Raw genomic sequence first — 72089 nt, 5'->3', positions numbered from 1 at the left:
GCTTGAAGATCCAAACATATGGCCTGAGAAAGCTAAGCAAAGTTCTGGACAAGGAACCAGATGTGGCCTCCTAGCCCTGTAGTCTCTCAGGTGGGCTAATGTTCAGCATATAGAGAACTGGCTACTGGTTGCTGTCTGCAGGCTAGAGCCAGCCACCAGCACCATGTGCTAGCACTGTATGCTAAGCTGAGCCTGGGATGACTTACGTGACAGTTTAAGATTTGTCCCACACAGTCAGAGGACACTGCAGAAGCTCAGTAAAGACAAATCCACATGGGGGGGGACAAACCTTTAAACTGTTATAGTGTGTTCGAAAAATGTGCATAGACTTAAAAAAAGAAAAGAAAATGGTACAGACAGTCATAGAAAAAATAAGTGGTTCATAAATAATAAAATAACGTCTTTAAAGAGAGAATACTATAAAAAGAGGATAAGCCATGTAAAGATGGAAAATACACAGGGAGTCAGGATCCTGTATGGTGCCTTGTTGACTTTGAATTTTTTGATTGCTGAAGAGAGATGGACAGCTGCTGAGAGACATGGGATTGTAAGAGGGGCTGCTGAATTAAAACAGCCTAGATAATTTAGGAATGACTTAACTTTAAAATGGAAGTCAGAAAATGTATTGCTTTGGGGAAGAGGTTATACTTTTGTTTCCACAGAAAACAAAAGGCTGTGGATTTATTCAAGGTTGATAGAGATCAGGATTAATTGAAAATCCTATCTACAGGCATAAAGAAATAAACCTAGAAAAACTACAAGACAGGTGGCATATATTTTACCTGCTCAAACATAAAATAACAAATAAAATCATCTTTAACTGACTTGTGTACAATGCATATCTCATACTGGATTAATGTAGATATGTTTGTTCCCTTTAAAAGTTTGTTTTCCAAAAAAAATGACCATATACCAATAAAAAAAAATGACCATATCCCAGGTGATCCAGCCTCTCAGAATGCCTCTGTTGCAGTTTCCTCAAAATTCTGCATCCAGAACATCTTCAAAGCTGCTGGCTGAGATAACCCAGCCTCACAGACTATTCCAGTCAGGACTACAAATGAGCCTTGCACAGACACAAATTTTCCATTCAGTCTGTAACTGAACAACAAAAGTTATGGCTATTTTTACCAGGACTTGACAATTATCTTAGTTTTCTCAGGGTTCCCCCAAAGATGCTATTACACAAAGACAACAGGAAGCAGTCTAGAGAACACAACACCCACATTCCCAAGAGGTGGGCTGTGTAGTTTTTCATTACTTGGTGGTTATGGATGTTTGTCATCATTTAGGAGGGCTGGTTACAAATCGTTATTGGTCATGGTCAGGGAGGAAACTAAACAAAGGAAATTAGACTCAGGGATCTCATTCTGAAAAAAAGAGGGATGTAAAAATGATAAGATAAAAGGGTAAATTAAATATTTTACTTTGGTATGACAAATATTGATACAAATTTAAGGTTATTTTTATTATACTGTATCATGTTTATCTTTCTTATTTAAGGTATTGTACCTGTGCAGCTCATTTAAAAAATGCAATCTAAAGTTCTAAAATATATTTAGGATTAAGAAATACAGGATAGTAATTAGTCATCTATAACAATTGAACTTATATTCATATTACTATGTTTTCAGAGACATTTTTAATAGGTGGTCTTCAAAACCTCCAGAGATCTATACAATATGGCATTTTAATGTTTTAATAACATAAAGCTTTTCATGACAATGAGGCATGTCTGCTCCTGGCACCACCAATTTACTTCAAAAAAGGATGTGGGCATCAAAGAACCTCCATATGGAGTTTGCTTTCATTGTGGCAAAAGCTAGACATTTGAGCAAGAAACTGTCATTGCCTCAACTGCTGATGGTATACTGTCCAAATTGGACACAAAAGACAACTGCCAAACTTTGCCAAGACAAGGTAGGACCCTCCTTAAAAATTCCTGCTTCACAGAAGAGTCTGTCAGGTATTCTAGGCCTGGAGACTGAAGATGGATGCCCCAATACTGCAAAGGAACCCTGGTGACTGTCCAGGCAGCCAGCTGTTTCTGTCATTTCTACATTTTGGAGTTGTTTACCTTGCACTTCTGTTTACTCAGGTAATATTATATCTTTCTTGGGTCTCTGATGGAATTGAAAACTAGACAGTTATAATTTTCCTTGTTACCAACTTCAAAAAAAGAAGCTCACAGAAAAGGAGTGAAATGCATGGGTTGAGAGACATAAATGCTTAAACTGTTTATGTAAGAAAATGTTTTCAGGTTTAAAAAGGTAGTTCTGGGTTGGTAATACAAGTTAGGATAGAAAGTGAATTAGGTACAAAACTTTAGACTCACCAAGATAGGATAGATAATAGAGTATTTTCTCTGAATTTTCCAAATGCAAATGGACTGGACATTGTGAATGAAATTCTTATCTGATAATTGTACATAATTTCACTGTGTTTAAGTTAAAACCTTCCTTTTTATTTAGACAACACTTGATAATTGTTCTTATTGTGTATAGTTTTACTGTGTTAGAGTTAAGACCTTTTTTATTTAGACAAAAAGGGAGAAATTTATGGAACAATCTTTTTTGTACACTGTGAAGATGTGTCTTTGCCAGGGTGCCTTCTGATTGGTTTAACAACGAGCTTAACGACCAATAGCTAGACAGAAAGAAGTTAGGCAGGACTTCCAGGAAGAAAGAGAGAGAAGAAAACAGATAAATCTAGGTGTGAAAGAGATGCCAGAGAACACAGAGAGGAAACAGGAGGTGCAAGATGGAAGAGAGCCATGAGGCAAAAAGTAGATTAATACAAAAGTTTAATTTAAGTTATAAGAACTAGTGGGACAAGTCTAAGCCATAGGCTGAGCTTTCATAATTAATAACAACTCTCTATGTCATTTTTATGAGCTGGTGGCCCAAAGAAAGCCTGCTACACTCACTCCCTTGTCCCTTCATTCACATGACAATTACAGTTTAAGCACCAACTCCATCTTTATCTCAGTGGTACTTCATTATCTGTGTATTCCTCAGGGTAGGCTGACAGTCAGCAAGTCCCAGCAATCCTCCTGTCTCCACTATGCACAGCACTGGGTTTACAAGCGTGCTCAGCCACATGCAAATTTGTATGTGGAAGGCAATGATCTGAACTCATGCATACACGCAAAGCTTTCTTACCCACTTAGCCATCCCTCCAGCCCCAGCACATGTATAGGTTCAGTGACGGACACTATCTAAGCAGCATAATGTAGAAAGTGACTGAGCAGGACATCTGAAGTCATCCTCTGGCCTCTATTCAAAAACACCTGCACATTCAAGCACACATTTACTTCATACCAGAAGGGAGGAACAAACAAATGAGTGAACAAACAAAACAAATGAATGGATAAAATAATAAACTAAAAATTAACAAATCTATGATAAAAAATTTTTTCCTATAAGAACAATCCTAGAGACAGCCAGTGTCAACATTTTAGTCCATTTTAAAGATGCCAGGCAGCAAAGGCCAAGCCATCAACATCTGTATTTGGCCAATACATGACTTATTTTTTGCCAAGATTTTATAGTTGTGACATTTTACATAAGTATTATGATTTATCATTTCCCATAAGACTTTTTGATGAAGCAGCAGTGCGTCCTAACTGTCACTGGATAGGGGCCCCCTTTGTATAAGGCATGTTTTCACATTAGCTGCAGTCCCCACCACTCCCTATTACGTCAACCTAGTCTAAGCCATTTGTATTGACCGCCGAATCTGAGCCTATAGTTAGAGTCACTGACCATGCCACCCCAGTCCTTTATCTGTGCAGATAATTTGTATAAACTTCATCCCACCTGATACTAATAATTTTTCACTTGCATATTTCATTAAATTTTTGTGAATATTGTACATTTTGTGTAACATCCTAGTTCAAACAAATGTGTACTTTGACTAACTCCTTTTTTTTTATTGTTTTAAAGAAGTATTTTTTTTTTATTCTATGCCTGGATGGGCAGTGGTGTACATGAATGCAGTGCCTGCAGAGGCCAGAAGAGAGTGTCTGATCTTCTGGAGCCAGAGTTACAGGCTATTGTGAGCCACCCAATGTGGGCTCTGAGAGCCAAACTCAGGTCCTCTGAAGAGGAGGAGATGACCTTAACCATGGCATTCCCCCTTATTTCTGGCTTTTAACTATATATAAAACTGTGGTGGCCTTTCATATCATTAGGTCTTTTATTCACATATGTGAGCCTCAGATGATTGAAAGATTAACCTTTAGAGTCCCCAGTGTTGGGCTCGCCCAGTGGCCCCTTCCAGTTTCCTGCACGAACTGAACTGTGATCCCTCCCCACAGCATTTGCTTCTTTGTAAGTCGTCATGCTGGTTCTCCGGATCCATCCCCAGTGCAGTATCCAGGACTGAGGTGTTCCTTTGTCCCCAGAGATGCAAGAAGAAATCATCTAGGCCTAGAGTGATTCACAAGGAAGCCACAGTTGTCCCTCGGGGCTGTGGTTACCCACCTGTCATACTCACCCCAGTGCAGGGCACTCACAGTGACCCACTTCTGCTTCCATTTTTTCACGTTCTACCCACTGTGGTCAGATGCCACTTCATGTGGGAATTTCACCTTTCAGAATATGACTCAGAATACAGGAAAAGGCCAAAGGGGCTTTGACAAAGTCAAATATATTGTTATCACCCAGCACATGAGCCCAGGTCCGCATTCGTGGCTGTGACTCACATTCCAGACAGAATTTTAACAAGGTTGGTTATCTGATGTCCTAAATCACTGCAGATAATGGATACTAACAAACGTGGGAAGGGCAGAGAGTCAAGAGGCAGCTGACAGAAATGCAAAGTGGCAGCTGACTGACAGGGAAGAAATACGGGTTGGGGGGGTGTGCACTAGAGGGGGGTTATGCATTTAAAGCATCTGTAAGATTCAAATGGCACAGCAAGCTGGGGCAGGGGTAACTCAGGAAAAATCTGGAAGAGACAGGATAGGATGGAACAAATATCAAAAGAGGTGAAGGCCAGGAGTGGAGCCACAGCTCTTCTTCATTAAGCTCAAGAATCCTGGACCTCAACCACCCAGGACTGGAAAAAAATAAAAAAGGCGTAAGTTCTCAGCCACCATCTGTAGAATTCAATGCCTCCCCCACCTCATGAGCATGTTGAGCTCTGTGGTACATAAGGGCTGGGGCAGCTCCAGATGAAGAAACACATTCAGGTTAGATGACTCTGTGACCTGGGGTCAGAGAGCTTCCACTGGGCAGCACATGTGAGGCAGCCAGGGACTCCTGCTCCTCAGTCAGTCCTGGGCCCACTGCAGCTGGATGATCCAGGGACACCCAGCCAACCCAGCCATACACTGAGGCTCACAATCCTCCCACCCACCTCGCTGGCAACCTCTGTGATTAACTGTTTTCAATGTGAGCAAGCATAGAAACTGTTATTGCTGTGTGGGAAGAGAGGTTGTCTGAGAAAGGGAGGGGGCCTGAAAGCCCGCAGAAAAACAGGGCAATGCTCTGCCTTGCATCTAATCACCTTGTCTGCTCATGAAATCATCTGCAAAGTTTTCTGTATGACAGTTTATGTCGGAGAAGCTTTGCTCTAAAATGGAGTGAAAGAAAACTTGGCTAGAACGCAGGTACTAGCAGGTTCCTCCCACAAACTAGGAAAGCCTGGCGTTAAAGGTTTTTTATCAAGTAACTTTTATAATATGATCTATTATTTTACACTTGGAAAATCTGTTGGGATTTGGTTGATTATTTTTCCCCCTAGCTTATGTGAAGCCAGTGTGTCCTGTTGAGGCAGCTTTTGTCTGGATCCTAATTGAGATCAGCCATGAATCATGCCACATCTGTTGATCAACTGGAACCTCACTGGATAGGAATACTGGGTAGGTCCAAATGCCACAAAGGAGAGACACCAAGCAGGCAAATGAGGGGCAAAAGTTCAAACCCAGACTTCTTTCCTTCTAAGGCTTTATGTCTGAGGGTGTTCCTGTGTTAGCTATCTTGTGGCACAGTGGCAGGCACCTGAGAAAATTGGCTTCAAAGGTGTTCTGTTGCTTTTTCCGAGGAGACATAAAGAAATGTCTAGTCTCTTCACGAAAGGCAGATCAAAGATACAAATGTACCCAATTGTAGCTCAGTGAACCAGTGGGTTTGGTGGGGGCAGGTTACTTAAAAGAACTCGGTTACAAGCTACTCACCAGAGCATGGGTGACTCAAAAGCTAGCAGTGGCACCGGAAGTCCCACCCAGAATAGGTAAAGATTCACAAAAGCTGCATCCCAGGAGCTCCCAGCCCAACTTGCAGGCAGCACCACCAAAAAGAGTCTCCTCTCCCCCAGAAATCGTTTGTTTTTAAAGCCTTGTAGAGGGAACTTGGGACTCTTGTGGCTTTTGTGAGTTCTCCAGCCTCCTATGTAAGCTTCAGTAGGTCACTGAGTCTCATGAGCCTGCCTCTTCCCTCTAGGATGGAGTGTTTCACTTGAGGAGAAATCACTCTATAACCAAATGGGAGCCATTAATTTTGGCTCATGATCACAGAGGTCCATGTCATGGTGGGAGTATACGGGGAAAGGGGCCTGTTTACTTTATGGAAGGTGGGAAGCAAAAGGAAGGGCAAGGGAGATGACTCCTCAATCCCCTTCAGGACCCGCCACCCCCAATAACCTAACAACTCCTAATAACCCTACCTCTTAAGTCATCACTGCAGTAGTACCACAGCTGGTGACTCCAAGTGCCACATGTAGGCACTTTAGCAATACTTAACCGAACCACAGCAGGCTTTGGAAGGCCAGAAGTGGAGACTGGGGTCTGTCAGAAGCAGGTGCAAAGTTACCTCTTCTTGATAACAGATCATCTTTATTCAGGGAAATCCTCTTAGGACAGTGGTTCTCAACTCTTAGGGAATTGCATGTCAGATATCCAGCATATCAGATATTTACATTACAATTCAAAATAACAAAATTACAGTTATGAAGTAGCAATGAAATAATTTTCTGGTTGGGGGTCACCACAACATGAGGAACTGCATTAAAGGGTTACAGCATTAGGAAGGTTGAGAACCACTGTCTTAGGAGATTTCGGGGGGGGGGGAGTCCAGAGAGGCCATGAGAAAAAAAAAAACTGAACTGCTGATGTTAATGAGAATTGCCCTAGCACACTAAGAAATAAATAGAAAAGAGATGGTCTGATATCGGGGAATCTCAAATGACAGATGGTGCTGCATCATAAGATGCCTGGAGAGAGTGATGAGGACTCGTACAGGGATGCCTACTGCCTAATCACAGCTGCAAAGCAGTGCTCCAACTATTCTCCTTCTACATCATCACAAGGGAAAGTCAACTATGTTCACAAAGTGCCGCATGTGAATGGGATTTTGATCCAGGGAGAAATGAAACTTTTGGTTCGCTTCCCTTTCTTACTCCTACAACAGAATACCCTTGACAAAAGCAACTTAAGGGAGAAAGGGTTTGTTCTGGCTCACAGTTGGGTTACAGTCTAGCGTAGTGGGGAAATCACAATGACAGGAGCCTGAGGGGCTGGGTACATTGCATCGGCAGCCAAGAAGCAGGGAATGAACAAACCACAGTGCTGCTTGCTCCCTTTTTTACTTTCTCAGTCCAGGATTCCAGCCAGGGAATGATGCCACCCATCGTGGGTGAGTTTTCCCACCTTAACTAACACAGTCATAATCTCTCACAGGTATGCCCAGGCCCTGTCTCGCAGATGATTCTAGATTTTGTCAATTTGAGTAACACTAGCCACACATCCAGCAAAAGCAAACTAGAGAAAGAAAGAAGCTGGTGTGTGAAATGGTGGCATTTCAAGGCAGACTTAAAAAGTATGCCCAGCCAACTTGCTTCCAACTTGGCATCTAGAATGTAAGAGAAAGATAGAGAAAACTTTGGTCTGAGTTAAATGTATAAACTCCAAGTTAAATCAGCACAGGTTCACAACAGAATCACCCACTCTTTGGCCTGGGTTTTGGAACTTTCCCAGCTTTGAGTTCATCAATAATCTCTTCAATATCCTGGGGTGTGAGATCCTCATAGTAGTTGTCATTGATTTGAACCTTTGTGCCTTTACATAGCCCCAAACATTCCACTTCTATAAGAGTGAAAAGTTTGTCAAGTGTAGTCTCTCCAACCTTTGTTCCAAGCTTTCTCTGAAGGGTTTCCAGTATGCTGTCAGAGTCGAGTAGCACACTGAACCACCTAAATGACCTGGTTTTGGTGCACAAACAGGCCTTTAACTTATGCTCAACTGTAAAAATTGTCCCTGGAGGAATAAAATATGAACCTCTCTTTTAAAAAAAATCAGCACTTGGAAGAATCTCTCTTGGGAATGCATAGGGACAAGGACATAGAGGTGGGCTTAAACTTCCTCAGGGAAAGGCAATGGCATGCCAAGTCAATATGGTCTCCATGACAAAAGCCAGGGACATCATCCTACATCTGGGCATGAGGCCAATTGCGAACGATACGACAAAAATATCTAGATGATTCCAAGACATAGTGAATGAGCCAACACATAAAGGGCCAAGTCCAATCATCTCCCTAGCCATCTTTCATTCCCCAGGCATCCAACCAACATGACTCCTCTTCAGTTCAGCAAACTCTGTCTTCTAAGAAGTTCTCCACCCTGGATTCTAGCTTGCCACTTTAACAGACACATATGGTTTGAAGAAAATAAATGAAAGCCAATTCTAAATGAATATTACACCATCAATAAAAACAGAAACTTAAGAGTGGTAGCTATGAAAATTGAATCTTACCATCCAGATCCCTGGAGCTAGTGATTGGACAGCCTCCATAAAGAGGATAGATGGAAGCAGGTCTTCTGAAGGCAGAAAGTAAGAAGACTTTAGAATAATCAGTATGTGGTCCAGATCAATACTGGTTAGCTATCAGCTGCTGGGTTCTTATTCCATTTCTGTTTTCTCTTCTGTGAAATAGATACAAAGACTTCTATTCTCCCTATACTAAATTAAAAAGGGAAGTTGGGCTGTAGATATGAAAAGCCTGCCTAGCCTGCTTGCCTCACCTTAATAGCTAGAAGGGAAGGAAGAGCTGGAGAGAACCTTGGGCTTTTGTTCTCAGTATCTCCCATGGTTCCAGGGACAGACATATGACACACTCAAGCAGAGATTATAGAAAATACGAGGAAGGAGGATGACAATAAGGGTGCCTGAATGTGTACCTGTGAGACTCACTGCTAAAACAATATGTCCCACAGGACTGGCAAAATGGCTCAGCAGGTAAAAGTGTCTGTTGCTAAGTCTGACCACCTCAGTTTGATCCCTAAGACCCACATGCATCTGATGCTGACAGTTTGCCCTCTGACCTACACACACACACACACACACACACACACACACACACACACACACACACACACAAAACCAATCAATTAATCCATGAAAAGAAGTCTTGAGCATTCCCTCTTGAGTCTCCCAACAGGTCAAAGACGGCAGCACCATGATTATTACCCCCATTTTGTAGATGAGAAAACTGAGGGAAGCACTCAAGTCATGCTGTTACTAGGTTTCACACCAAATATCTGAGTCCAGAAGTCTGACTCCAGATTCAGTCTTCATCCTGAATTACAGTGTTATGTAATTATATTACAACAGAGACCATTATGGTCATGGTCACACCGTAGTTATGCAATCCCCACAATAATGGACTGTAGCCTGCAACTGTAAGCCAAAGAAGGAGAAAAAAGAAATTTTCTCCCTCAAGTTGCTTTTTGTTAGGATAATTGACCACCACATGAGAAATGAAAGTCGAATAGGTCATTAATATTACTACCCATTACATTTGATTCTTCCCTCACCCCACTGAGCAAGGGGGTTTCTCTACGTCTCATGGATGGGACAACTGGGGTTCAGTGAATCACTATGGGGCAAAACCAAAATATGGACTTCTCAGCAATGCACTTCTTTTGCTGCACACAAAAGATTTTAGAATAGTTACTTGTCAATCTTGTAATTCCAAACAGCTCAGAGTGGCATTTTCAGCTGGGGGATGTCATGAAGACTTGAAATCCAACCATAGAAATGCAGGTGGTGACTATTTTTTAGCTTATTTCTTTTTTTCCTAAATAATCCTCTTGAGTGCTGAGATGACAGGTCTGGGCCACCATAGTCAACTTGCAGTGACAAGAAGCACTGAGCTGCTGAATTTCCAAATTCTTCCATCTCTTAGTAGAGATAAAATGGTAGAGATGAAGTTTGCAATGTTCAAGTGATGAGTAAAAATGAAGGGTTTGGGTTGGGGATGTAATTCATGCATACACTAGATTTCATCTCCAGTGATGAGTGACTTTCTTACATCCTGAATCTTCTACAGGTGAGGAGATATTAGGCCCTGTACAAACATCACTGCCCAAAGAAACTCCCCCACAAACCCTATTGCTGCCCTCCCATATCCTTCAATCACCAGCCTCTGAATCAAAAGTATATTTGCACTTATTTGGAAGATCACGGGCCAAATGGCCACCCTTAGCTGCAAGGGGATTAAGGAGTGACTGACATTATTAATATCGAATGACAACTCATTCTGATTGTTCTAGATACTAGAAGTGCCCCTCCACGGGGTTCCAAGCACACCATGGCAACTACCTGATCAGTATGAGATGGGTGCTGGTTCTTAAGATAGGGGATGATGCATCAAACCAAGGAAGGCAGTTCAGATTGCAGGTGGCCATGACAGAATGTCATGTCCACCATAGTCTCCAAAAGAAGTCAAAGATCCTAATGACGCCAAAGGAAAAAGAAAGAGAGACCTTCCCAAAGCCAGGGAAACAGGCTAAGTGAACTCACACGCTTTCTTTCAGATACCAGATTGTAGAGTTCTGCAGTACCAGGGATTTTTAATGCCACAAGGCCATGATTCTTTCCAGTGATCTATCAGTCTTTCCAAGGGCTACAGGCATAAGACAGAACATTTATGGGTGATCACCACTACTGCTGTAGTTAAAATAAAACAAGGTTAGTAAGGGCCCAAAACCACTGCCATATCCCATCCCATTGGGATAAATGAAGTGATTCAGAAACAAAGAAAATTACTTCCCAAGAAATAAATCGCACCTTACGATTCTTCCTGGAATCTCTAATTCCAACTTCCTGAAGATATCACCATGAGCAACGAGAGATTAATTGTGGGCGTTTTCAGAACTCACCATAAAACCTTCCTAATCTTCCTCTAACCCCTTCATGGCCCATCTGCTAAAGAATAAGCACATAACCCCAATTTGGTCAACCATGAGCTTTCATTGCCCCAACTCACACTCTGATCCAATCCAAGTTAGTCAAGTCCTCCCTCGGGAATATCCAGTTTAAAGCTGTGCCTTGGTGCCATAAGAAAATGGAGGAAGTTAGAAAGAGAGAAACCACTTCCCTGCCAATGAGAAGGTCTGTTGATGGCAAGAAGGAAGAGTGTTTTGGAAACCGTTAGAGACCTGAGAGATGGAGAGGGAAGACGCAGAGAGGAAGGAAGGGAAAGCACCTGTCTTGCTGGCTTCAGCTGCCTATCCTGTGAGCTACTCTCCTCCCTCCATGGCCAGATAAGCCCACAAGGGCACCTTGCTCCCCTCTCATGAAGCTAGCATTGCAGGCTGTAACTATGAGAATTGTAGAGTGTCCAGCAACCAACAATCAGAATGGCTCTACTCTGCAAATTGCTAATGTAACCATGTCACTTGCAGGGGTGGCCAGCACCCAAACAGTGTGCAAAACTCAGATGGACCTCCTTAGTCTCACTCACCAGAGTCACCCACTATGAGACATAGATGTAGAGAAAACACAGGCTTCTCTGTAGCTCCTAGGGGATGACGCACGGCAAGTCCCTCCAGCTGCACACACCATGACTGCTAAATAGAATCCCAACCCTTTATGCGTGTGTTTGGGGGTTATCAATGGTGAGGTGCCTGTGCATGTGTAGGAACATGTGGAAGCCAGAAGTCAACCTCAGGTGCTTGCTTTGTTTCTTTGAAGCAGGGTCTCTCACTGGGACCTGGGGCTTACCAATTATGCCAGACTGTCTGCAAGCAAGCCCCAGGGTTCCATCAGTCTCAATCTCCCCAATACTGAAATTACAAGCACTCACCCCCGTGCCCAGATTCTTACATAGTTCATGGGCTTGAACTCAGGTCTTCATGCTGGTACAGCAGGGGCTTTCCCCACTCAACTATCTCTTAAACCCTCTGTGATTCAAAAAAGCCAGGGTGCTTTAGGCTCACACAGCAGAATTTGTACCAGTGTCCAACCACTCAAAATCTGGGATTCTTTCTGTTCTAGTACAGCCAATATAAGGAAAGGGGAGCCCAGGCAGTGTTCCCATGTGGGAGGAAATGGAAACTAACAAAAAGAGGCAGAAGTCAATGAGCAGATGTTTTGCAAGCTATTTGTGGGACTCAGTCGGTTCCTTGGCCCAAATGGAAGCTTACAACAGCTGGCCTTAGCTGGTCCTCGGTAGAACCAAGAATATACCTTGGCAAGGGTAGGGTGCCACAATAGATTAAGGGAATCCAGTCCCAAGGGCCATTTCTTTTGCAGTGACTGAGGGCACTGCCAGTTTCCCCATTGACCTGAAGCAGGCTTCGTAGGGTTCCTCTTCAGCTAATTCCGTCAGAGGGATGGAAGGGAAAGGGAGAAGTCAGAGTGAAGGAGGAAAGTATGCCAGACTGCACACTTGGCAGTGGCCTTGAGACAGGAAGTACACAAAAACGCATTGCTGCCTAGAAAGCCAACAGAAGCTTAAGCCAATTCATTTCGTTGCAAATTAAACCTTCAATATCCCAAGTGATCAGTCGCTAGCAACACCATGAACTTACCAGGTTTCCTAAGTTAGGCAGACACAGGGTGATTCGATGCGAGTGCAGCTCTCAGTTTTAACACTACACTAACTTGACAGGGAGGAGGGAAGAAACACAACCATAAATCAGCAAGTCAGAACACCTGTCAGAGCTCATCTCTATATAAAGAGCTTACACAGACAATTAAAACCTCCAGGCAATGTGAAAAGGATAGGAGGAGAAAAGTTCCCCTGGGGCAAAAAAGAAAACAGTAAAAAATATCATAGAAAATAAATGTGTGTCATTACCAGCTACCAAGAAATGAAAGTGAGGACATGGTAAGTGAATGCTATTAAATTAACAAAAAGTTGCATAACCCCAGGCTGGAGAGTTTCCAGGAGTATGAGTCTGCACCTCTACTATGATCAGCACTAGAAAATATTTTAATATGACTAATGAAAAGGAAAAGTTTGGAGTGATGGGAACTTCACAGACATGGGTACAAGGATATAGTATTTGTGGCGATGCAGAGCTGTAGGGCAGTGGTTTGCAGCCTCAGTTTCCTCATCAAGTAAACTGAGGCTGTGGAATCATTCTTTCTCCCTGTCTGTCTGCCTGCATCTATCATCTATCTGTCTATCTATCTATTCTATCAACCTACCTACCATCTATCTATCTGTCTATCTATCTATCTCCTCCCTCCCCAGTTTAGGGCTATAAATGAAATAACATACAAGGGGAAACCCCTACATGGAGTGGGCTGAGCCCTCTTCACCCCTCCCTCCTCTCCTTTCACCTCTGCACTCCCAGGGGCTGTGACTCGGTGTGAATGGGCAGCTATCTCCTTCCAGGTAACATGGGAGGGTGCTGTTCACACTGCAGCTTCTGACTTAGAACTGTTTCCCAGCAGATCAAAGTTGCTCTGGTTAGCAGGTGCCTGTGATTTGTACAAAAGACTGGCAAAGGACCACAGGATCCTTTCTGGGGGAAGACTGTAGGTCCCATAGTAAGTCCCTACTGCCCAGCCTTCCACATGCCAGTATTCCATGCCCTGGACTTGTAAGTGTAACTAGCCTGGCAGAAATGATTATTAATTTTTCTTCTGGAGATGGGTCTCACTATGTAGCCCAGGCTAGTCTGAAACCTACTATATAGACCAGGCTGGCCTTAAACTCAGAGATCCACCTGCCTCTGCCTCCCAGCTGCTAGAATTGAAAGTATGTGCTACCACCCCAGTTTGGCAATGAATGTATTCTAAAGATATTCATGTGTCTCTCACCTAACTATCAGATTTTTGAAACAATGGACCCCAAGAAACTGCATTTTCCCCAGGAGTCTCCTGGTGGGGGAAGGAAAGGACAGAGTCCTTGCATCAGCCAAGGGAGAACTTGTCTCCCAGAAAGAGATGTCACATGGTTCTAACACCTTGCGGGAGGACATTGAAGCCCAGCAAGGATGGGTCAATGGTGGGTGGGACCACACCTTGACCAGGACTGCTTAGTTGTGCATAGCTACCTAAACGCCAGTCTCACTTCAGGACCCCCAAAGATGGACTTGAGAGAGTCGCTGGCTCTGTTTGTCCCTCTTCCCAGTGTGGTCACATTGAATAAATCCCTTTTTCCTGCTTTTTATTCACAATTTGTCTATTTTAAGTGCATTAGAGAGAATAACTGAATCTGGCTTCTGGGGTGCAGACTGTGACCCCAAGTTCAGTAACAAAGGAGTTAATAGGAATAGTATGCCCCTCTTCTTAAGAGGACACTGATCCTACTGTATCAGGCCCCACCCTCATGCCTCACTGAACCTTAATTACCACATCGGTCTCACTGAGAAAGCTTTAGAATATGGATATTCAGAACACAGGCCAGCCACAGAGCTGTGCCTACTGTGTGAGCAGGCTGCCCTCCCATCCAACACCCTGAACTGCTCCAGCCCAATAGCCCTGGTATGGTGAAGTCTCAGACTGCCCTAGGTACACCAAGGACTATTAGGTGGCTTTAGAGAGGATATAGCTCAAGAGAAATCCAGACAGAGAGGGACAACTAAATCCTCACTCTGAAGGCTCTCCCCAGCTGCCCAAATGTTCCTCCTGGGTCCATCTAAGAAGACTGAGTGATGGCCCCTCTCTTCTCTCCCACAGCATCCATCCCTACAACATGTTCCCTCTGAAGAGTTCAGCCTTCCTTCAAGTAAGTGACCATACATAATGGGTTTGACAGTTAAATTTCCAGTTTGGTCTTCTTTTAAATAAAGGAATGCTTTGCATAGCTGTTACCATTTGAACATGAAATGCCCCTCGTGGGTTCATGTGTTGAATACTTTCTTGGTCTCTAGCTGGTGATACTATTTTAGGAGGATCTGGAAACTATAGGGGTGGTCCTAGTTGGAGGAAGTACATCCCTATGGTTGAACTTTGCAAGTTGTACTTGGTCCCCGAACCCTTCCTGCCTCTCTGCTTCCTGCCCACTATATATGGGAGCCTCTCTTGTCTACCACACCCACCCAGGCATGATGAACTGGCACCTCTGAAACCTTCAGGTGGTTCTCCTTGTGTGCTCATCATGGTGACAGAAAGTCTAACACAACATCCCTAGCTAAGTGACAGAAGTTGATTTCAAGCCCAATGTCAAGTCTAGACTCAGGGCCTCAAACCACTGCCCCTGGTGACTTGGATATGTTTTTAGCACTTCCCAAACAAGCAATGCAAATACATGGCATTGCATTTCACACAGCTCCAAAGCAATGGGACCCTGATTCTAGCCTGGGACTTGAAACCCCAAGCCTAAAGCTGTTCCCCAAGGTTGTGGTGTGGGCTGCTATTTTGTCCTGCTACTTGTCCTGTCATTTGGCCTTTCAATAGAATACAGGATATGAAATTGTCTCAAGCAAGACTCTGAATAATGTTCCATGTGATAGAGGCCTCAGGGGCCCTAGAAATGAATTCCTTGGGGCCAAAAAACTTCTCCAATTCTCCACTCCTTTGGAATGTATTAACAAGGCATGCTTCCAGTCAGCCCTGAGCACAGACCACTCAGACCTTCATCTTCCCTGTGCACCATCTTTCTCCCATGCTCACCACAAATACACAACCTCCACCTTAGACTGAACCCTTATGATGAAGATTCTAGCTTTCCAGAGTCCCTGAGCCCAAGGGAGACAAGGACAGCACTGCCCTTAGTGACCCAAAACCCCACTACCAAGATGAACACCAGTTTGCTGTCAAGCAACATTAAAATCCCCATTCTCCAGACTGGCAACCCAGCTCCTTGTCTTGACTCTTGACCAGAGTACAGACACAGTGCTAGGGACCCTTTATGTAGGGCTACTTTCATGGCCACATAACTCCAGATCCATAAAAAACACACAAATGGTGGAGTTTCGTAGTGTATACAACTAGAGCTAGACCAGTCCAGCTGATGCTGCTCCATCTCTGCTTTACTCCCTTGCTGGTGAGAATACTGCTCCCTTGCTATACCTTGTAAGTCCATGAGTTTGCTCCGCCAGTCTGGACAGTCAGGCACCAGAAACTCCAGGTTCTGATGGTGTCTTTCTCAGGGTCCTTCCCACTGTGGGCCATCTTGAAGACACTGGTATGTCCTCAACAAGAAATGGACCCATCTGAGATGCCCTGTAGTGTGTCATTGGATGAGTCTCCAGGCATGTTTCTTCTCTAGGCAGTGTGTCCTTCCTTGGGCATGGGACTCCTGCCAATGAGCCATGCAGGGGTGACTGACTTTCTCCATGTAGCCAGAAGTCTCACATTCACACTACTGATTTCAAGGCTGGGTCTCCCCTTGTAACAGAGGCTCTCTTGTGCATCCAGGGTGTTCAACAGTAAGATATCTTGACCAATCCAGATGCCAAGAGCATCCCCAGGACCTAGATACAGCTGATGTCCCCTGGTGCTTCTGGGTGACAGCCACCATTTAGATATGGTATGGCTGATGCCTCCCCTGCTACACTTCCAGGGGGAACTGGTATGACCTGGGATCAGGAATGCTCAGGAATAAATGACCCAAGTCTCCAGGCCAGACATGGTAAGTTGTAACATGCCTGCTGCCACAAAGAACATAGAGAGGTGAATCAGTGGTCGGGTCCTAAGATATAGAGGGGGTCTGAGTTTGGGTTCTGAGAAGATCCTGAGAGTATATTAAATATATTACTATATGGAAGGTACAAGGAAAAATTGCATCCGGGAAGGGATGGATGCAGGAAAAGGGCATTGCCAACCATGGGTTATCCTGTCAGCCAGTCATTGGTTACTGATGTCTAGAGTGTAAAGTTCATGGAGACCTCAAGGTGGCAGCATTGAACACCACACACTTGAGAGGTATCTCTAGTCTGAGGGGTTTTTACACACCAATTCCCATCAGCCAATGACTACAGGCTACTCATGTGGGGTGATATCTCTCCAAAGCAAGCTCCAGGGACAAGGGAATGTCTCCAGCAGGAGATGAGGGAGTCAGCCATCCATGCACCTTGGCATGACAGGCCACCACAGTATCTGAGGCTGTCAAATATGTCGTCTCACTGGGCCTGCTGGGCCCGCTGGGCCTGCTGGGCCTAGCATCTACACCTGTGAGCATCCAGGTCTCATCTCCCATGGATGTTCTTTACTGCCTTGGCCTTCTAGTTAAAGTTGGAACGTTTCTTTAAACATGTTCTTAAAAGTAAGTGCAATGCCTAATAAGGCACAGAGGAAAGCCATTCTGGATGGCTGAAGGAATCGAGAGGCAGAGAAGAAACAGAGGTGAAGGACCAGAGCCCCCGACCTGCTCTGCCTCCGACCTGCTCTGCCCCCTCAGCCCATCCTCCACCAACAGGCAACCTTATTAAATCTCTGGAGCTCATCAGAAGTAAGTTTGCAAATGCCAAATCACCTGCTAACCCTATGGCCCTTGACCCTTGACCATGAGATGAGGCAAATTGGGGCCCATATCTCTCACCTAGCTTTGTGTTTAAACAGGATCCCACCTGTGGCGAAGGTACCTGGCTCCTTGCCCAGATTCAGCTACTCTGCTTTGAAAATTATAGTGTGCTCCTCCAGAAGCTGAGCTTCGAGGACCAGTGTTCATTCATCTCTGTTACTCAGCACAAGGAAGAGTGAGCGCAGCGAAAATCCTTTCTGCTATGCTGTTGGCAAATGCCTTCCAAGTTAATCCATCAAGTCTCTCCAGGTCTGCACTAGGCCTTTCTGCCTTGCCTTAGAACCCTTTCCTTCAACTGAAAGCTATCTCTCTCCTACCCCATCCCTGGCTGGAATTCTTCCTCCAAACAGGGTGGCTCACCTGTGGGTGAGAACTACATGGTCTTGAACATGTCTGTCACTCAGAGACTCCAACCACTAGCTCATTTTTCCAGAACCCTCCAGTCTGGGTGAGCAGGATTTTCTGTGCTTCCCCTCCCATCTCTTGTAATAACCAACCTCCTAGCAGGGCACTGGTTGTATGAAGTACAGGAGACTGACCTTGCTTCTCCCTGTTCTCCCAGTCACTGTGAAGGGTCCAGGCTGTGAAGCATGCTGGTCAGGACTGCCTTTATACCCTGCTGGAAGACACTGCGCTAGGAGACGAGTGTTCTCTTCCCTCTGGGCCTGGGAAGCATATGTCGATTCTTTCCATCATTTAGAGAAATGGAGAGTCTGTCTGAAAGGAATGCCCTGATGTCAGCCCTTGATCCAAGTGTGCCTGCAGGCCAGTCCGCCCAGTACTCTTCAGGTTCCTGAGCCTCGCCTGGATAGACATGACTGGGTCATGAGGCTCTGCCCTCATCAACAAATTGATGTCATCATCATCAGAATAGGCTTTTCTAAAAAATTCTTATTAAGATTAGTAAGGACATAATGGTTTAATTATAGTCAAACAAGGGTTAGGTGTAAAGCCATTTTCATGCACATATATAATGTATTTTGAGCATATCCTCCTATCTCCTACAGCCTTCTCCTCCTTATTCCTCCCCTTCCATCAGTCACTTCTGTTCCTCAGTCATCAGTGCATATATGCTTTCATGGATCTATGAAGTCTAGGACTCACGAATGAGAGAAAATACACAATATTTGTTTTCTGAAACTGACTTAATCCATTTCATGGGATTATCTCTAGCTGCATCTGTTTTTCCTACAAACAATATAACTTCATTCCTTGTTATGGCTGAGAAGAGCCCCACTGTGTATATAAAGTGCATTTCTGTCATCCCTTCCTCTGCTGGGCACCTCCGTTGGTCCTGTAGCTAACTGTTATGGATAGTTCTGTAATAAACACGGGTGTCAAGCAGATTTGTGCACCTCCCTTCTGTCTCCTTCACACACTCCCTTACTCTGCCAATTTCCCTCCATGTCACCATGCTGCCCGAGGCCCAGACATAGCCCTGCCCTGCAGCCCCGGCCTTGCTAAATCAGTGTCTGCTGTCTGTAAGTTACCCAGGCCATGGGCTTCTGTCACATCAAAAGAAAGGGAATGAGACTGAGCCAAACTTCTGGTACCTGCCCTCCAAACCTCACTGCCCCTTGGGAGAGAGAAGGAAGGTTTGAACATTCAGCCTCCTGAGTCCTAGCTATCAGTTCCCTGTCCTGCTGAAACTCTCAGGCACCTTGCTGAAGATCATAACAATGTGTGACACTATAACCCTCCATCTTACAGGGAGCCACTGCCACCCTTCATGAATCTGAGCTGAAGGGACCTCCTGCCAACTCAAGAGAGGTCGAAAGACAAACAGGGCTTGACTTTAATCAAGCAAGCTCTTCCACAACCTAGCAGAGTGACTTCAGGCAAGTTGTATTGGTTACATTTCTGTGGCTGTGGTAAAACCTTACAACCAAGGTTCTCAACCTTCCTGCTACTGCAACCCTTTAATACAGTTTCTCATGTTGTGGTGACCTCCAGCCATAAAATTATTTTTATTGCTACTTCATAATTGTAATATTGCTACTGTTATTAATTGTAATGCAAAGATCTGATATGCAAGATGGTCTTAGGCGACCCCTGTGAAAGGGTCATTTGACCCCCAAAGGGGCTGTGAGTCACAGATTGAGAACCACTGGTATAGACCCATGCTCATAGACCCACTATCCTCAATCTCAAAGCAAGCAAAAACCCTCCAGAGCCTTGTGAAGAACAATAGCTCTAGAATCCAGAGGAAGCATCTCTAAAAGTGGATCCCCAGCTCTGGTTTAAAGGCCATCCTCAGATGTGAGTCACTGGTCATCCTGAAGCCTTTCAGGACCACCCCACGGCTATGAGATTAGTGGCACCACAAATAGCCACCCAGCATACAGCAGCTGTGTGATGTGGTGTGGTGTGGTGGTGGTGGTGGTGGTGGTGGTGGTGGTATGTGCGTGTGCGTGTGCGTGTGCGTGTGCGTGTGCGTGTGCGTGTGCGTGTGTGTGTGTGTGTCTGTGTGTGTGTGTGTGTGTGTCATTACTGCACTTCCCTGAGCCTCAGGAGCAACCACCTTGTGAGGTCCAATAAAAGTGACTACAGAATGCCTACTGTACTTCCTGCTATCCAATCTTCAGAAGTCATTCACTGAGCAAACATCAGTAATATATATTACTACTCCCTCTGTTCTTGTTATTAATTAATAAAAATAATAATAATACTTCCAGCTGTTTCCATGGCTCAGGCATTGTGTGCGTTATCCATATAAAGTATGGTTTTACTCACTCAACCCTACATGCTAGGAAATGACTGCCCTATGTACAGAAGACCAGGCTAAAGTGCAGTGAGGGATGGTGACTTGCCTAAAGTCATACTAGGTGCACAGAGGAGCCAGGGTGAATATGAGTTTATACAATGCTACTCACACTTTGTCTCTTCAAAACCACAAGGCTCCAGATGTTCTGGGTTTAGTCTAAGCTTGGCAGCCATCACTGTCCTTTAAAATCATTCAGAGTCCAGCTGGGATTAGCCCCTACTCTCAATTTGCTCGGACATGTCTTAGTGTCTGTGCATAGAAATCATTATCTGAAGGTTCCCTGCTGGAGCATCATGGGAAAGAAGCCCAGAAACTATCATCCCCAACTCAATAGATCACATGGATGCTGTGCTATTCACACAATTTGTTTTTTCCTCAGGCTCCTTCTTTCACAGATTTTTCTGGCTACCTCTGCTCACTGTTGCCGGCATGTATTCTCTCCATGGGTCCCTGTAGTGTCGTGGGATATTTGTACACTGTGTAAAGTTACATTGCTGTGGTTGGTTTAATAAAGAGTTGAACAACCAATAACTAGGCAGGAGGTTTAGAGAGAAAGAAAGAGGAGGTGGAACTAAGGGGCAGGAGAAACCAGGAGGCACGGAAATGCAATAGTGATACAAGATACAAGAGAGGTAATGGGATAGAACGTAGATTAATATAAATGGGTTCATTTAAGTTACAAGAGCTAGTTGAGACAAGCTTAAGATAAAGGCTAATTTCATAATTAATGAAAGTCTCCATGTCATTAAATTGGGAGCTGGCTGGCAGGACAGAGAAAGACTGGTTACACTACAGCTCCTGGGGACCTGTCCTCCAGGAAGCATAATTCTAACTTTCAGAACTTCTCTCACTGTTTCCCATCATCCGGCTTCCAGGAGGAGTTCCTTCTGATCTGAAAGGCCAGTACAGACAATCCCTACAGAAACCTTGAATGTCTTGTAGACTCACTTATTCCCCATTTATGAAGGGAGAGACTGTCTTGTTCCTATGCTGTGTTATTCAAACCCACCCACTCCACCGTGTCTGCCTGGCAGCTTTTGAAGGCCTGCTCCACCTCCCTTCCACTCAGTTTGCAAAGCTTCCTTCTTTTCACATCCGTGTCTCCTTGTCTAGCTCTCGTATCAGTTTGCTTTCTATTGCTGTGGTACACACCGTGACCAAAAGCAACTTAGAAGGGAAGGAATTATTTGGTTTATATGCTCCAACCACAGTCCATCACTGAGGGAAGTCAGGGCAGAAACTCAGGAAGGAACAGAAGCAGGAACCAGTGTTAAGCTGAAAAAAACTAACCTTCACATCTCTAAATCTGCTTTCCCCCTGTGGTGATTCACATAAGGATGCTCCCTACCCTCTCACCCAGGGTTCAGTCTTTTAGTGTTTGGTCCCTAGCTAGTGAAACTGGGAAGGATTAGGAGGTGTGGCCTGGTTGTATGTAACTGGGGGGGGAGGGTTGGCTTTAGGGTTTCAAAAGTCCATGCCAAGTTCAGTCTCTCTCTCTCTCTCTCTCTCTCTCTCTCTCTCTCTCTCTCTCTCTCTCTCTCTCCTCCCTCTCTCCTGCCTGAGGATCAGGATGTAAAGTTGTCAGTTACTACTCCAGCACTATGCCTGCTCCCCACCACAATGACCATGGACTAATGCCCTAGAACTCTAAGCAAGCCCCAATTAAATTTTTTCTTTCTTTTAAAATAAGAGTTGCCTTGGTGTCTTTTTCACTGCTATCTCCCTCCCTGCCCTTCTGGGCTGCAAGAAAACAACCAGTGGGCCACTCTGCCTTGAACACAAAACAGATAACATAGAGGCCTCCCAGAACGGCAGCCCATTTCCTCTAATACAAAATGAATGCTTGGGTGCTGGGGAGGTGGCTCAGTCAGTGAAGTGCAAGAATGAGGACCTATGGTTCTGAGCATCCACATAAAAGTTGAATGTGGCCGTGTGTGCCAAGAATCCCAGGATGAGGAGAATCCCTGGGACTTGCTGGTCAGCTAGCCTAGCAGAATCAGTAAGTTCCAGGTTCAGTGACCATAGTGGTTTGAATAGGAATGGCCTCATAGGCTCTTATATTTGAATGTTTGGTCATTAGGGAGTGGCTCACATGACAAGGATTGGAAGGTGTGGCCTTGTTGGAGGAAGTGTGTCATTGAGGGTGGCCTTTGGGGTTTCAAATGCTCAAGCCCAGTGTCTCTCTCTCTTCCTGTTGCCTGTTGATCCAGATGTAGAATTCTCAGCTACTTCTGCAGCACCATGTCTACCTGCATGCTTCAATGTTTCCTGCCATGACAACAATATGGACTAAACCTCTGAAATGTATGCAAACCCCAATTAAATTCTTTTCCTTGTAAGAGTTGCCCTAGTAGGGATGTCTCTTCACAGCAATAGGACACTAAGACTGTGAGAGACCCTGCTCCCTCAAAAGTTAGGTGGGGAGTTACTAGGGAAGATATCCAGTATCAACCTGTGACCTCTGCACACATCTACACAAACATAAAATGCAGAATCTTAAAATGAGAGCCTAGGAAGAGGGATCAACAGGTAAAGTCGCTGTTGTACCAGCATGAGGACCTGACATCCATAACACCCACATAAAAGCTAGATTTTGGCACATGCCTGTAGCACCATTGCTGGGAAAGGCAGAGACAGGAGGATCTCAGAGATCACTGGCTAGACAGTCTAGCCAAAACAGCAAGCCCTGGCTTCAGTAAGCGATCCTATCTCCAAAAGATTAGAGAATTATAGAGGAAGACATCCCATGTCAACCTCTGAGCTCTACATGTGCACACATGGGCACCTGCAAACACACACACACACACACACACACACACACACACACACACACACACACACAAGCACACACACACACACACACACACACACACACACACACACACACACACACATACAAACAAACACTTGCTCACTAGAGCCCATAAATATACAATAGCAACAAATCTGTACGTGTGATGGGAGATGTCCTTCTGTATATATGTTTGTCTTATTGGTTGATGAATAAAACACTGTTTGGCTAGTGGCCAGGCAGGAAGGATAGGTGGGGCTACCAGACGAGGAGAATTCTAGAAAGTGTAGGAAGAGAGGAGTCGTCATGTGAGCCCAGGATGAGAGGACACAAATCAGGCATTCTCTGGTAAGATAAAACCATGTAGAAATACACAGATTAGCAGTTATGGGTTAATAATTAAGACAGAGCTAGCCAATAAGAAGCCTGAGCCACTGGCCAACAGTTTCATAATTAATATAGCATCTGTGTGTTTATTTGGGGCTGACATGGCTGTGGGACCAGGCTGGCGGGAAAGACTGTTTGTTACATACGTGGGCAAGAGTTAAGTTTCTCCTCATGAGCTATGCCAACCTTCTATGTTGAAATGAAGTAGTACAGTGATACCTTCGTACATCTGGGTAAAGCAAAGAGCTCATGCATCAGAACAAAACAGCGGCCCATCACAAGCTACAAAAGCCTTCTGCAATAAGAATATGTAATCACCTGGCAGGAGCACCATGTTCACAAGATAAACACAACCTGATTAATTGCCCTCCTCGCAGACTTTTTAATGATCCCATTCGGTCTCTTGAGGATTTTTTTTTCCTGGAGATGATCAAAGTCCCATTTTTAAAACACATTATTAAACTTCTAACAGTTCTTTCCTACACATCTAGTGCTCCCTTCTCCTTTGAGGCAAGGTTCAATCTCAGCTAGTATTTACCAAGATCTCCATGGTGGTTGGAATATTTTATTTCCTTTGGTTCCTAGGCAGTGGCTGGCCCCACACCTAATTTAATGTTGGCCACTTACTCCCCATGGTTCCATCTCTCCTCTTGCCATCTGCCAGAGTGGCTTCTCAGGAGAGATATAATCATGTTTCACATGTTATTTCTACCAATGACAGGTCACAAGGATAGTAGTACATGTCATGGTGTTGAGTAGACTGGACCTTAAAAGTCTGTTTAAATGACATATATGATGCTCTCACACTGACCCAATTGTATAATGACATAATACACCTCTCGGGACTTATCCCCAATGCCAATCACTTTGATGCTAGACTCAGCCCTTTGTCCCACACCCAGTGACAACAGCCGTGTTGAGATATGTGAAGCTTTATGAAGATGATGAGGAGATCCTGACCGGGGTTGCATTATATGGCAGCTGGACTATCACTCCCATATCTGTACCCCTACTCCTCTCCATCCACCCAACTCCCCGGGGAACACCTGACCTATAGCCTCAACCTTCACCCCCATATTACCAGACGGGGCTCTAAAGCTGCAATCATGATGGTGGAAGAAGTTTTAAAGGTTACTAATGATTGAGTTCTCACCCAGGCATTCTGTTGTAGCTGACTGTGAAAGCTATTCTTGGTTGCGAACTTGACTGATAACTAAAACCCAAGCAGCTGAATACACCTGTGAAATATTTTTTTCCTAGTTAAATCATCCAAAGTAGGAAGACCTGCTTTTACTGCAGATTATTTTGATATGGGAAGATCCACCTTTAATCCAGATCTTTTGACGTGGGAAGATCCACCTCGAATCTGGGCCACACCTTCTGCTGGTAGCCTATATTAAGGACAATGAAGGAGGAAGCTTGCTCTCTCTGCCGCTTGCTGTCACTCTCACTAGCAAGTCCATTCCTTCACTGGCATTAGAACCTTCTTATTTGAGATTCTGATAGATACTCAAGACCAGCTGAGACATCCAGTCTCAGGTTGAGCCTGTCATCATCTCCAAACCTGCACACCCAATGGGGCCCACATTCCCCACCACTCCTTATTGCTCCCCGCTGAGATTGAGTACCCCATAAGTTTTCCTCAACTCAAAAAGACAAGAGGAGGTTTCTTGGCTCCAGGTCTATCAAAAGCAATTGGTATCAAGGCCAGGTTTTTCTTCCACCTGGCCTGCTTCCTTCACTGACCTGCACAGACCTCACTCCATTCCTGTCATTTCCTATCATGTTTCACAGGTGACGAGACTGAAGCTCATTGTCAATATTGTCTTGGAAACCCAAGCCTTCAAGGTCTAGATGCCACAGAGGACTCTGCCTTCTGTGGGTCAGCTCCCAGGTACCCACCCTGTTTGATTCACACAGCTCTGGCAGTTGGAAAGGCCCTTTTTGCAGGAAGCCTATGACTCTTCATCCACCCATAACATCACATAAGAAGAGAAGGGGGTGGAAGAGCCTACAGCCATATACCTTTGGCTGGCCAGCAGGTTCTGCTTGGGTGGCATCATGACCACTGGGAAAGCTGCCCTTAGAGAGGCTTGGGAATCCCTCCAGAGTCAGAAGCCATGAGTGGGGAGAAGCTAAATACTTACAGGCAAGCGGGCAAGAAGCCTGAGAACCCTTGCACAGCAAAACAGTGGACCTGGGCAAGAACAGGAAGGACAGGGAGGCAAACATCTGTCTCACAGCCCTTTATTTGGAGCTAAGTGGTGCTTTGATAATGGAAGGGGTGCCATGGAGCAAGGAATGCAGGAGGCTTCCAGAAACTGCAAGAAGCAAGGAAATCAATTCTTCTCTAGACCCTTGAAACAAGGCTGGATTGCTGACACTTTGACTTTAGTACTTGTGAACCCCAGAACAGGCCTTCAGTACCTCACAGTTAAGGAGGTGTGAAGACTGAGGATGGAGTGGAGACAGGGTCATGATGCCATTGAAGGTGCCATGCAGGAAGCTCCTTCACTGCCAGAGGAATTATGAAGAGAAGTGTGGATAGCGAATATGATCATATACTGTATGCACGTGTGATGTTCTCAAATAATTAATGAAAGTATTATATTTTTCAGTGCCAGTCATTTTGGCCTAGAACCCACCCTGTTGACTGTTCTATTATAAAAATCACCCTTTCCAATAAGCTCTCCTTCAGAGGTACTGGGGTTTCCCAGCCCTGGCACTCCATTGCTCTTAGCTGGTCTTCCTTACAAAGCCCAGGGAACAAAGTAACCATGGGAAGCACGTGACCTGCTCCTCTCCTCTCTTCCTTTCTTCCTCATTCATTGCCAGGGGCCCAAGAAACTAATGTCCAAAGCTGAGGGGAGCAGCTTCTCACCAGCCTACTGGGACTTCAGGACTTTCTTCAGAGAACTACCAATTCCCCAAGACCCTCTTATCCCTATGGAACTGTGAGGTAACCAGTCCTAAGGGTACAGACCTGTGATCCATCTACTCAGGAGGCTGAAACATGGACATTGCAAGTTCAAGGTGCCTCAACTGCAGAGAGAGTTCAAAGCTAGCCTGGACTGCTTAGTGAAACCCTGTCATGAAATAAGTTAAAAGAGGGCTGGGAGTATAGCTCAGTGGTAGAGAGTTTAGGCTTGAGGACATTGGTCCAATGCTTTCCATAACTTGGAGGTAAAAAAGACAACGAGGTTCCTAAGGCAGGAGCCATGTCTGCCTGAATCATGAGGCAGATTTCCAAGGACTGCACCGCTCTGTGTATGCAGTGTTTCAGGAGCCTAATCTTCCTTCCTTTCTTCCTTCCTCTTTCCCTCCCTCTCCCCTCCCATTCCTACTCTCCTTTCCTCCCTCCCTCCTCTCTCCCTTTCTTCCTTTTAACCTGCCTACCAAGTTGGGTTCCACCTCTTCGCCATGTTATGCTCAGTGCCTGCTCTATACCACACCCAGGAAATCTTTGTTGATTCTTTTTTCTTTTGTTCTTTCTTTTTTGGGACAAGATCTCAAAGAGATCTTGAATTCCTGGTCCTCCTGCCCTTACCTCCTGGGGGCTAGGATTGCAGGCAAGCACAGCCATGCCTGCTTTATGTAGCACTGATAAAGGAACCAAGGGTTATGGTAGACAAGCACTCTACCAAGCTATCTCCTTGGCCCTGTTATTTGTTGAAATAACATATTATTCGTTTTTCTTTCTCATCCATAGAGCTGAGAACAAATACCAGCATGAAGTCAAAGTAGGCTAAAGGAGAAAATGGCCCTGGGAATGCTTCCCTGCACACAGAAGAGTCCCTGCCTGGCTCAGAACAAGGTCTGTTGTATAAATGGGTGGTACTCAGAGCCATGGGACTCCCTGCCTAGCTCCTGCCCATAGGTCTGGCTGAGTGAAAATGATGTTGTTGATTTTTTAAACAGAGCCTAAGATCCTTTGGGGATCTGAGTGGACATAGACAGAAGAAACATGCAGCCCTACCCCCACCCCATCCTCTCTCCTCACAACAGCATGAGGCTTCCCATAGGCCAGAGTGGGGGATAACTATGTACACAGGCTTAGGACATTAACAGGCTCTAGGTCAGCCACTGTGTTCTCCAAGAAATCTACAGAACCCTTTCTTGGTTTCATCTCCCTGCGCGCTGCTAGCATGCTGAATGCCATTGCTCTGCTGGCTACTTAGAGATGGAAGCTAGTCTCAGTCTGAGAGAGCAGGCTCACCCAAACAGCCCTCCCAGCAGCCAACTCCTGCATGGAGCCTTCTGAAAGTGGTGTTTTCACAGTTGGTCCATGAAGCTGAAAAAAGGTTCTGGTAGAGCTGGGCGTTGGTGGCACACGCCTTTAATCCCAGCACTCAGGAGGCAGAGGCAGGTGGATCTCTGTGAGTTCGAGGCCAGCCTAGTCTCCAGAGCAAGTGCCAGGATAGGCTCCAAAGCTACACAGAGAAACCCTGTCTCGAAAAACAAAAACAAAAACAAAAAAAAAGGTTATGGTAGAAGAGTAGATGCTGCCAGAGCAAGGCAGAACTCAGTGTCTCCTACTGTTGTGTCTGCTCAAGGGGATGAATGGAAAGAAAGGAAGGATGGAGAGATCTCATAGAGACAGCAGACGCAAGAAGAGTTAACACTGATTGCCAACCTGACAGGGTCACCTAGGAGATAACGGTGTGGGTGTTCCTGAGGAGGAGTTTCTGGATTGGATTACTTGAGTTGGGAAGACCCACCCTAAATGTGAGTGACTCCATCCCAGGAGCGAGGGCTGTGCTTTGAGTAAAAAGGAAAAAGTGAATTGAGAACCAGCATCCATCTCTCTCTGTGGACACAATGTGTCCATCCTGACTGTGGACACAATGTGGCCAGCTGCCTCCCTCTCTAGCTGTCATGCCTTCCCTGCCATGATGGACTGCACTTTCACACTGTGAGCCAAAATAAGCCAGTCCTTCCTTAAGGTGTTTCTTGGGAGGTATTTTGTCAAAGCAACAAGAAAGGGGAATGATCCAGAGAGCAACCCTCTACTGTGTGGGAGGCAGGGAAAGCTATGAGCATTTTCTGTGGCCAATAACACAAGTAACCAGAACAGGCCGGCACTAAAGAGGCTTATTTTATTGCCAGCTTCTGTTAGACCATGGGCCAGCAGAGCCTCGTGAGAGCCAGATTTCTAAATGCTTTGTCATGATTGGTATGAGTGTGTCCTTTACAGACTCAGGTGTTGGGACACTCGGTCCCCTAGCTGGTGGAACTGTTTGAGAAGGTTATGGAACTTTTGGGACATGAAGTCTGCCTGGTGATGTCAGTCTGGGGGGCTTTGACCCAGTCCACTTACCACCTGAGAGCTTGCTTTCCTTCTGCAGCCCCGACGCCAAGTCACAAGCTGTATGGGCCTCAAGTTCATTTCACTGTCTTCACCGTTTTTATTCTTCTTTTCCAAGAGCTCTTCTTTTTTGTTCTGATATGGACTTGGCAAAGTATGTAATCTCTCTTCCTAAAGTATGTTCTAACTGGCCTGACAGCTCACTTACCCCTCTTTTTTTCTTGCCTCTGGCACTCCCTCAGTTTACTGCCTTCATGCCTTCATGCCTCCAACCAAGACAGGCTCCCCCTTTCCTGAGCAGTCTGCTACATATCTGGATATGGTTCTTCCTGGTACCTTGACAATGGGCCTTCCAGCTGTCACCATCCAGCATCCTGTTGGGAGTCAGTCACCGGGCTTTGTCAACTCAAATTCTACCACTGAGTACATCGCATCTTCTAGTTCTGTCCAACCTTCAGACATTGTGACATGGCATTGTCCTCTAGAAAGCTCATACTTAGGGACTGTGCAATCAAATTATAAAAAGAAAACACCACAAAACAATCTCACGCTGTTTTAATTAAGTCTAGATTTTGTCCACATTCATACCTGTGGATCATGGGTTGGATGCACTTGTAAACTTTCAGTAACTTGACAAAAGCTCTTTGGTCCCTCCCTTTTTAGCCATCTCTTTTCCCATCTCAAACTGTGCTGTCTCTCCCAAGACATGTTTCAAGCTCCATCTTCACTGTACTTACTCTCCTTAGCTATGGTGTTATTACCCAAGGTCACAGTCAAGTGTGGAACTTGAACAAAGCTTCAAGCCTAGTCTGACCCAATCATTTCCAGCACATGTCTCAGCAATAGATTCCTGTTGATGCTTCCAGGGACTTCATTGTCTTATTTGAAAAACAATTCAAGTGTTTTCAGTCTTTCTCTTAGTAGAAGGTAGAATATTCAGTAGTCATGATACCACTAAGTTTGGGAACTGCCCATAAGCACATGGAAGTTTTGTCTCCAAATTCCATATTCTCTCCACCAGTCAAGACTTTTAAAGACCTCAGTTTCTTTATCTACCTAATGGGAAAGCTGGGTCCTGTCAGCCCTCAAATACTGTGGTTTCTCTTTGAAATACAGACCTCAAAGCCAGGTAGGGAAGATATCAGAAGCCCTTTGCCTCATTCTAGAGATCCGATGAAAAACAAAAGCCTTTCTTCCCTGCAAATAATTCCAGCCTATAGGCCTTGAAATAGCCACCTCCTAGTTGGAGGACTACCCATCCCACTGAAAGAGAACAGACACCAACCATCCTTGGGAAAGGCAAGCTCCACCCTCTCTATCATCATCTTGTTATGTCTGTGCCAGTCAGCTTTCCAATACTACAACAAACTACCTGAGGTCATTGACTTGAAAAGAGGAAAGGCTTGTTTGGGCTCACAGTCCACAGCTGGGAGAGCCTGTTGCTTTCACCAATGATACAGTGGGTGTAGCCCAAGGTAGGCTCAGATGGCTGCCATAGTCCACATGTAACTAAGATATATATAGCATTCTCTCTTTCTCCCAATACCTTTACAAAATGAACTGTCCATTACTAGGACTGGAGATCTTAGGGACCTATGCAGGGGCATGAAAAAGAAAAAGACCCCAGTAACTGCTAAAGGACATAGAGTTTTTCTAGTTATGTAACATTTGTCTTTAGGGAAATGACAATGTGTTAAGCTACAAATCTACAATCCCATCTTGCATGGCCAAGAAAGATCACCAATGGCAGACATAAAACACAAATTAAAACTATAGATTGGGGCTTCTAGTAAAGTCTCTAATAGGACTAACTCCAGTGGCAACTTGCCCCTCCTTGCCATTTCTTATCTAGACCCAGATGTGATGTCTGGAGGAAGAACCTCCACCTATACCTATGAGGTAACTTTGAGATGAGCAGAACAGAATAGTGACAATTCATGAAGTAGCTAAAGCAGTCTTAAACTATTCATAAGGAGAGAGCTATACCTATATTGTTGATGCCACACGATTTCTGCATCTTCATTACTAGCAGTAGATAGAGCCTCGATGTCTCCAATTTTACTACTTTCTTTATTTTTTTAAAACAAGAATCTCATGTAACCCAGGCTGACCTCAATTTTTTTTCCTATGTGGCAAAGATGACCTTGAACACCTGATATTCCATCTGGCAACTCCTAAGTGCTGGAATTGCAGACTGAGCCACCATGTCCAGTTCTTAACAGTTATGGAGATGGAGTCCAGGGTTTCTAACAACTGAGCTACATTCCCAGTCCACCCCCCATTCCAGCTTTCTGATCAGCCTTCTTACCTCAACTTTCCCCCATTCCCATCTACCCTATCCTATAAGTGGGCACCAGTGACCTTCCTCACACACAAACCAGATAATATTCCTCTGCCACCACAATGGCATTAGTGGTTTTCCAACATTTCATGTTAGTCAGTTTTCAATGCTATGACAAAATACCAAAGGGGAACATTTTAAGGGAGGGAAGATTTATTTCAACTCTATTTAGTTTCAACCCATGGTCACTTGACTGCATTGCTTCTGGGCCTGCATATAAGACAGAGCACCAGGGTGGAAGAGCTCTGTGCAGCAGCCCTGCTCACTCTGTGGCAGCCAGCAAGCAGAAAGAGTGGGAAGTTAGCTTTTGGGACAAGATGTACCTGTCAAAAGCACGCTCTCCCACCAAGCCCCACCTACTAGAAGCTTAAGAATTCATCAAGGGTTGAACCTACTGATGGAGCTAGAACCCTCATGATCTAATGTCTCTCAATAGAACCACCAGCTGGGGACCAGATGGTGAGCTTTCACAGGGGCTGATTCACATCCAACCCATAATCCACCTCTAGATAAGTGTGCTCTTCTGCATGATACCTGGGATGCTTCACAATAAGACTACAGCCTGTCCCTATCCCCTATCCCCTACCTACCTCAGGCCCCAAATATACTGTTATCAAGTCATTCTATGCTTTATCAGTGTGCCACTTGACACCCTCTGAAGCCATGGTTGTTCTGTTTAAAGGGTTTCCTGTGATGGGCTCCTACTCATCCTCCAATGCCTAACTCTACAGCCACCTGCCAGGAAGACTTTCCTGGGGGCATCAAGGCAAACACCACTTCCCATGGACTTGTCTATAAACCATACCTAACATATCACTTGCCACGCTGCCAAGGAGTCCATCAGCTTCCAATGATTGGGTCCTAGCCCCTTGAGACAAGGTCAAAACTTGATCTACCACTTTATCCCCAGCTCTAAAATCCTGAATGAATGTGTAGATGACTGGATAAACAAACACATAGCCTTTGGCCTCCAAGATTCAGAATTGCCATCCTCCACATGCTGGAGTTTCGAGACAGGTAAATCGCAAGATGGCCTGAGAAAGTGTCTAAAAAGGGCACCCCACTGGTGGGTGAACAGCATGGAGACTGCAACCAGGGCCATGTGGCAACTCTGGCACATAAAGAATTGAACAACCCCTTCCTCCCAGTGTTCTTCTCTTCCTCTCTCATCCCCAAGCCCACCCCTTTCAGAAGAAAACGGCAGGCCTGATCCGAGGCAGGAAGACCAGGGCCAAGATGTTAGTTTCTTCTGTGTCACTGTGAACAAAGGCAGCTTTGGACAGGAAAACTGAACGTCAGCCTGCTGTTACACTTAAGCAAATGTTAGAGTGAAAATGCCTGCTACAAGGGCAAGGGCAGGAACTTGCGGAAGATAAAGGAGAAGGTCCAGAGCAGCCAAGCTAACTAAAGAAGAGGAAAGACAGGCCCTGAACAAAACAAGCAAAACCGACCTCAGGCAGGTTCCAGCCAGTGTTCAACGCCCCTGAGGAGCATGTGACAGACACTGATGTCCTTTCTCTAGTAAACGTCTCAACCCTACAGGCACTTATACCTTTATACACAGTCTGATTTCCCTGTATCAGGTTGGATTGAGGGTAAGGATAACTAAAAAGCCTCCATTGATTCTGGGAAAGGAACCACTCCAGGGCTAAGCAAGAGGAAGAGAAATGGTAGAACAAGACTTACAAGTCCTGACACTAGAGGCAGGCCTCCTACAGTGCAGGGTGCACTTAATCTTATTTTAGCACTTAGGGTCCTGAAAATAAACCTTCATTACTTGCTGCCCCTACCTGTGACCTGGTGCGAATTCTTTCCAGCACACACAAAAAAAAAAAAAAATGCAAGATTGTTTTGGCTGTCAGGGTTAGAGGGATGCAGGAGGAAGCATCTCCTGATCCATGACAAATCCATCATGGCAGAGCAAAGCAGCTCATATCACAGAAGATGGGAAGCAGAGCTGAGTAAAGGAAGGGGCCAGGACAAGGTATGCCCTTCAAAGACATGCAGCTCCCGGTGACCCACTTCCTGCAACTAGACCCTGCCCTCCACAGTCTTAACGCCTTCAGATCATCTGCTTCAGTTTTGAAGCCATCAGTGGCTTCATCTGTAGAAATGCCCTCACTGTCAGTTCCAGGGTTGGGCTTTCCTAATCCCCTAAGTGTCTCAATCCAGTTAAACTGACAATCAAGATCAACCGGGAGTGGAAGATGGCTTGCTGTGCAAGCGTGAGGACCTGAGTTCAGTCCCCCAGGTTAAAATACATTGGGTCTGGTGAGATGGCTCATCAAGTACCTATTCATGCCACCAAATCTGATAACCTTAATTCAATCCCCAGGACCCACATGGCAGAAGGAGAGAACAGATTCGCTCTGCACAGTTTTGACCACCATAGCCAGTCATTAAACTAAGGAAAATCTACCAGACATTTCCAGTTCACCCAGTAGAGTCCCCCACAAAGCCAGTCTCCTCCCCTCCAGGATGGGAGGAGTCTTGATGGTTATTACCTATTCCTTATAATATCCTGGTGGCCCAGAAAAGGGACATGTGCCAAGGTCACTTAGCAGCTAGCAAGAAACAGGGCTGGGACACAGCCCACCTCCTTTCTTGGGCAGCTGATCCTGGGAGGAGCCTGAGTACTCAGTAGCAAATTCCAGGGACTCCATGGGAGTTGCTCAGCCCGCCTCCACAGAGTACCGGGAAGGCCAAGCCCTGTTGACTGGCAGGGAATGCCAGGTCTCCTCTCGCGTGAGGACAGTGGCCAGCACAGCCCCCTTTAAGGAGCGCTCTGCCATCCAGTCTTAATTTTAGCTTGGAGGCGTGCCACCGGCAGCTTTAACCAGAGGCCTGCTGAAGTTATGCAGGACAGCTGTCAGGCGGCATGCTGGGTGGGGCCTATTTAGCCAGCAGGGGCACCAGTCTGGAGACCCCACGCCTGGTCCTTCTGCTCCAGGACTGTCAACGGCACCGGCTACAAGGCTCGGATCTCCTCCTAAAGGTGCCGCAGCCCCACGATGATGACCGAAGAGCACTCAGATCTGGAAGCCCGGATCATCAAGGACATCCACTGCAAGGAGATAGACCTGGTGAACCGTGACCCCAAGAACATCAATGAGGACATTGTGAAGGTAGGCTCTGTGCCCATCCAGGACATCATGGTCCTCACACACTTGAAGTCAGCCTCCCCAAAGCCCCTGGAAACTGTCTTCTTTGAAGCCCAGCAAACAGGCAAATCTGTACAGGCCTTAGAAGGCAAGAAGAAAACCTTAGCTACATGTATGATGGGGCTGAGGGGGAAGACACCAAAAACACCTTCTTACAAGTAGTTCCAAGTGCCTACCCTGGACTCTGGCCCCATGCCCAGGAGGAATCGCTGGGACGATTTGGAACCTGGGCCAAGTCGGTTGTTCTACTCTGCCAGGGGCACTTAGGCTGTCTCCTTAGTGGGGTTGGGATTAATCTGAGGGAGGTCTCACCAGTGGTCTCTCCAAGAGGCACTAGTTGCCGTCTGGCAGTGACTAGTATTTGTCCCTCTAGCACACTGGACCCTTCAAGCCCTCCCTCTGGTTCCAAGCCTCAGCCTCACGGCAGGCCTGGTGGCCAGGACCAGGCAAAGGCCTCTCAGCAGGCACTTGGAAGGGAACCCTCAAGTCACCAGCCTTGGGTCCCCATAATTCAATCTCCCCTTAAAAGCCAGATCCCCCTCAGAGCAAAGTCCCAGCCATCAGCACAGAGTGACTGTGCTTCCGGACTGAGTATTCAGAATCACAGGCCAGAGCTGCCTGTAGAATTACAGGTGCAGTGTGACCCTTTTACCATCACCCTGCAAACTGTAAAACCATGAGCAGTACTGCAGCCACTCTGGCTGCTATGCCCTGTACACAATTGTAGGAACTGTGCTGTTTGGACATGACAGTCACTATGGCTTAGTTTTATATGTGTAGCTTTATGAGAATAGACTAGTGCCATGCCAGGTTGACAGAAAAAAACTGAACAGACAGTGCAGAGATGACCAATGGACCCACCTGCTCTGAAATTTAAATGTTTTCTAGTAGTCGCTTTCAAAAAAGGAAAAATCTAACAGCTGGAATTGATTTTTGGGGACTGACAAGATGGCTCAGCGGATAAAGATGCCCCCTGTCAAAACTTGTGTCCTGAGTTCAATCCCTAGAACCTATGTAGAGAACAGACTCCACAAGCCCTCTGACTTACACACACACCAGGCTGCAAACATATACATAGGTACACAGAGTAATTGATTTATTAAATTTGAATCGTTTTTATGTTTTTACATCCAGAATTATAGCATCTCAACATCTAAGCTCATAAAAAGATATGTGTGTGTGTGTGTGTGTGTGTGTGTGTGTGTGTGTGTGTTTCTAGAACCTTATATATGTCTTGTTCCGAAGACACAGCTCAGTGTGGACCCCAGATTTTCCTCAGAAATGCATGCTTTGTATTTGGTTCATAAAAAGCAATCTTGAAAACTGATTTACATGCTCATACCGTGCCATACGTTCTTAAGTTTCCAACAGTGAGGCTTCCTCCCTGCCAGCCACTCTTTGTCTTTTTTTTTTTTTTTTTAGGTTTTTTTTTTTTTTTTTTTTTTTTTTGAGACAGGGTTTCTCTGTGTAGCACTAGCTGTCCTGGAACTCACTTTATAGACCTGGCCTTGAACTCACAGGAATCCTCCTGCCTCTGCCTCTGCCTCCTGAGTGCTGGGATCAAATGTATGAGCCACCACTGCCCAACAGTGTATCTCTCTTCTTATATTGTGACTATGATGGCACAGAATCTAGAGACCTGGAGTCATATAAGCCACAGATTTCAGTAACACAATCAAGGGTTCGTTGAAAGGCAAGGCCAGAGCTGGCTTCCTTCAGGACAGCTCCTTCTACATGGCGAAAACCTAACTTCCCGTGTGCCTGCCCACACCCAACACAAGCTACTGCCCCGTTTGCTCTGCCTGGTAACTCCCCATGCGAGCCCCACAGAGTATGCCCCTGGATCTTGGACAAAAGTGCCTGCCTTCACTCCATCCTCTCAGATGTTAATGCCACCCAAATGTCACCTCCTCCAGAAAGACTCCCCTGACTCCTTCAGGTAGCCAACTGTTCCACATCTCTGTGCCCTTTCACTGGGACTGACTTCTCTAACAGTTCACACGGTTGTGTGTTTTATTGACATAAGTCACTAATGGTGGAGATGGAACTCCTTGGAATACTTATGAAGCCCAAACTTTGCAACTTCAAAATACTAGAGAAGTGTAGCTGTCATGGTTTCCATAGAGTGGTCCAGCTGAACTGCCTAATTTCAACTCCAGACTCCTCCCCAAAAGCGAAGACACTGGACATGTCACCGAAGTTTCTGACCCTCCTGTGACATTGCAACAGTACCATTTACCTCCATCAGGTAAATGAACCTCAGACAGCTCTGAGCAGCTGAAATGGCATGTGTGGGCTGAATGAGATGAGAGATCTGAAGATGGGCCCCACTCCCAGGAAGCATATAGTTCATTGGGGCTGAACAGAGCCCTCAAGCAGCTTCCAGTCCAGAAGGTTGGAGAACTGAGCCCTCTGGAGTCCTTGGTGCAGAGGGAACTCAGGTTCTACTGAGCCAAGAGAGAGGCAGCATCAAGCCCTAGGCCTAGACTGCAATCCAAAGAAAGGCAGAGACAGCAGAAGAGATGCCCTGCTTTCTTCAGCTTTTCTGAGACAGCGGGGCATCCTCTCTGGCATCCCTGGTCCCCATACTATCCCAAATAGCTCCCAAAGATGAAATAACGGATGCACAAATAGTTTTGTCCAGAGGAAATTAACTGACATTGCTTGGTCACTCGCTGCTTTGGGAAGTTGTCTGGCATTTCTTTTTCCTCATTTTTTAATGAGCCAGAAACAAAACATTTAGAAACACAGAACAGGGATAACATCGGGAGATATATACCACACACACACACACACACACACACACACACACACACACACACACACATTCTCTGAGACTTCAGGACTGTCTATCTGTTTAAAATTAAAAAAGGAGAGAGTTGACTGGCTGGGAGTAGGGGCAGCTGTCGGAACAGGACAGCCTTCTACTGCCTGGATTTTCTGTCATCACCTGGGAAAAAAGCAAGCTAGAAGGGCGGGTAGCAGGTGAGAGGGGAGGATGGAGAGGCCAAGGTGAAGGCACAGAAGGCCACAGCAGCATGCTAAGTGGCCTCTGCTGGGGTGTTCTCACAATCAGCAGGGTCCTTGTGGGCTAGGATGAATGGCAAGGAGAGAATCCAGGAAGCACCAGCTAAGACACTAAGCTTGCTTGCTGAGTGTCTTGAAAAAAATCCTTCTCGGTAGAGAAGGGGGACATATAGTCCCCTCTGCAGTCAGCTGACAGATTTCACACAATAAAACCCAAGAGAGGAAGGAGACAGAGTCACCTTGCCCCCCCACACACACACAGGGAGGCACTTCTTAGGGGTGCTGCTCTTGAACCCAGGCTGGAAAATGAGAGTCGTGGTAAAAACTAGACTTGAAGTAATCTCCCATACTTGGGTCAGGACCCTGGCTGAGTGGAAGTCATGAGAGATGATGACTGAGGAACTGGGAAGAGGGCACTTCATTCCCTTCCCCATCCATCCCTGTCACTAGTGTGGGCCCCACATGTCCCTGAGAACCTGCTGCATACCAGGCACCAAGCTGACCTAGAGAATATGGTGGGAGCTGTATACAAACTGCATACCAGGCTTTGGGACACTAAGCTCACTAGTACAGGTGCCCCATGTGATGGCACCTCCTGAAGACTTTGGCTGTAGAGACTCTAGCAGCCGCCCCCATGCATGCCTAGAAACCCAGGCTACCCCAGTCACTGGAGTCATTTCTGAGAAGGTTCATGGCTGATTCCAAGTCCCTTCCTGAATCTGCATGGTTCTGTTTCCTGAGGCAGCAACTTTATCTCTCTCTCTCCTTGGATGCCTCAAGTCAGCCCCAAAGAGAAGAAAGAGAAGCCGATTGATGTGTGGGAACTCTCCTCAGTACATGAATTCTCCACCCACTTCCAATTCACACCTGCCAAAAAACACCCTCCTCCTTCTACTGGCACCTTCTGCTTGTCAGAGAAGGCCAAGAAGCACCGAGAGGAGCCAGCAGTCTACCACGTCCCTCAAAGTCCCAAGTCCAGCTTTCATAGATCTAGGACACACTGCTGTGCAATAATAAAACCGACGCTTTTCCTTGGGAAGAACCCAGGCCTTGCTGATGAGACTAGAATAAGGAGCCAGTATAGGGGAAGGCGCCAAATGCCATAAGCTGATGTCAGATGAAGTGTCCTGGAAAGTTAAGGGGGAAAAGTGACTTGTGCCTGGGAAAATCAGGATCCATCATCTTCATGGCAAAATGATACCCAAGGTAGACTTTTTCAAAATGAGTAAAATGCTAAATGAGGAACAGGCGTTCTAAGAAGAAGAAATGGAACGAGCAATGATATGGAGGCTTTTCACAATTCTGGGAAGAATATCGATGGAGTTGGTGAATGTGAGAGGCAGCTGTTGTCACTACCCCTTCCTTCCTGTGTGCATGGCAGACATTACTAATGGATCACAGTACTTTTCCAGGAAGCAAAGCCCCTGGAATCAGAGTTGGTACCACAAATAGAACCTCTTTACTACTCTGGCTGCTGGTGATACTGAACGATACAAGGAGGAAAGCCCAGAGCACCCGAAAGAGCATTCGTGGGTGAAAAAGCAGAAAGGGCATGCTGAGGCTGGATCATCACTCACTCAGTCCTCCTTGGTGGTTCCTTCCTGAGCCTTGCCCTCTGTGAATTTCCTCCCAAAATGGCTCCATGGGCTCTGGGGAGATGACTCAGTCAGAAGAGCACTTCCTGCACAAGCATGAGCACCTGAGTTTAGTTCCCCAGGAGTCACATCAAAAGCCAGGCAGGGCTGGTCTGTACCTGTAACCCCATCCCTGGGGCCGAGGGAGGGAAACATCCCTGCACTTTTCAGGCTAGCCAGACTAGCTGAATGTCTGAGCTCCAGGTGAGAGACTGTCTCAGGAAAATGAGGCAGAGAAGCAACTGAGAAAGATTTCGTGTTGTCCTCTGGCCCCATGCATACACACACACACACACACACACACACACACACACACACACACACACACATGCATATGAACACACAAGGCTACATGGAACTAATATAGAGGCATTCTGATGAGACAGAGACTATGTTGGTCTAGACCTGTGATTTTCAACACTTCTAATGCTGCCTCCCTTCAATACAGTTCCTCATGTTGTGGTGACCCCCCAACCATAAAATTATTTCATTGCTATTTCATAACTGTAATTTTGCTACTGCTATGAATTGTAATGTATCTGTATCTGTATTTCCCAATTATCTTAGGCAACCCCTGTGAAAGGGTTGTTCAACCCCCAAAGGGGTCATGGCCCACAGGTTAAGAACAGCTGGTCTAGACCTTTCAAAATGTCTCCTTTGTGGGGGGTTAGCTTGCTGAAACATAGTTCCTTATGTTCTGCCAACAGAAGTCTTATGCAACCAAGGTAGCAAATGTCTTGTGCCTTCATTTTTGAACATCAGCAAACAAGCCCACTCCTCACAACTTCTAGAAAATGAAACTGAGATCCAGGGTGCTTTCTCCAGGGACACACTTTTATCAGTAATCAACTGCCATGCAACCCATCACCCCACCAGTTCTCTGGATTTGTGGAGCTGGCTGTCAGTTCTACTATCTCTGGGGACATCCCCTACAGCTTCAGTTAGAAGCTACTTGGGGGCTCGTCTCAGCTGGACCATTCAAGAAGGTTCTCTGCTATTCTAGGACATATCAGAGACAGAAGACAGGAATCAGTATGAATGTTGGGAGAGACTCTACCTCAGGGTTTTAGGACTATTTCTAGGAGAGCAGATTGTAATGCACAGTTAGCACCACTGGCCTCTAAAGCAAGGTATAAAAATAAACTAAGGGGAGGGGGGAAGGTAACTCAGGAGTCCCCAAAGTACATGGTGCCAGGATTTCCTGGTGTTCAGTCTGGAGGTGACCCAGCCCTCTCTCTATCACATTCTGGTGGTTAAAATGAGTCACAAGGAAAGCTCTGACTGAGATGGGACAAGACCACCCACGGACATAGATACAAAGAGTTGTGACTCATTGAAGGTTATTTGAGGAGACTTGCTAGCCTGTAGCCAAAAGCTAGTACACAGTCTAGGACTCCAGCCAAGGCATTTCCATCGCTCCCCACTCCACCTGCACCACCCTCACCAAAGGCACTAGCTGAGAGGGCAAGAGAGATGCCAGGAAGGAGCCAGAAAGAGGCTAGATCCAAGTCTTCATACTCCAGCAAGGGTTCTCTGGGTAGCCCTGTAGGATGCTCTCAGCCTAAGCTACTGGTAATACCTTCCGTTCCTGTTGAGGTACAATCTGTAGGGAGTGAACAAAGCCTGGAGTGAGTGAAGTGTCTGAGTGAACGTGTCCTGTTGCCATAGGAACACTCATGTCCAAGGCCCCAGAGCCTCAGACCCATGGAGTAATGGCAAAGTCTTCTCCCAGGGGTGAGGATCAGAGGTAAATAGCAAAACCTGTTCTTCTGGGGTCTGTGTGGAAGTTGATAATGTGTGCAGAAAGGGTCCACATAGCTTTGTTCCTCCGGATACTTACAGCATGAAAACTGCTCTCCTATAGACTGCTCCCACAAAGATTAGTTAACCAGCCTCTTTGATCTAACTCCATACCATAAACCCTGACTCTTTGTTCCACTGTATGCAATAATCCCACCTCTCTGTTCAACTCTATATAAAAATGATGAGCTTCCAGGGTGCCATGGTTTCTCCATCTGAGAGCCCAGTCCACCTGACCCCAGCTTTCTATTGTCTAGCTGTATTTGTCTTTTCTTCATTCCCTGATCACCCCAGTCAGGTCCAGCCCTGGAGCAGTTCTGGGCAAGGCACCCAGCCCATATGATGACCCTGGACAAGAAGCATGCAGTGGAGATTTGGGCACAAGATTGTCTGTCTGTCTGCCTTGAGTCTCCTCCTGCTTAGCCCTTAAAAGCCCTATAAAATGACTAGTATAAGATGCATGGGCAGAGATGATCTATAGGGCCCAAATGCATTGTGCATGTTATCATTCCAGATCACACAGAAATCTGCTAATATCATTTCTAACAAAAAAGAAAATCTCACCCATCTTTTAAAACTGTTTTTTTACAGCTATCATCTCATTTTACCTTTACTTTTCAGACTGTGTGGGTAAGAGGTAGGTCCTACTGTGATGATCCCAGTCTATTGTATGGCAATACTTTTGTAAGACACAGTAAAAATTAATGATCAGAGAAATGAAATGTGACTATGTAGTATAAATCCACATTAACATTATTCAGTAGTCATAAAACAACTGCACCAAATTTCTATAGCTATTTCTAACACGAACTCAGCTTCTGTACTGACCTTCTGGGACTGAGTGGCCACCCCTTACATAGCAAGACAACAGGCCAGGAAACCAGGACCTAGCTAAGCTAAGCTACTTGTTCCTGTCTTCTGACTCCCAAGCTGATGCTGTGCTGAGGACTGTATCTGTCCTCTCTTGTAGAGTTCAACACAGCAAATCACTAGACTCCCAGAGAGGAAAAGCATGGCACCTTCAATCTCACAGTAACTCAATGGCCAAGTGGAAGCTGGAATCCCAGCACTACCTCCCCTACTCCTAGATATCTTCTCTGAATTGTCCTGACCCTAGATGACCAAGGACTGAGTCATGTGGAATTCTGGGTGGAGGTAGAATTTTGACAGGAGTAGACGCTGCCCTCCTCCCCCACCCTCAGTGGTCCCACGCCTTCTCAACCCTCTCAGTGACTGCTGGGACTATTCAGGCCTGTGCCAATTGGCCAATTGGCTTTCTTGATGCTCCAAAAATAACTATGTCAGAGAAGCAGACACAGGCCGAAAGAGCACCCGTCTTCCCTTCCCACCCTCCAGCTACATATGTGGCTCTGAGGCTTTTTCAACCTCAACCCTGCGAGAAAAAGCCTTCTTCACTCCACTGCTAGAAAAGAAATAGGAAATGAAGTCACAGTGTACTTGATGCACTGGCATGGCCTCCTAGACATGCTGAGTGACTCTTACAAATGACTTTTATGAATGGCTCACCAAACCAGCATTTATGACCAGAGCGCTCTCAGGTCTCAGATTGAATTTAGGGGAGCAGCTGCCTCCTTTCAGCACAGTCCTCCAGCAGCATGTCGCTGTTTCAAAGAAAAGAGACTACTTGCCACACATCCAGCCCTCCAAGATGATCCCAGGAAATAACTCACGTGAGGGTGCCAATGGTTTCTGGGAAGAAATGGTAATTAAAAGACACAACAGAGAGATCTTCATGGAAGGAACAAGCAGGAAAGGAGAGAAAGAATTCCATTTATTATTAGCTGTCCACAAGAAATACACATAGTATGATGGGGTCAGCTGGAGAATTCTTCTATTCATGATTTGGAATGTCACAGAACTTCTGAGACATATTGTATAGAAACTTAAGAGCATTTGAGCAAGTACTTATCAATAATGAGCACCTACCATGTGGTAAATATTGAGTAGTGAGCCCTGGGTGCTCAGTAAGTATTTGTTTCTGTGGAGGAACAAAAATGGACAATGGATACATATGAAGAAAGGAGGCAGGATAGACAGGTGGATATGTGGATAGACAAATAGGGAGGAAGATGAATGAGTGGACAGAGATAGACAAGTGGGTAGATGCGTGGGTGGGTAGAAGATGGATGTGAGAATGGATAGTGGATAGATAGTTAGATGGCTAGGTAGATGATAGATAGCCATGTCAAACCCACCCATCCAGTCAGCTGACACCCAAGACCACCTTTGGACCCTAGATTGCTAGGATTTTTTTTGATTCTTGGTTGGTGTTTGTTTGCTTGTTTGTTTGAGACAGGATCTCACACTATAGACAAACTTGCAACTCATTATGCAGTCCAGCAATTCTCCTGTCTCAGCCTCCCTGGGGCTGGGACTACAGGTATTGCTAGCTCTTTATTGAGGAACACACTCCGCTACAGCCTCCACCTCCAGGAAGAGCTGTTCAGTCAGTTTCTTTGTACCAAATACCCGAGATGTCCAGCTTATGAAGAGCACAGATTGGTTTTGACACATAATTTTAGAGATCTCAGTCCATGACAGAGGGCCACATTGCTTGGAGTCTATGATAAGACAGACCATCATGGCCAAAACACATGTTGGAGCAAGCTAGTCACCTCATGGTTGGGAAATGAAAGATAAAGAGAGAGTTTCCTTTAAAGTCATACCACCTAGTCTAACAACCTCCTGCTAGGTGCCAACTCAAAGGTTTTGTGGTCTCTCATCAGTGCCACTCTGGGACCAAGGCTCTAACACATGTCCCATTGGAGGACATTTCAGATCTGAACTCCAGCAGCAGCTAGCCATTCCTAACCTCACCACTCAGTGCCTGCCAGTCTTCTGAGATCTTAAATGTCTCAATTCACTTAATTCTCTGACAACTCTTACAAAACATGGTAAGGAAAATGCAACCCAGAAAAAGTCAATAACTTGATTGGGTCATCCAGCCAATAAGCAGCTACACAGGGTCCAAGGCACAGCAGCCACTTTAGAGCCAGACACAAACAGGAAAAGTGTGTCAAATGGAGGAAGGTGCTAAAATAAATGGGCAGGTTAGGCAACAGTGATAGATGACCCTCAGATCTGGGTGTATGGTAAAGATAAAGAACCACAGCTATCTTGGAATAGGTTTTTCTGTCTACCAAGATCCATATCTCACTGGGAGTGGTCACACTTCCCGAGGGCTGCAGCATAGCCAGTATGTCCCTTGGGATCTACCCTCAGCTGTGGCAGTGGGAAGACATTGGACTAATCAGGATACCTGGACTGAGCCTGGTCCTGGTCCAGGCTAGAGCCGCCACTTCTGGGCTTCTTTGCTCCCCCAGTAAAATGATGAGGAATGGGAAGCCTGTCAGCAGGGAGCCCTCTACTCGGGACTGAAAGGGAGGTGGGGCCAGGATAGGTTGGGCAAGGAGGCCAGTGGAGAGGAGCCAGATGGGACAAAGGCAGAGAAGCAAATATCTGCCCGGATGCCTCTTTGCTAGCAAGAGTTTGTGAGGCCATGTGGGCCTCTCTAAAAGCTATCCCAGGAGATCTTCCCAGGAAGGGGGTTTGCCACCGTGGAGATTGGAAAGGTCTCTCAGGTCAGAATCTTTCCATAGTCAGAGAGGTAGGGGTAAGGAGCAAACCAGGTTAAGTTGGAAGGGCCCTCCAGCCTAGCTTCTACGATCCTAAACTTTGGGAGATCCCTGAAGACATAAAAACTCTCCATTTTTGCTGCATATGAACCGGAGGTGAAGATGCCAGTTCTAGGCTGGGTGTTTGTAGCAAAAGCTCCAATGCCTGAGCCTCTTTCCAACTCACAGCTGCTCCTCCAAGACAGGTACCCCAAGTTCTCACTGGCCCCCACATCTATTCTCACCCTCAGGGCTCCCACTGCCTAGCTGCAATAACTAAGCAATCTGCTCCAAACCCAGATTCAGCTGAGCACTGCCCACAGCCATGGAAGGGCCCATGGTAGTGAAGTCTCCTCCCCACATCCCCTCTCCAGCACCACACCGTTCATTGTTTGCATTGCCCTTCAGGAAGCACCTGTATCTCCTGAAGGCCACATTGTATAGCCCACTAGCTTCTAGTAGCTTCAGTTCTTTCAGCCCAGATGCTCATTTGCAGCGCACAACCCTTCTCTCTGCCCACTTGGTCGCCATCAGACACTAGCTTCCTCCAGGAAGCTCCAAAGTCTGAGTTAAATGTCCCTTAGAAGTACCCAGCCCCCACCCCCAGCTTAACACAGCAGCACTGACTGCCCACATTAGCTCCTTGAGGACCAGAGCTTATGACATGCCCACAAGTGATCCACAAATCTCTGCAGATAAATGATCATTCAACTGCTTTTTTGTCTTTTTGTTTGTTGTTTTGAAACAGGGACTCATTAACACCCTGTATAGTTGAAGATAACCTTGAACTCCTGATCCTCTTGCCCCCACCTCTCAAGTTCTGGAATTACATGGTTTGTGTGGTGCTAAGGATTGAACCCAGGGCTTCGTGTATGCTAGGCCAATGCTCTATCAACTGAGCCTCACTCCTGGCTGTCAAACTTCTTTAGTATCATTAAATAATAGGATGTGTGGATGTGTGGATGTCTTAGGATTTGGGTTGCTATAATAAAACACCATGGTCAAAGCAACTTCCGGAAGATAAGATTTATTTCAGCTTACGGTTATCAGTCACACTTCATCACTTAGGGAAGTCAGGACAGGAACTAAAGCATAGGAACCCAGAGGCAGGAACTGAAGCAGATGCCACGGAGGAACACTAGTAGTTTGAATATAATTGGTCCCCATAAGCTCATCGGGAGTGGCATTATTAAGAGGTGTGGCTTTGTTGGAGTAGCATGACCTTGTTGGAGGAAGCGTGTCACTGTGGAGGTGGGCTTTAAGGCCTCCTATGCACAAACCATGCCCAGTGTCTCAGTTCACGTCTTGTTGCCTCCGGGATCAAGATGTAGCTCCTTTCCCACTCCCAATTCCTTCTCCAGCACTGTGTCTGCCTGCATGCTGCCATTTCCCATCATGATGAGAATGGACTAAACCTCTGAAACTGTAAGCCACCCAATTAAATGCTTTCCTTTATAAGAGTCCCTGTGGTCATGGTGTCTCTTCACAGCAATTGAAACCCTAAGACAAACACTTTACCAGTTTGCTTCCCTGTAGATGAAAGTTTTTGTCCCACCCAGTCCTGCATCTGTTCAGTACCAAATAAACACACAGAGGCTTATATTAATTAAATACTGTTTGGCCTATTGCTCAGGCTTATTACTAACAAACTCTTACAACTTAACCCATAATTCTTGTCTATGTTTAGCCATGTGGCTTAGTACCTTTTCTCAGTATGGCATTCTCATCTTGTTTCCTCTGTATCTGGCTGGCAACTGCTTCTCTGCCTTTCTTCTTCCCAGAATTCTCCTAGTCTGGTAGCCCTGCCTATACTTCCTGCCTGGCTACTGACCAATAAGTGTTTCATTGAACCAATACGAGTGACAAATCTTTAGCGTGTACAAGAGCATTATACCACATCACTTCCCATGGCTCGCTCAGCTGCTTTCTTCTACACCCCAATACCACCTGCCCAGGGATGGCACCACTCACAATGGGCTGGGCCCTCCCACAGCCATCACTAACTAAGAAATGCACCACAGGCCAATCTGGTAGGGACATTTTTTTCAATAGCGGGTTCTCTCTTCCCAGATGACTCTAGGTTATATCAAGCTAACAAAAAACTGGTGGTGTCATCTTCCCATCCCTGTAACAAACACCTAAAATAAGCACTGTATAGAAAGGTTTACTAAACTCACAGCTGTGGAGGTACAGTCCACAGTCAATTGGTTGCTTTCTGTCCAGTGGTAAGGCAGGTATATCATGGCAGGAGGAGTACATGGTGGAGCCAAACAGCTTCTGATGGCCATGGAATAACAAGAATGGAGGAGACCAGGGCTCCCAGTGTCCCCTCCAGGGCACATTTCAAATGCCCTAACTTCTTCCCTCTAGATCCCACCTCTTAAAGGTTCTACATCTGCCAGGGGTACCATCTTGGGGACCAAGCCTTTGGGGAACATGGCAGATCCAAACCGCAGCAGGCACTATGACTCTGCCATTGCCATATTAAACAAGCTACTCAAATTCTGGGCATCCTTTTACCCAAGCATAGAATGAGGAGACTGGACAGGCTTCAGAGTACCTTGTCGTTATAGTATGTAGCAAGTCAGCAGGACTGGGGACCGACATTATCATCCATCCATATTGGACAATCATTAAAGATACAGTCCCAGACCCCACCAAGACCCACTGAAGTTTAACAGACACTCCAGTTTCTTGTTATTTTTTTTTATCTTTAGTTTAGTTTTATTTTACTTATGTGAATGATTTGCCTTTGTGTATGAATACATGCTTTATGTGCATGCCTGGGGCACATGGAATTCAGAAGAGGATGTCAGATCCCCTGGAACTGGAGTTATGGGTGACGGTAAGGCATCATATGGATGCTGGCAACCAAACCCAAATCTTCTGCAAGAGCAACAGATTCTCTTAACTGCTAAACCATTATCTCTGACTTCACTCCCAGTGATTCTGATACAGGTATGCAAACACCAGAAAAGCCCATATACGCTGTGAGTTAAGCTGTCCCCTTCTGACTCCTGCAGGTAGATTTTGAAGATGTGATTGCAGAGCCCGAGGGCACCTACAGCTTCGATGGTGTGTGGAAGGTGAGCTACACCACTTTCACCGTCTCCAAGTACTGGTGCTACCGCCTGCTGTCTACACTGCTGGGTGTGCCGCTGGCCCTGATCTGGGGCTTCCTGTTCGCCTGTATCTCCTTCTGCCACATCTGGGCTGTGGTGCCCTGCATTAAGAGCTACCTGATCGAGATCCAGTGTATCAGTCACATCTACTCACTGTGTATCCGCACCTTCTGCAATCCGCTCTTTGCTGCGCTGGGCCAGGTCTGCAGCAACATCAAGGTGGTGCTGCGGAGGGAAGGCTAAAGCCAGGCCGGCCCGTGGGGAAGGCTGGGCAGGGGGGAATTAGAGCAGGTGAGCACCACGGCTCTGCTCCACGTGAGCTGCCCAAGAGCTCATGCTGTTGAGGGTCCTTTCGATTTCGCCTCAAGATAGGAACACACAGGACAGGGGAGCTAGTCCCCCGTGTGGAAACACAGGCACTCTTGCTCTGCTCAGCCCACCACGATCCCCAGTGAGCCTGCCTGAGGGCAGATGGTTTGTTAAGAGGCAGCTACCGCAAGGCTTTGCATTCACGTGTACTGTAATACCACAAACCCGCCCAGTCCCCTAGAGGGGTGACCTGGCTCCTCATGAAAGAGAGAGCAAGCAGTGACTGCGGGCGTGAGGAAGGTGCTACAATAAAGGGGTTCGGCTGCACCGGGGAACATCATGCTTTCTTTGTCTGTGAGTTGGTTGTGTGTCCTTTTCTGGTTATGACACCTAGAAAATTCAGTAGGGCCTCTGGGCAAATTGAAAGCCAGCACCAAGTTTTGTTTTCTTGAGGGTTCCGCTTGTTTGCTGGTCATGAGGGTCTCCCATATGTAGAGATTGTTTTCACGTGACTGCTGCTGCCCCTGAAGCTGCTAATAAGTACTCAGGGCAGGGGCAGGTAAGCATCCCCAGATAGGCCCAGTCTCAGACCTCTTGGAAGCTCCCCTCTGAGCCCAGCAGTGGTGGCTCACGCCTTTAATCCCAGCACTGGGAAGGCAGAGGCAGGAGGATCTCTGTGAGTTCAAGACCAGCCTGGTCTACAAGAGCTAGTTCCAGGACAGCCTCCAAAGCCATAGAGAAACCCTGTCTCAAAAAAAAAAAAAAAAAAAAAATCTCCCCTCTGGCTCAGAAGACACTGAACCCAGAACATACCTGGCCCTGTCTTGTGACATGTGTGTGCCATCAGCCCTAATAGACACCATGAGTATCTGAGGTCCAGGGTCCATGTATCTGGGCTAGGTGTGAATAGAACACAGCACACAGCACACAGTTGGGTTTGACAAATCCCACAAGGGGTTTGGTCCAAGATCCTTGCAACTTTTCACAGACAAATGAGCACACCTAGGACTCCAGAGAATAATGCCCGGTCCCCCTTCTGACTCCTGCCACAGCCCATGCAGGCATCACCAGCAAACAGGATGACCCTGGAGCCTGCCAGAGAATTAATATGTGAGGTCACTGTTCTTGGAAGGGAGGAAAAGTCAAAGAAATATACAGAAAAAAATGTTTATTAAGTGCACCTTTTATGAAGCAGCTGGTAAAGCAGGATTGGCCACATCACTCACCAGATGCGGGGACATGGAGGCACCACACAGAGTCCATGGAAGAACAATACCAAGGAATTAGAATGTGTGCTAAGTGGCATCTCATTGCAACTGATTACAAAACAGTTACGTGCTGAAGCCAGTGTCATCGTCCAGGCAGGCTGCACAGACATCCCCTTGTGTGACTCTGATTTGTACCAAAAGGAGACCACAGATTTCTAAATGTAGATTTTGGGGGGCTGGGCAGGGCCTAAACCACTCTCACAGACTGCACACTGACTCCTCGTGGTCAGAACAATGAAACATTCCAGAACTTTCAGCATGCTCCAATTTAATATAAACTCCAGCCCTGAACATGGATTGTAAACAGGTTGGGAAATAGGAAGGGACATTGGGGGTGTCAACTGTGGAGTCTGAGGAAGGAGGAAACAGGACACGGGACTGAGGGAGTTGTTTTTAGACCCCTAGAGATTTTAGGCTTTGGGTGGGGAAATAACAAGAAGTGGTGAAAATATTCTCCTGTGAGATTGGATGGAGGTGTCAATCCAATGTTGCTGATGAAGTCAATTGTCATTTATGTCATAGACACAGGTGTCAGGACCATAACAAGACCCAAGGTACCAGCCAGAGCTCTCACCCAGAATGACGCAGCACCCCCAATAGGTTTCAATGTCCAAAAATCTTATACCTCCAGTGCTCTCAAGAACACAGTACCCCTGTGAGAATATCTGAGTTACCGTCCCCTTGGCCCCTGGTGACACCTGTTGACTCTAAGTGAACAGCAGGAACAAAGGACATCTTCAAGACACAGATGCTACCAGACCCCCACCCCACTGCCATGTGTGCACCCAGGCCACCTGGGTGGTCTAGAACATAGGCTCAGATGCTACAAGGCAGAATCCTGCTAGCTTGTCAAAGAACTAACTGGTGGTGACGCCGCATGCATGAGGTGGACCACTGTGCAATGCTCTTGAGTCCAAAGAAAAATGGCATTGCCTCCTGTCTCCAGCTGGTGACAATGAGCTTTCTGTACATTGGGGATGCTGAGCATGGGCACTGCAGCACACGGCTCCCTCCTCCCGGAATACCAGACTATGCTGGCCCATACTCATGTGTGCATGTGTGCAGATGGGTACATGTATGGATTGGGGCAAAAGAAAATGTGTTCAGAAATGGGGGGGGCGTGTAAAGTGGATCTGCAGATTTGAAGCTTTTGGGAAGTGACCTTGATATATCTTAGTAAGTCCAGAATCAACTCTGGGTAGTTCAAAGGTGCTCCAGAGTGCATAGTGACCAACCACAGACAGAAAGCCACTAGTCAATTGTGCCCCGTGTTAATGACTGAAGGTATTTCTGAGACAGAGTCATATCCTGCCCTCAAGGCTGAGAGAGACATTTGAAACCATACTTACTGGATAAACAAAACCTTTGAGACTCCTGGGGAATTGCTGTTCTAAAGAAGACAGGACACAGCAGCTGCAGAGCATCCCTCGGGCCTTTGTTAAAGCCAGATGGGGGTGATCACCACTTTCACCAGCCGGAATAGAGCCAGCCTCTCCTGCAGACACTTGGAGGTGGTGAGTCACAGGGGAAACAGTACTCGAGGAAGAGAAACCAAGAAATGCATCCATCATTTTGGTTTTCCCAGAACTCAGCTCTTAAGTTTCCTTTTTCTCACATTTTTAAGTATACATAGTTCAGTGGTTTTGTGTGTGTGTCTGTCTGTCTGTCTGTCTGTCTATCTGCTTACATGTGAGTTTGTATATGCTGTATATCCACATGTACATGTAGAGATCAAAGGTTGACTTCAGGTGTCTTCCTCCATCACTCTCTACCTTATTTTTTGTTTACTTATTTACTTTGAGGGAAAGTATTTCACTGACCCAAAGCCGATCAATCTCCTAGGCTGGCTGGCCAGCAAGTCTCTGGGATCCACCTGTCTTCATGCCCAGGGCTGAGGTTATAAACACATGCCACCAAGCCTGACTTCTGCATGGATGATGGGCATCTCATACTTGCTCAGCAGAGACTTCTCGAAGTGAGCTGTCTCCTCAGGCCCTGGTTCAGTGATTTTTAATATCATCTCAAAATTGTGCACCCACCACACATCCCTAAGCATTTTAACCACCCCAATTCCCATCTCCTTGGGAATTTTAGGATCAATTTATCAATTTCTGCAGAAGCCAGCTAGGATTTTGATGAGGGCTACATCAAATCTATCCAACAATATTACATCTCTGATCCATAAGCACACGGTGTCCCCGTTTACTTAGTCTCCTTTAATTTCCACCCATGGTGTTTGCAGCTTTCAGGGCACAAGTCATACTTTCCCTCTGCTAACCCTGGCCCTCCCTTCATCATTCTGGCGTGTTTGTGGATGCAGTCTCTTAAGTTCACCAGAAGTGTAGGGAGATAGGAATGATTTTTGTATATTGATCTGGTCTGTCACTCTGCAACCTTGCTATTCACCTGTCAGGCCAGAGTAGGGGTGGGGCTACGTGTGTGTGTGTGTGTGTGTGTGTGTGTGTGTGTGTGTGTGTGTGTGTGCATGTGCACATATGCATACATGTGTTCCTTAGGATCTCATATGCATGGGTCAGTGCCATGTACAAACAGTTCTCCCTAGTCCCGTCTGTCCTGGGTGGCTCTCATTTCCTTTTCCTCCCCAAATGTATATCAAGCATCAGCCTCTTCAACATTTCAGTCCGTGTTCTCATTGCCTTCCTGAGCCAGGTGGCCTCATGGTTCAGTCTCCAGTTCCCAGTGTTTTCCTGGGACAGGCTGGTCCCTGAGGATGCTAGGATCTGTCCACACAACTTGGGTCACAAGGAAACCAGCACCACTCTGCATCTGCAGCCTCATTTCCCATTCCTTGTCCCAGCCCACAGCTCACAAAACTGGTCACCAATCTGTGGCTTGCTGCCTTTCACAAGAGCCCAGGATAAACAAGTGAAATAATAATAATAATGGAATGAAAGCCAGGTTCACGAGAGCCCACCCACCCACCACCCAGGAGCACTCCAGCTGGGGTAATAGAAGCACAAGTGGGAGCCTAGGCGACCCTCTGATGGCTGAGTGACTGTCATCTCCCATAGAGACACTTCCCCAACCCCAAGTCAGAATATGCCCCATGCTCTAGCCACCCCAAGGAGTGGAGGGACACACACCCATAGGCACCTTATACAGCTCCATGCACGGCCACCAGGGGGCAGACTGGAGTCGACATAGCCCCTGCCTCAGAAGGGGTGAGCCAGGCAGGTGGCTCACGCTGAAGATGGCTGAGAGCAGCTCTTCTGGCTGGAGCTGCGGCGACTCAGGACAAAGGTGGATGAATTGCTCTTCTTGCTGATGCTTGTCTCTCCAGGCCGGCTGCTCTTCAGGTAACGGGCAGAGCAACAGAGGAAGCGCTGCACAAGTTCGTGGAAGAGGTGGCCCGTGAAGAGCATGTAGATCCAGGGGTTGCAGCAGCTGTTGAGGCTGGCCAAGAGCATGGCGATGATAAAGGCAGAAGCTGCAGGGTGGGTTAGGAGGAAAGGAGAACAAGAGGTCACTCTGGAACCATCTCAGACCTGCCTGATTCAGCCATGGTTGTCCCTGCACACAGACGTCTCAGGTGCCACAGGCTGGATCAAAAGACAAGGTTCCAACCAGGTATAGTATGTCTTTTCCCCACAGCCTTGCTCAGGGGCCATTCCCCCATTTAACTAGGGCTCAGCACAGCCCTAAAGTTACTTCACCCTTGCTCTTAACTCCAGCTTCCCCAGGCACTGAAGGTCTCCTTCCTTCAGCAGATTAGTAAACATCACAGCCACTTGCTCCTTCTTCCTTCACCCAGCAAGTGCTTAAGTGCCTGCTACTCTGACACTAAAGAACACTGGGGTGGCCAGGAGATGCCATGCCTCATTTGCATAGCCCAGCCAGTACCCGTCACTACATCTAATCACGGTATCTCCCCAGGGCTTCGGTTCCTTCATCTTTACATGGGACAATGAGAACTGCCAATCTGCCTGGAAGCTATCAAGGATCAAAAAGTGCCAGGTATACAGGAGTGCCCAGTAAGAGGTGGTGGTTGTCAACTTATGCCAGGCACCCACTGGACTCTGTAGACACCAGGATGAAGAGACAAACTTACTCCTAGGTACTTTCAAGCAGAAGGAATAAAAACAAAACCTAGGTTTCCTTCCCTGGTCGTAAGCCTAAAGAGTGGAGACTTTATAACAAGAGATGAATCTAGGTGGCTTCTCTAGAAACCCAGGAAGTGAGAATAAACAATGAGACAAGAATCTCTGCCTGGCTGTAACTTTTGAGGGAAGATCCTGGAGGGGGCTTAGCAGACCCCTGGTTTTTGATCTTTGGAAACAGTTCCAAAACTCATTCCAGAAGTAAAGATCTCAACCCGGGGAAGAGACCTCCCCTGGGATGCAGGAGTGGCAGGAGCTGGGTATAGAGAACAGAGGCTTGCCAGTGAAGTCCTGAGCAGCCATAGAAGAGTAGTGGCTGGGAGGCCTGGGTGGTTCTGAGAGTGGTAACCCCAGGGCACCGCACCTCCTGGAAACCTGGATGAAATGCAAGTTTTCAGGCCCTTGGGAGGAGCTCAGCAATGGTGGAACAGAGCCTCGGGGTTCTGAATGGCAGCCAAGTTTAAGAGCAACTGATCCAGTTCATTAGAGCACCAATTGGCACAGAAAGAAGCTACAACAGACAAAAAAAAAAAAAAAAAAAAAAAAAAAGAATAAATAACTCTTGCAAAAAGTGTACTCAGAAATTCAAATTGGGACATCTAATCCCTAAAATGAAAACCATAACAGACAGAGAACAGCAGAGGAAGAAAAGCCAACAAGATCAGACCACTTATCTTTATGAAAGAGGATTTTCTCTTTGCCTCTGTTTGGCTGGGTAAAGAGAATGAAGGAAAGCAGTGGTTGGATGCCTTAAGGTTAAAAATCACCCACAAGACTAAAAATAGACTATGGTCAAATCATAAAGGAGGCAAAAATCAATAAAGGGCAGACACAATGAAACAAACCATCAGCCCCAGAGAAGATGGAGGTGAAATGACAGAGGGAATCTCATAGCCAGACCCAAAGGCATCGCTTGTACCCTGCTGTGTATAATCACAAAGTATAGGCTGAGCCGGCCTGGTGAGAAAACCTAGCATTTTAAGTGCTCCCAAGTTAGAAAGTGTTTATGTGTTGACACCATTCCCCAACTGGAAAGTTTCACACCTGACCTCATGTGATACGTCAGTCAAAACCCAACAGCACTAAAAACCCGGGATAAAATTCCCTTTGGGCTGCATGTACACAGTGTACATGCAGCATGTATGAATTTCATTGTTAGACTCAGATCCTACCCCCAAGACAGATTGTTGCATATGTGCAACTATTCCAAAATCCAGAGAAACACCTCTGGTTCTAGGTATTTTGGGTCTGGATCCTCTCCCTGCGTAATCTTGGCAGATCACCTGAAGAGACTGATATCATGGTTTTGCATTTAAGTGACCGAAGCATGGAGACATTGTCAGCTCACGTGATGATGCTTCTCAGTGGCGCAAGACCGTGCAGGCAGGCTGTGTCAGCACCTCTGGCCAAGGCTTCCCAGAAAGATCCCATTTTCAGAGGGCTCTGCACCCTGGCTTACGGATGAGGAGAATGGTGTCAGAGAAGGAAGGTGATCCCCTTGAAGGCACACACACACACACACACACACACACACACACACACACACACACACACACACCACCTTTCCGCCCAAACGTTCCTTTTGAAAACAGGTTCTCATTCTTGCCGTCTCTCTCTGTCAGCAGATCTCAGCACCTAAGCCAGGGCACAGGCTGGCTGAGTGAATGCAACCAGGCAGTTGGACCACAAAGAGAATATCCCTGTCCCTAGGACAAACACATGAGTTCCTAGAGGTGGATGCCTGGGAGAAGACTTCAATACCCCCCAATGGTATCATCATCCTTCTCCCCAGTGATGGATGTATCCCCAAGCATGGACCCAGAGTCGTCAAACTATGGCTCATGGGCTAAAGTCTGCCTGCACTCTGTTTTTAATCAATGAACTTTTATTAGATAGAATGTGTCCATGGCCATCCATTTACAGGCTTTCTATGGGTGCTTTCAGGGGCAGAGTCGAACAGTTGTGAAAAGACCTTGAACCCAAAGCCTAAGAATTTGTCATCTGACCCCATATGGAAAGAAAAACCAGGCAGTCCTGATGGAGTGCCTATATGAGGGCCAGGTGTTAAGGGTAGATACTGAGTGCACGGAAGGAGGATGCAGATCTGAGAGCAAGTGCGCTTAGGGCAGTGTGGGCCACAGAAAGAAGCCCTTCTCCACACTACAGTTAGCAGAATCAAATTGTGCCTTTGCTTCTGAGTCACACAGATCTAGGCAGGGATCTGACTCCATATTTTTGGAGCTGTATTCTTGGGGAAGTTACTCAGCATCTCTGTACCTCAGTTTCTTCATGAGATGGGACGCCAAAGCCCTCTCCACAGGAAAGTAGTAAGACTGACTTGACTGACAAACAAGTGTGGTCCAGAATTCAAATTCCTTAGCAGCAAGCACAGCCTCCACCATCGTCACCATCCCTGCTGCAATGATGGGATGCGCTCCATATACCCATTGCTGTTGTAATCCCCAACAGAGCCAGCCTCCATCATGGGAAGCAGGCATGCTTGTGTTCCCTGGGCTGGTTATATCTAGGAATGTGAAGGACCCCGTGGGTGAGCTCCTGGAAGCTTCACAGCCATATGGCAGTGTTTGTCACTGACTGGTTCCAGATGTGGCTCATGGGCCAACAAGGCCATGTAGACACTTGTGCTGACTTAAAAGGCCCATGCCCTGAAGCCTACATGGTGAAACTGCCTAACTCTAGCAGCTTGTCAATTTCTGATAGACTTAAGCACTTTGAGATGGGGTATCAGCTCCACCACAGAACAATAACTCTCAGTGGATACAAGCACCCTAGGCTCTTGCTGTCTTTCTCAGTGCCCTGGAAATATCTAGCCTTGTACTGAGGATTTGAGGAACCTACATGGCTGAAAAATGCCAAGACTTTCTTCATCTGGGGCATAAGCCAGGCTTCTCCTGCTCTGGGCATGTGTGCAACTATCCCTTCTGCTTTCCGCTTACCAGCCTTGCAGCTTGGAGGTCGAGGACCACCTCATCCTTGGTGCTCTCCCACAATGCCCATGTTTGTCTTTCCCAACACATAGTCTAGTTGCATAAAGCTTGCAGGGACATCCAGTCTATAGCCCGCAGCTTATATGCAGCCCAGAAAACCTATGAATATAGACCAACATAGTTGTAAACTAACTTAAAACATCTCACTACTTTTTTTGAAGATTGACTATGCACTACTCAATTATAAACTCTATCGATGACAACACCACGTCCCAGTGTCCACAAAATAAACATATATATGTTCTCAAAATGGCAAGCTGTGAATTGGACAACATTGAAAAATCTAAACATGTAACCTGAGACTTTTTTTTTTCTTTGTCCGGTATTGCCCAGAGAGGCCAGAAGTTGAACACATCTTCAGTCTAAGGGTGCTGACTGACCTATCTCTGCCTTTAGGCAAGTCCAGGAGGCTACGAGATGCTGCAGTCCCATCCATTGAAGAAGAAGATTTGTTGCCCCACCTCTTCAAAAAGGCAATGCTGTAGCCTCAACCCTTCAGGACTCAGAGCTCGTTCTCCAACTGCCAGAGTGCAAGCTGCTCAGTGCTCACAGTGGGGGCCTCTTGTTGCCTCTGGACAAATGAGTGGCCATGTGTCATGAATGCTCAGAGAAGATGGTCCTAGGCCAGGAACTCAGCCTTCATCTATCTTTGTGGCAAGGATATCCCAGATTGCAAGATCCTTGTAAGCATCTTCTCCTATCCCAAAAGACAGAGACATTTCCCAGAAGACAGAGCCATCATGGAGTGAGGACAAAGATAAGAGAGATCCAGAAACTAGGATGGCGGCACAAAAGTCACCTGAGAAGAGACACAGTTCACGGAAGAAGACCTGATCCTGGAGAAACCAATTTGAGGAAGGAGGTGCCTGGAATACAGGATCCCGCCCAAACTCTCAGGTCTGAGGTCAAACCTCCTCCCCGGTTCTTCTCTGAGCCACATCTGCCCTCTGAGTGTTTTTTCCCCACATCTGGACACTGAAGACCACACAGGAAAGTGAGAAACTGGAGAGGGTCTTAAAACTAGTGTGAAAAGACTTGCTGTTGCTATGTCTGATGGATAAAGGATACAAGATGCAATCAGCTGTTGTCATGCATTTAAGTCCATGGTCAGGGGTTTTGATCAGAGGTCAGTTAAAGAAACTGCCCTTAGTTCCTTTCCTCTAACACTTCTCAGAAATTAAAAGAAAGGAGAAAATCAGAGCCCTGAGGTTGGATATATACATGAGAGAAACTCAAGAGAATTCACCTGGGAAAATTTACACTGCCAGCAAAGTAATTAGCCCAGCAGGGTAGGTTTCTGCAAACAGGATAAGTAAGCCTTCAGGGGACTCTCCAGAGAAGCCAGCTATATGATCTTGTCTTCCTCTCTCCTGAAATTAAAATCACACTCTCCCCACAACCAGAGGTCCTGGCAGGTGCCCAGGCTATCAACCTGGTATGGCTGGTCCCTGCCAGAAAGAGACAATGAGAGGGAGTGCCGGGCCATCCACTTGCCCAGGCGCTACCTGGGGGATGAAGAGGTCAAATATCTCTCTATCTGAATCCAATTCATTTATCCTTGCCAGCACTAAGCTGGCACTTAGGGACCCATGTAGACTCATCAAGTTCCTGGGGACAGGGATTCACACTGGGTGAAATGAACTAAATGAGAGTGCCAGCATTTGAGGAAGAGGCTGGGTGGGCTAGGGTATGGAGACACCTGAGAGTGGGGCTCCCACTACGAGGCAGAGGTGGGAGAAGAAGCAGCCACACATCACTAGCCAGACTCTAGAACTGGGCACCATGAAACTGACAGGAGAATCGCCTGGGCATTTGGTCCATAGTTGTGATTCATTGCAGGGTAGGAGGCAGAAAGTTGCGAAGGGACAGCACCAGGCCAGCTTTACTCCCTATAACTCCCCCTTTTGGACTTCTGAGCACTCACTATGCCCTGCATTGGGGGCCCAAATTAGCCCAGGACAGCTGGTAGGCAGCTGGTCACAGCCAGTACAGGCTGTGTTGTTCCTGAGGCAACCCAGGCATTCACAAACAGTGCAAACAAAGGCTTATGGCTCCTCTCCTCTGGCTCACTCCACCAGCCACTTCCTAAAATTCCCACTCAGGAAGCCAGACTCCTGGGCAAAGCCTCCCCCAGAATATTTAGAACCTGGGGGAAGCCCCTATTACTACAGGGACTTGTGAGGTGCAATGGGGGGAGGGGGCTCTGACAGGCCTTTCAAAATATTCCTTCTAAATGTATGTTTGCATAAAGATGGAGTCCCAGGGTATGACAAGAATGCATCTTTGCAAAGACTGAACTTTATAACCATGATTCTTCTAGAGCTCTCTGTGGTATAGTAGCTCCATGCACTCCAGGGCTGTGAAGAGCACCTGGGTTACTGAGGTTAAAATGGCCTTTGCTTGGGCTCTGGTTGCATCTGGCCAACATGTGAGGCTGGTGGGCTGGGCTGAATAAGAAATGTCAGTGTCAGATCTTCCTGCATTTTCCATGTCACCCCGTTCTCAAGGAACAGTTCATATGGAAGCATGTGGGAGGCATGTAGCAGGCTTAGGTCACAGACTGTGTCTTAAAGTTCTGCTACTCAAAGTGTAGTTAGTGGTCAGCTTCATGGGTACCACTGAGCATCCCCTGTACATGGACCAAAGATGCAGGCTCTGGGGCCCTACCCCTGGTATGCCCAGTCAGATCAGTCTTTTAACCAGGATCTCAGTGACTTTTGTACAACTAAAATTCTTTCCAACTGGCCCAACTTATATAAACAGGGAGAAATAATAAAGTAACTGTCTGTGCTTTCCATTATGAAGTGTGAACCTGCTTCTTTGTACAGTAAACTCCTATTCAGCCCTCAGAAACCTTTTCAAACATGGCTTCTTCTCTGAAACCCTCCTGATTTCTCCCCCAGGGAAACAGAAGCAGCCACTGGGTCCTATGAACATCCACTTTACATGGTAAATGAATACTTCTAGTGTGGAATCACCCATCATGTTCTCATTAGTTTCTTATACGACTTGGCTGGGGCCTCTGTACCATTTGTGGCCATGGCCCTGGCTGCAAGCAGAGACTGGAAAATAAGAAAAGTTCAATAAGGGACTGACCTGAATTGAAGCATGAAATTAGCAGACAGGAAGTCTTGATAAATCATCCACCTCCTCTAGCACATCGGAAAGGCAAAAAGACAATCTCCCTGTTAGATGACAGGACATGGCCTGATAATAAGGTGACTGGACTCAAATTGTAATTCCCTCTGGGAAAATTAAGCTCACACTCGGATAGTGAGGTGAGCAGAGAAAAAGAACAAGCAAGAGGGATGTGAGGTGTGGCCAAGGGAACAGATGCCTGGCACGGAAGCGCCATCTTCTGGCCATGCATGGCTTGAAAGGGCAAGCAGAAACTGCTCCCAGTGGCTAGGACTCAGGAGCAAGCAGCCCAGGAAGAGGACACTGCAGACACCTAACTGGTCTCTTCTTCTCTCCCTCACCAAGTGTCCAGTTGGGACACTTCCAAGACCAGAGGTAGGCCCTCACCACCAGCCTTCCCATCATGAGGTAGCAAGACACACACTCCTCCACCTTTACTCTGCTACGCAGCAAGCCTGACCAGCCAGCGGCCACCCACTATCGCAGCCCACCATGCTACTCCTGCTCTCAAAACCTTTCTGGCCTCTCACTAGCTCCCTAAGGCCCTGGTACTTGTTAAAATTTGCTCCTTATTTTTCAGAAGCAGACACCATATTAGGCTGAAGAGACGGCTCAGCTGTTAAAGCACCTGCCTTACAAGCCGAGGACCTTAGATAGATCGCCAGCACCCATGTTGAAAAGCCAGTTCAGTGGTACAAGCTTGCACCACACTACTGAGGAGACGGCATTAGAGACGGGGAATCTGACTGGCCAAGTAGCCTAGCTGAATCGGTGGGTTCCAGACCAGTGAGAGACAATGTCTCGAAAAACAAAAGAGAAGGCACCTGAACCACTGTATAAGGTTAACCTCTGGCTTCCATATACACATGTATACAAGCATATGAGAACCTACACAGACATACATGATCACTCATGCACATGTACCCACTCTCACATGAGCATAACACACACACACACACACACACACACACACACACGCAGATACTCACATGTATTCACATACACACACCATCACATACACACAAGGTGATCTGTCCCACGCTATCAAGAGTGGTGAGATTAAAAGACATGCTTCTAGCCAAAAAGGCAAAGGGGAACACAGATGACGAGGGCTGGGGCTAAGGCAGCAGAGACCATGAAGGGATTTAGGGATACCAGCAATGGAGCAGGGGGTGCACCTGGTGCTGAGAGCACCATGTCATGGTCATGATGGGACAGCGTGACCCTGGATGTCAGGATGATGGGACCAATAAGGCCGTGTCTCGGCTGTTTCTGTGGGTCTTCAGTGGGGCACACAAACCAGCCTTTTGTCAAGGGCCCAGGAAATCCTGATGCTGACAGTTCCACTTGTTGGTGCAGTGGGGTGCAGTGGAGGCAATTCAGCTAGCCCATCTCAAGTAGGAGATTACATCCGTCAGATCCTGGCCCTCCTATTGACTCAGCAACAATCTTAAAGGGTCACGTCTCTGAGTATCAGTCTCATGTTAGACTGGGCATATCTACATGCTGAGTTTGATGAGAACTGGAGAGAGTCCAGGCACACACAGGTGACACACACAGGTAACACCTAACTCCTCACTTAACCTAACTGACACCATGAAAGGGAGTCTTGCTCCACCATGGCTGTTATCCTGCTGCTTAGACAGGAATGGCCCTGACACTATTGAGAAGTTCCAGTCCTACAGGTGGCATCAAGTCTCTGATAGGGACTCACTCCTTCCATAAGTCCTTCCATAAGGACTTCTGCCAGAGGGGCCTAATGAAGTCTAGGTGATCCCCTTAAGCCCTGGCACTAGGAAGAGCCTTTGGGTGCTCTTGGCTTCTAACTTGCCAGGACAAGGTGGTGGGGTAAAAGCAAGCAGGCAGCAGGCCCAGCCCCAACCCAGGCTCTGCAGAGAGTATGCTGTGGCCCAGGCTGTAGGCTTTGTTCTACAAATCTAAGGTCTCCCAAGCTGCAAACTAAGCTTCCAGATCCAAGGCCTCCATGCTGCCTTTACCTCCTCACTGCTCCCAGCCCACTCGGATACCAGACAAATGGAAAAGGCTGTGCGGCAAGCCTCACTCACATGTTTTCTTTCCACCATTAATCAAACCTTTGGGAGCTGGAGAGCTGAAGCCACTTGCAGCAGAACCCAGGAAAATAGCACGATACAAACCCAAAGCACAAAAGTGCTCACAACCACCCTCCTAGAGGAGCCAAGACAGCTGAGAACTGTCCATCAGATTTCAATGTATAACCTGGAGAATCAAGCTGGAGGGTGTTCTGGGGCCAAGAAGGAAAAAGCTGCCCAGTGTCCCTGTGTAGAAAGCCTTCCCCATGGCTTTCTACAGGGCTGGATCACTGAAGAGCCAGTTCTTCCAAGGTGTTCCCACTACAGCCAATACCCACCACTGAAGTGGCCTCATCATCATTAGAGGTACACATGGAGGGTCAAGGGACAAAAGGTCCCCTGACCCAGCATCTCAGAGCCAGTTAGTGCAGAAGGCAGGGCCAGATGTCAGATGTGATGGTCAACTCTCCTTTTCAACTTGACAGGATTTAGTCCCTTGGGAGATACACCTTTGGACATATCTGTGAGGGTGGCATTTCCAGGTTTACACAGGGAGGAAAGAGCCACCCCTAATGTGGGTGGTACCATCCATAGGCAGGGGGCTGGGCAGCAGCATTCATCTCTGTCTGCCTTTTGCAGTGGATGCAATGTGACCAGACACCTCCCACCTGCTGCTACACAAACGACTGTCCCCTCACACTGTGAGCCTAAATCAACCCTTCTTCCTTAAACTGCCTTTGTCACAGAGACAAGGAAAATTACAACATAGTCAGTATCCCCTAGGCTTGCCCAACTAAGGGGCGCCCGTCTAATATCTGCAGCCATTGGTATTGGAGTTCCCTGTGTACGAGGATCCTCCCATTCTGATGAGGGAGCAGCTAGACCTGGGCCTTATTTAGAAACTCCCTCTTCAGTCTTACACCTCACTCAGCTCCCTGGCCATGCCCCTTTCTAAGAACCCTGGGTCAGGAAACTCCCGCTCAGGCTGATGCTCTACCCGAACTTTCTGTGTAACCCAGTAGAGTGCCTTCCCTTTGGGGAATCTTCACCCTGAATACCACAGGCCATCAGCAAATGCTGAGTGATGTGTGTCCTGGCCACTGTGGAGCAAAGCAAGAGGGCTCCATGAATCTAGGGGTTTGTGTTTTCCAGAGAAGAGTCACCTGCCCTGAGAACCTAGGTTCCCCACGCGGAGGGATTTGGTGTTGGCAGCAGAGGTGATTATATCCATAACACCATTTTGCACCATCTAGGGTTAGAATAGCTAAGTCCTTTCTGGCAAGTCTGTGAAGTGGGGTTATTAGTATAGCCCAGATGTGGCTATACTAATCTTCAAAACAAAGGTGTGAGGCGGGGCCGCCCATGACCATGGCTCCTGCTGTTTCCAAATAGGTCACTGGAGCTGTGAGATGGGGGGGGGGTGCTGTCTGGGTTCTGCACTTGGTGCCCAACACAAACCACAGGTCCAGAGTCCAGACTGCTGTTTCTGAGCCCCCTCCTCTAGACATGCCAGTCTACCGCCCTCCAGGCTTCTAACAAATGCAGGCCACCATCCTATAATCTCAGTGGTCTCCAGGGTTAAAGGTTCCCCCTCCCCTCCCGAGCAACAACCACACAGCACTGTCATCTTGGCTCCCTTCCTCTCTCCCAAAAAACAAGGCTCAGTCCTAGGCACCCCAGCCCCATCCCTGTCCAGGGCCTTTACAGGATGAGAGGCTCTGGAACTTATCTTGACCTCCATAGAGGTCCCTCTGGAGACCCATTCAGTCTTCATTGGGCATCCCTTCAGGGTTCACAGGACTAACTGTTCCTTCCTGGGGTTGACCCTATCCAACACTGACCTTATGGTCCAGGCTAACTTAGTTTAAAGTAGTTCAATTTAAAGTAAACTCAAAGTAGGAGCCTGAGTCTGTGCTCAGGTTGGAAACCCACCTCCATTCTGTTTCTCTGTAGGAAAACAGTCACCTGCCTCAGTTTCCCCTCCATACTGAGGATTTTCGCAGTGAAAGCTGCCCAAGGCCTGTGCTGGGGATTTTGCCTGCATTCTGGCAAGAGTTGGTAGTTTCATGGGTATTTCAATGCTGCAGAACCTTTAAGTCCTGGAGACTTGGAGAAGTTATCTCCTCAAAGTTTATGAGCTGGGGAATGATGATGTCAAACCAGGCCATGCCCCAGGAGGACCCCAGAACTTTGGAACTACAGAGATCGGGGAACCAGGGCTACCCCTACCACCCTTTCCTCTCCGCTGGCACTACCTTCCTTAGGCGCATTGGCGTCCCAGACGCTCCACATCTGTACGAAGAAGAAAGGCGTCCAGCACACGATGAAGGCCAGTACAATGATGAAGGTCATCTTCACTGTGCGGATCTTGGCCTTGGAGATGAGCTTAACACTACTGACCCGAGCCAGAGCCGCACGCCCAGCTCCACCGGCCGCAGATCCCTCAGTCCCCTCGGCCTCTGCCGCCGCCGCCGCCGTCTTGAGTCGCAGGTTCTGCCAGATCTTGAAGCTGATGAGGCCATAGCAGGCCGCCAGCACGATGACCGGCACAATGTAGACGGCGAGCGTGATCCACGTGACGTAGGCCTTGGGTCCCCAGGGCTGGATGAAAACAGCCCAGCAGTCGAAGACGCCGTCTGCCACTTCGCGCAGCGAGAAAATGTGCACCTGGGGTGCGCTGGCCACCAGGCAGCCGAGCCATGTCGCCAGCACCGCCAGGCGGTCGGTTCGGCGTCGCAGCGAGCGCAGCGGCTGGCAGATGGCCAGGCAGCGGTCGAGCGACATAAGCAGCAGCAGGTAGGTGGAGGCGAACATGCCCACCACCTGCAAGTATTTGACCAGACGACACAGCAGGTCGGGCCCGTAGAAGCGGAAGGTGATGTCCCACAGCAGCTGCGGGAGCACCTGGAACACGGCCACCACTAGGTCGGCGATGCTCAGGTGCTTCATGAAAAAGAAGAGGCGCGAGTACTTGTGGCGCGTGGTGCGCAGGGCCAGCAGCACGCACGCGTTGCCGCTCAGCGCCAGGAACAGAATGAGGCACAGCACCGCCACCTCCACGCGCGCCATGGCCTCGTTGCGCCTCGGTGGCCCGGCCGTGAGGTTCCCCTCCGCCGCCTCCGGCAGCACTCCACTCCCCAGGTCCAACTCGATGCTCCAGTTGGCTGCGGGCGTGCCCTCCATGACCGTGACCGAGACCGCGAGGGAGAGCCCGGCCTGGCTGCTCTTTAAAGCGTGGCGCGTGGGGCGGGGCCCGATGCACCGCCGTCCAGGTGTCTACCGGAGCACCCGGACACTGATCTGCCTGTTCCCGCCCTGAAACAAACCCGGAGGCCAGTGAGAACACCTTTGCGCCTCTCTTAGGACGCGCTTGGGGCGTGCTTGTCCCCTTCCTGCGAATCTGAAGTTACCTGAGTCTCAGGACACAAGCCCAGCCACCGGGCTGCTCAGCTACCACCGCAGAAATCCCGGTTTTGCCGTACCCGCTTTGACCATCTGCAGATGCGCTTGAGCGTGGGTCCCAGAAAGGGTCAGCCGCTCTGCCTGCGGAGAGAGGAGGCTGTGATTAACCGCTTTCCCGAGAACAGGGACCCCTCCTTAGCCGCACCGCCCCCACCCCGAACCCCCAAACCTACACCTTTCCCCTCAGGACACTTAACACAACCACCTCCTAATGGACACCCAATGCAGCCCCCATTTTGGTAAGCTTTACCCCAAAAGCCCAGCTCACGCACATCCTTCTTCAACTCCTTCAGTCCCAAGACACTCAGCCCGGGCTCCCGGATCTTCTCGAAGCTGCTGGCTCCCTGAGGGACTCTTGCCTGCGAGCCTAGACCCCCGGACGCAAGGCTGCTATGAGAGAGACTCCTGGGGCAGATGCCTCTCACAGGAATCCCCAGCCCAGCAGCCTCAAAGCTGCCTCAAGGACTCTGCGTGGTCGTCTGAGCTGTCACTTTTCAGTCCCTCGGAGCACCTGAGCGCCTCGGGGAACCAGAAGCCAGAGAGGCGCCAGAGCCTTCCCTCATAACCTGATGGTCCCACTGGTCTTAGTCATCCTGTGCCCACCCACGAAACGCAGGACCCGGCCACCTGAAGAGAGCCTGCAGGTTAGCCCCAAAGTTGCCTCGCCACCAGGCAAGTTGCACCGCAGGGGATGGCCTCAGAGATGCACGCGAGGGCTCTCCACCCAGGATGGGAGAGCTGCCTCCCGGCTCCACCACGAGTAGATCACCGCGTCTTTGCAATCTCCTAACCTGCGGCTTTGCTGGTGGCTGGATGAGGACCGAAGGCAAGAGAGTGGTGATCAGGCTGTGAGCAGACCGCGTCAGCACGCGGCGCTGTCTGAAGGTGGCCACAGCTGGAGCCCAGAGCGGCAGCACCACATATGTCCACTAGAGAGCAGATCAAGCCGGCCGCGGCCATCCCAGAGAGCCAGGTCAGCTCACCCGATGTTAGCCCCTCAGATTTATTTCATAGTGGCTTAAGACTCGCAAATAACCCACCTAGTTTCTTCCTTTTTAGGTTTTGCTCTTGACGCTCTCAGAGATGTAGGAGCCTTGGAGAGCCATGTTTTTTCTCCAGAGTAAATCTTTTTTTTTTTTTCCATTTTTTATTTGAATTAGAAACAAGATTGTTTTACATGTCAATCCCAGTTCCCTCCTCCTTCCCCTCCTCCCCTGCCCCCCCCCAACTAAAACCCTACTTATCACATACCCTTTCTGCTCCCCAGGGAGGGTGAGGCCTTCCATACGGGGTCTTCAGAGTCTGTCATATCCTTTGGGATAGGGCCTAGGCCCACCACCATGTGTCTTGGCTCAGGGAGTATCCCTCTATGTGGAATGGGCTCCCAAAATCCAAACCTATGCTAGGGATAAGTACTGATCTATGGATTTCCGAGGTCTCCTCACTGACACCCAGGTTCCTGGGGTCTGGATCAGTCCCATGCTGGTATCCCAGCTATCAGTCTGGGGACCAAGAGCTCCCTGATGTTCAGGTCAGCTGTTTCTGTGAGTTTCACCAGCCTGGTCTGGACCCCTTTGCTTATCACTCGTCCTTCTCTGCAACTGGATTCCAGTTCAGTTCAGGGTTTAGCTGTGCGTGTCTGCTTCTACTTCCACCAGCTGCTGGATGAAGGCTATAGGATGGCATATAAGTCGGTCATCAATCTCATTATCAGGGGAGGGCATTTAAGGTAGCCTCTCCTCTGTTGCTCAGATTGTTTGTTGGTGTCATCTTTGTAGATCTCCAAACATTTCCCTAGGGCCTGATTTCTCTTTAAACCTAAAATGTCTCCCTCTATTATGGTATCTCTTATCTTGCTCTTTTCTGTTCTTCCCTCAACTCAACCTCCCTGCCCCAACATGTCTTCCTCACCCCTCCTCTTCTCCCCTTCTCATTCTCCTACCTCCCTCTACCCTCCCCCGATGCTCCCAATTTGCTAAGATCTTGACCCTTTCCCCTTCTCTGGGGGACCATGTATGTCTCTCTTAGGGTCCTCCTTGTTTCCTAGCTTCTCTGGTGGTGTGGATTGTGGGCTGGTAATCCTTTACGCTATGTCTAAAATCCATATATGAGTGAATACATACCCTGTTTGTCTTTTTGTGATTGGGTTACCTCGCTCAGAATGGTTTCTTCTAGTTCCATCCATTTGCCTGTGAATTTCAAAATTCCATTTTTTTTTCTGCTGAGTAGTACTTCATTGTGTAAATGTACCACATTTTCTCTATACATTCTTCAGTTGAGGGGCATTTGGATGCTTCCAGATTCTGCCTATTACAAATAATGCTGCTATGAACATCGTTGAACAAATGTCCTTGTTGTATGAACGTAATGTGCTTCTTTTGGGTATATGCCTAAGAGTAGACTGTCCCAGAGTAAATCTTAAGGAAGTCAAATTTCTGCACTTTCCTTCCTTTCTTTCTTTTTTCTTTTCTTCTCTTTTTCTCCACTTTTTTTTTTTTTTTTTTTTTTTTTTTTTTTTGGAGAGATCATGTAAGCCCTTGCTCTGGAATGACTTGGTTCAGATTCCCATTAAGAAGGAATTGGAAATGCCTGTTCCTCCCACCAGCCCTGAGAGAAAAATCTCCATTCTTTAGGTAGGCTGTGATGCAAGTCTCACACACCCGCCCCTATCCCCCAACTCTATCAACATTTAAGATGATTCTGCTTCTCAATGGACCAAAGGTCACCTCTGCCTCCTTCCCATGATTCGAAATTAAAATCTTAACTGGCAGGCACCTGAGGACAATTAAATATGAAGGGCTGCTCCTCCGCTTCCTTCTTTTATATTTTGAAACCATTTTTTTTAACTGATTTACAGTGACCAAGGACCAAGGCAGGAACAGAAAGGGCCAGGATTAAAAAATGAACAGGGCTGTTTAACGTGAATTAAATGCGTGTTTCCTCCTGATGCTTCATTTCTCCCTCTTCTAATCAATTATGTGGAGAGAATTAAGTGAGCCAAGGACAGTGTTTCCTGAATCCCCAATTACAGTGCTGTGCCAAGATTTCCTAGGGGCAGAGTCTTCCAGGGCCTGCTCCCAGGTTCTTTGTGAGAGCATGCCAAAGTGGCATGAGGATTTCCTGAGCATTAGCTAATGGCAGGTGGCAAAGACCGTCATCTTGCTTTGGAACTGTGTTTGGGACAGTAGTACCACTAGCATCTGCCACACAAATGACAGACTAAGGTTACAGAACACTCAGGTGAGAAGTGGCCTAACCTGAGCCCCCAGATTCCTGTCAAGTAACAGGAGAGGGCTGGTCCCATCACTCTGGTTTTCTTTCTGTGTATATGTGGTATGGGTGGGTGCGAGCTCATGGCCACAACCTCAAGAGTTAAGGCTCATCTTTCCCCCTATTTGATGTTTGCTACATGTGCCAGGCCAGGTGGCATGGAAGCTTCCAGAGATTAAGCTGTCTCTGCCTCCCTCCTTGTCACAGGAGAACTGGAATGACAGGAACTTTTTTTTTTCTTTCTTTCTTTCTTTTTTGTTTGATGTCATCTCTTTTTTTAGTTTTTATATTTTTTATATATTTGAATTACAAACAAGATTGAATTACATGATGACCCCAGTTCCCTTCTCCCTCCCTTCCTCCTCTGCCACCCCCCCAAGTACAATCCTACCTGTCATATGTCCTTTCTTCTAATCTACACCTGACTCAAAATTTCTGCTTCCTCATGACCTCTGCATCCTTCCTTTTCTTCCCTTCTCACTCTCATAGCTTCTTCCCCCCTCTTCCTATGTTCTCAATTTGCTCAGGGGATGGTGACCCTTTCCCCTTCTCCAGGGGACAAAGTTTGTCTCTTTTAGGGTCTTCCTTGTTTACTAGTATCTCTGGCAGTGGGATTGTAAGCTGGTAATCCCTTACTCTATGTCTAAAGTCCACATATGAGTGAGTACATATCATGTTAGTCTTTTTGTGATTGGGTTACCTCACTCAGAATGGTTTCTTCGAGTTCCATCCATTTTCCTGCAAATTTCAAGATTCCATTGTTTTTTTCAGCTGAGTAGTACTCCATTGTGTAAATGTACCAAATTTTCTCCATCCATTCTTCAGTTGTGGGGCATCTAGGCTGCTTCCAGTTTCTGGCTATTACAGATAACGCTGCTATGAACATCGTTGAACAGATGTCTTTGTTGTATGAATGTGCTTCTTTTGGGTATATATGCCTAGGAGTGGAATTGCTGGATCTTGTGGTAGACTCATTCCCATTTTCTTGAGGAGTCGCCATACTGATTTCCACAGTGGCTGTACAAGTTGGCACTCCCACCAGCAGTGAAGGAGTGTTCCTCTTTCTCCACATCCTTTTCAGCATAAACTGTCATTGGTGTTTTTGATTTTAGCCATTCTGAGAGGAGTAAGATGGTATCTCAGAGCTGTTTTGATTTGCATTTCCCTGATAGCTAAGGATGTTGAACACTTTCTCATGTGTCTTTCAGCCATTTTAGATTCCTCTATTGAGAATTGACTATTTAGTTCTGTACCCCATTTTTTAATTGGATTGTTTGGTGTTTTGGAGAATAGCTTCTTGAGTTCTTTATATATTTTCGAGATCAGCCCTCTGTCAGATGTGGGGTTGGTGAATATCTTTTCCCAGTCTGTCGGCTGTTGTTTTGTCTTGCTGACTGTGTCCTTTGCCTTACAGAAGCTTCTCAGTTTCAGGAGGTCCCATTTATCAATTGTTGATCTCAGTGCCTGTGCTACTGGTGTAATGTTCAGGAAGTGATCTCCTGTACCGATTAATTCAAGGGTATTCCCACTTTATCTTCTAATAGTTCAGTGTGGCTGGGTTTATGTTGAGGTCTTTGATCCATTTTGACTTAAGTTTTGTGCAGGGTGAAAGGCTTGGGTCTATCTGTAGTCTTCTACATGTTTGCATCCAGTTATGCCAGCACCATTTGTTAAAGATACTCTCTTTGTTCCAGCGTATATATTTGGATTGTTTGTCAAAATCAGGTGTTCGCAGGTGTGTGGGTTAATATCAGGATTTTCAATTCTATTCCATTGGTCTATCTGTCTATTTTTGTGCCAATACCAAGCTGTTTTCAGGACTATAGATCTATAATACAGCTTGAAGTCAGGGATGGTGATGCCTCCAGAAGTTCCTCTATTGTACAAGGATGTTTTGGCTACCCTGGGTCTTTTGTTTCTCCATATAAAGTTGAGAATTGTTCTTTCAAGGTCAGTGAAGAATTGTGTTGGGATTTTGATGGGGATTGCATTGAATCTGTAGGTTGCTTTTGGTAAGATTGCCAGTTTTACTATGTTGATCCTGCCTATCCATGAGCCTGGGAGATCTTTCCATTTTCTGGTATCTTCTTTAATTTCTTTCTTTAGAGACTCAAAATTCTTATGGTATTGGTCTTTCACTTTTTTGGTTAGTGTTACTCCAAGGTATTTTATGTTGTTTGTGGCAATTGTAAAGGGTGATGTTTCTCTGATTTCTTTCTCCACCAATGTGTCATCCGTATATAGTAGGGCTACAGATTTTTTTTTTAGTTAATCTTGTATCCTGCCACTTTGCTGAAGGTGTTTATCAGCTGTAGGAGTTCCCTGGTAGAGTTTTTCGGGTCGCTTATGTAGACTATCATATCATCTGCAAATAGTGAGAGTTTGACTTCTTCGTTTCCAATTTGTATTCCCTTGATCTCCTTTTGTTGTCTTATTGCTCTAGCTAGAACTTCAAGAACAATATTGAAGAGGTATGGAGAGAGTGGATAGCCTTGACTTGTTCCTGATTTTAAAGGAATTGCATTGAGTTTCTCTCCATTTAATTTGATGTTGGCTGTTGGTTTGCTGTATATTGCTTTTATTATGTTGAGGTATGTTCCTGTTATCCCTGATTTCTCCAAGACATTTATCATGAAGGGGTGTTGGATTTTGTCAAAAGCTTTTTAGGCATCTAGTGAGATGATCATGTGATTTTTTCCCTCAGTCTGTTTATATGGTGGATTACATTGATGGATTTTCATAATTTGAACCATCCTTGCATCCCTGGGATGAAGCCTACTTGGCCGGGATGGATGATTTCTCTGATGTGTTCTTGGATTCGATTTGCCAATATTTTATTGAGAATTTTTGCATCAATGTCCATGAGGGATATTGGTCTGCAGTTCTCTTTCTTAGTTGTGTCTTTGTGTGGCTTGGGTATCAAGGTTATTGAAGCCTCATAAAAAGAGTTTGGTAATGACCATTCTGCTTCTATTGTATGGAATACTTTGAGGAGAATTGGTATTAGCTGTACTTTGAATTTCTGGTAGAATTCTGCACTGAAGCCATCTGGCCCTGGGCTTTTTTTGGTTGTGAGACTTCTAATGACTGCTTCAATTTCATTAGGGGCTATAGGTCTATTTAAGTTGCTTATCTGTTCTTGATTTAATTTTGGTAAGTGAAATCTGTCCAGAAAATTGTCCATTTCCTTTAGATTTTCAAGTTTTGAGGAATATAGGTTTTCAAAGTATGACCTGATGATTCTCTGGATTTCCTCTGTGTCTGTTGTTATGTCCCCCTTTTCATTCCTGATTTTATTAATTTGCATGTTTACTCTTTGGTTGTTTGGTAAGTTTGGATAAAGTTTTGTCTATCTTGTTGATTTTCTTGAAGAACCAACTCTTTGTTATATTGATTCTTTGTATTGTTCTCCTAGTTTCCATTTTATTGATTTCAGCCCTCAATTTGATTATTTTCTGGCGTCTGCTTCTCCGGGGTGTATTGGCTTCTTTGTTTTCTAAATCTTCAGTTGTGCTGTTAATTCTCTACTGTGATTATTCTCCTGTTTCTTCATGTGGGCATTTAGTACTATGAACTTTCCTCTTAGCACTGCTTTCAAAGTATCACATCGGTTTGGATATGTTGTGTCCGAATTCTCATTGAATTCTAGGAAATCTTTAATTTCTTTTTTTATTTCTTCCTGGACCCATGAATTGTGCAATTGGGTGTTACTTAATTTCCATGAGTTTGTAGGCTTTCTGTAGTTCGTGTTGTTGTTGAATTCTTATTTTAAAGCATGGTGGTCTGATAAGACAC

At 46.7% G+C, this 72089-nt stretch overlaps 2 protein-coding genes across 2 annotated transcripts; one reads left to right on the top strand and one right to left on the bottom strand.

Moving 5' to 3' along the window:
- Positions 1-34302: 34302 nt before the first annotated feature.
- Positions 34303-48319, top strand: Cav3 (caveolin 3). The gene is made up of 2 exons (XM_027429384.2): positions 34303-34416; positions 47572-48319. Exons 1-2 carry the CDS (start codon positions 34303-34305, stop codon positions 47911-47913), a joined length of 456 nt encoding a protein of 151 aa, XP_027285185.1. The 3' UTR covers positions 47914-48319.
- An 813-nt stretch (positions 48320-49132) lies between these two features.
- Positions 49133-64861, bottom strand: Oxtr (oxytocin receptor). The gene is made up of 2 exons (XM_035448890.1): positions 63818-64861; positions 49133-52695 (listed from the first exon to the last, which is right to left on the bottom strand). Exons 1-2 carry the CDS (start codon positions 64743-64745, stop codon positions 52448-52450), a joined length of 1176 nt encoding a protein of 391 aa, XP_035304781.1. The 5' UTR covers positions 64746-64861; the 3' UTR covers positions 49133-52447.
- Between the last annotated feature and the right edge of the window lie 7228 nt (positions 64862-72089).

Source organism: Cricetulus griseus, chromosome 8, assembly GCF_003668045.3.
Source record: "Cricetulus griseus strain 17A/GY chromosome 8, alternate assembly CriGri-PICRH-1.0, whole genome shotgun sequence".
NCBI lineage: Eukaryota > Metazoa > Chordata > Mammalia > Rodentia > Cricetidae > Cricetulus > Cricetulus griseus.
This window is presented reverse-complemented; position numbering and strand designations above follow the sequence as displayed.

Coding starts and splice junctions, on each gene's coding strand:
- Cav3 (XM_027429384.2), top strand. CDS start 34,303: ATGATGACCGAAGAGCACTCAGATCTGGAAGCCCGGATCATCAAGGAC. Junction 34,417..47,571: donor TCAATGAGGACATTGTGAAG/GTAGGCTCTGTG, acceptor TGACTCCTGCAG/GTAGATTTTGAAGATGTGAT.
- Oxtr (XM_035448890.1), bottom strand. CDS start 64,745: ATGGAGGGCACGCCCGCAGCCAACTGGAGCATCGAGTTGGACCTGGGG. Junction 52,696..63,817: donor CGCCAATGCGCCTAAGGAAG/GTAGTGCCAGCG, acceptor CCCACCCTGCAG/CTTCTGCCTTTATCATCGCC.